Raw genomic sequence first — 71,615 nt, forward strand, 5'->3', positions numbered from 1 at the left:
CTTTCCGGCACAGTTACGCACGGTCATGGCGACTCTTCTGAACAGTGAAAATCTCGGGTGCAGCGTTGTATTCAAGCCAAAGGAGAGGATTTTGAAGGTGACAGTTTCAAATAATTGTGAAGATTAAAAAATAAAAAGTTATAACCACAGTCCGGGAACTTTTGGGTCCACCCTCGTATGACGAAGAGGAGGGGCCCTAGGACGGAGCCCTGGGGCACACCAGAAGCGACAGGGGAGGGCTGAGAGGACAAGGACTTGAGCTGGATAAACTGAGAGCTCCAGTGAGGTAGGAGTGAAACCAGAGAAGGGGGGTGTGTGTGATGCCGATGGAGGAGAGTCTATTGAGCAGGATGGAGTAAGAAACAGTGCCAAAGGCTGCGCTCAGATCGAGGAGGATGAGGATGGAGATGAGACCAGAGTCAGCTGCCATTAGAAGGTCATCTGCAAACTTTAATAATGCTGTTTCAGTTCTGTGGCGGGGACGGAAACCGGACTGGAATTGTTCATAAAGATTTCTCACCTGTCTTAAGCCCCTTTCACACTGGCCAAAAAACCTGTTTAAACCCGCTAATAATCGGCTCCTCATGGCAGTGGGAAAGGGTTTAATTGACATTTTGACCCGGGTCTTTCAACCCTGCAATCGATGCGGGTTTTTAGTGGGTCGGCTACTATCGGCTTTTAGTGGGAGGGGCGAAAGGGAGTGTGAAAGGCAGACACGAGTCGACGCGGTAACTTAGGTGATGACGTTGATGCGGCGTGACTACATTAATGCGCTTGTTGTTGTTTCTGGACACAGCGTGAGATTTCCTTCATCAAGATGACCCAGTACTGGCAAGACAGCGAGACCAGAGAGCTCCTCTGGATCCGTGGGGAAGAGGAGATTTGTCTACAGGTTACGAGGACTGAGCTCTAGTCCATTGTTTACTTTCGCTTTGCTCCGTCGCGCTGATGATGTCATCAATGCGGGACACTATCAGCGGGAAAACGCAGCGAGTCGGCTCACCAGCAGGCAGGTCTGCAGGCAGTGTGAAAGGAGTCAAAAGGCGATTGTTAGCAGGTCGAAAACACGGGTCGACCCGCTAGTTGCAGTGGGAAAGGGGTATTATTCTCTAACTTGCTCTGTCTCAGCCATCATCAAACCCGAAGACACATCTACAGGTATGAAACACACCTGAACTCACAGTGAAGCTAAAGTGTTGTTAGCCTGCTAACCTGTCAGTAACCTGCTGTTGAGAACTGCAGCCTCACCAGGCTGAACTCAGGAACATCTGATGGAGGCAATAATATCTTCAGCCTGGATGGAGGATTTACTGGAGACTGCATGTTTCCTTCTGTCACTGAGGAATGAATGACCTCTGACCTCTTGAAAAAAACACTGAGCATGGCCGACCTGAAGACAAACCCTGCTCCACAGGTGCACCTGTCCAATGAGAAAAGTGAACATTTCAATAAAAAATGAGTGAACAAGCAGAGGTGGATCAGAAGTAACCTGAGCCTAAAACCACTTCAGGTGCAAGAAATATCTAATTTATAGCATGTGACTAATGTGGACATGGAGAACAGTGTAGCTCACTGTGCACCGACTCTAATTATGAAAACTGACTAAAAGATTATTGATACAGTCATATTTATGCTAAATTAGTGCATAATGTGAAAAAGAAACAGCAGGGAGCTGTGATGACAAACGACTCTGCTCTAAACATCACAAAACAAGATTTTTCTGGCCTTCTTTGTCAACAGACAACCTCTGAGTGACAAACCAAAGTCAGAACTCAAAGTCTCTGGACCCGACACTGAGAACCACTGATGTACAGAAAATGGGATGAAAATGGTTCAACTGGAAGGTAAAATGCTGAATGAGCCAAATATAAACTTTATTTTAGTGGATACCACAAACACACATCAGTCTCTGTGTTTCAGTGTCAAAACACCTGAAGAGTCTTTAAGTCCAGAGTCTGACTCTTTAGTCTCTGATTCTTGAGTCATTGGCTCAAGTTTTGGGTAAAAAGTTATCTAAAGTTTTGAGCTGATGAAGCTGGCACCTGACCAACGTTTAGAGTAAAGAAGTTTTGAATGTTATTGTGTTAAGTCTTAAAAAAACTGCTCTTCCCAGTGAATCATTTTCTATTTTCTCTGTTCTGAAAATCACAGACTGAATAGTCTTGTTTAAATATTAGAAATTGAGTGAATAAACTGAACTTGAAAATAGTTTTAGGTTGTTGCAGATGGATCTTGGCTCCTGTTATGAGATTATCAGCTGATTGTTTGCAGAATGCTGGTGACAGCAACTCATACACTGGTTTGTACAGATGAATAAATCAAAATTCTCAGAGATCTACAGTCATGATGCTCCACCAGCCTCCACTCAATGTTTAATCAGATTCAATAAACTACATTTCAGGCGTTTAGTCATATTTCTGTTTATTTTGCTGAAAGTAACTCAAAAGTAATGCAATTGTGTAACTAGTGCTGTCATGCGATCAAAAAATTATTCTAAATAATTACAGGATTTGTAATTAATTAATCTAATTAATCACATATTAATCTCATATCTGCTTTAGGTCCCCAAGTGAAGAATTCAAATTCAGGGACATTACAGAATTGTAGAGCAGGACTCATCAAATGAATATACTGAGAAGAGAAGATTTGAAATCCACATTTTTGTTAATGATGAATTAAAGCTCAGTCAGGACGTCTTGTCCAAAATAAATTCTGAGCCCAATCAGACACTTTCAGTGTGTTTCATTAAAGAAATTCAAAAGAAGAAAAAGTTTAAGTACATCCCAGCAAACCAGTTCGGCCTGGTGCACTATTCAAAAATGCAGCACAAATATAGATAAAAAAAATTCTGAAATAAAATAAGGCCGTGATAGTGAGTGAGTGTTGGTGGTGTGTTTGGAAGTGTATGCATGTGTCACCCTCCCAAACCCAACATTCAGTACGGACTTAGACATTACACTTTCTGCTTTATGCTAATTAGGTTTTTTTTTTGGTAAAACCCAACTCTTGGCTCTGTTGGCTAACAGAGAACGGAATGGCACTGCCGAGACTCTGTCAGAGGCACCTGTGAACGTTGTATAACCGTGGCGGTGTTAGTCCTGGAAATCTGCTCAACCGGGGTTAGTATGCTAAGTACGGTGGTGTTTCACCCATACTGAGGCTGCTAATGGGGGGAGCTTCTGATTTCTGACTATGCACGCAGGTTGTTCTTAACGGTACTTCACAGTCTTTAAGGCATGCAAGGTGTTATTAAAGCAAAGTGTAAGTTTACAGCGACTATGGACCCTGAACGGTTACTCGAACCTCATCAGTCACTAGGTCAGGTGGATGACGTGGGCAGGACTCGGGCATGCATGATGTTAGTTGAACATGGCAGTCTACTGGACCCTGCTAGTGACCTCATTACTCTACCCGGGTTAGAGGTCCTCCCCCCTCGCCAGACGGGGAGCTGACCTTCGGTACCCGAGGAGCAGGGGCGGACTGGGGGGTAAAAGTGGCCCGGGAGACATGGACAGACTGGCCCACTTCATGCGTAGTGTGGCAACCAACCAGCCAGCAACACAAGTTTCATGTTCCTGAGTTCCTCGCTGAAAAAAGAACCAATTTGGACCACAATCGTATAATAATAATTAACCTTAAGCTTTAAGTAGCTTACTGTAAAATAATTGCAGGTATAATATGATTTTATAGCATGTTGGTACAATAGAATTTAGCTTACCTATTTGCCAGTCTGTTAGTGACACCACCTGTCTATACCATGAGTAAACCACTGGAGGGCAACTAAATTACAATAATAAGTTAATTTCACAAAGTTTGTTTTATTTAAAAATAGATGAACAATATAGATGTAAATATTATTTCTATATATATTATAGATAAACTACACAGCAAGCAACTATACAAACAGCTACATACTATCATGTGATAACTTATCCTTTATATAAAATAAAAACTGTGCAGCTATTATACAAACAACTATACACAATAATACAATATAAAAACTTATAGTTATTTATACCTTAAGCTTTGTTAGTCAGTTGTGTTAAAATGTTCACAACCATCCACAATGTGGATCACAGTCCTCTCCGGGTCCCCTCTGGAACACATGCTGGCCTATATGGGTGAGAGACAAAACATGACATTAGCTATAATAACACATCATCCCGTCCTGAAACCTGGGTTAAAACTAATAGGCCACATTGTAAATGTTAGTTCAAGAGTCTGTAACAATAAGTCATTCACTAATTTAAAGATTGGTAAGTAGCTAAGTCACACGCAATGTGAATAGAAATATTCCCGGATTTCGGTGGCGATGGTGACCTTCATACAGTCGGCTATTGGATAGTGGTGATGATGTAGTTGATGGTTGTTTGATAGGAAAGTGACAAGGGAACCTCGACCTCCTCCTGATCCAGAGTCAGACTGATGGATTTGTTTGGTTTTTTCTATATTGAGAGTGAGGTGTTCCTTGAGACAGACATCATATTTTCCAAGTAAAAGAATGATCTCTAAAAAACAGCCATGATCAATAGTCTCATCATCTAAGGTGTGTGCTGCTTCTGCCTGCTTTCCTCTGTGACTCAAACCCCTTTTGCCGATGAGCTTGATCACATCTATGATGCGCTCCAACACTTGTCACCTCTTGCATACTTGCTGTCTCTCATGCTCATCGACTCTCAGGTGTTCGTGGGTGAAGGTGGTCATGCCAGTGATAAAGGAGCTGCTATCTCAACATTACCATAAGCCATGCAAAGAAAGCAGAAGAGTGTTTTGGTTTGTTCATTATATGTCCGTCATTTCTGGTTTGTTCCATCAAACAAAATGCTCTCTGCCCTACAGGGCTGTCTGCCTTCTGCTTGTGGTGAAAATGGAGGAAGACGTCTAAGTCTCTGGCTTTGGCCTTGTGAAATAATCAACTGATGGGGGGAACCTGACTTCTTGTCCTTGGCCTTCTGCGTCAGCAGCAGGGACATCAGACTACAAAAATGATTGGCAATGTGAATTGTTAGTGCAGTTTTAGTTTACTATCAACAGCATTTGATATTAGTGCATGTGGGTTATGGTTGGGCAAACAAGCATTATTGTCATCAGCCTTACCATAACAAGTCTGGGATTCACTTCTCTGTCCACATCTGGGTTATATTTAGTCTAGATAAGAGATTAATATGATTAATTATGCTAGTTTACCAGTAATCATCATCACGCATCATCATCGGTAGGTATTTTACATAAAAAAGAAAAAATTAATAAATTCTGGGATGTATCACTGAATTATTCTGATAGCGAACTTGTACAGACAAGTAAACAATTCATTAATTTATGGTCATTTAGTATTACAGTCAATTAATTGATAAGAACAGGTTAATTTCAACCAGATGACAACGTGGCTACAAAGGTGAAAGACCCCATCCCATCATAATTAGCAACAGCACAGCCAGGCTCACATCTACAGGAAATGTCGCTGTGCTGAATTATCTCACTTTAACCAAATACATTTTCATCAAAGCATCAGCAAGTACCAAACATAACTTACTTGCCAGTCATGAAGGGATTTTCTCTTTTTGTCCCTGAGCTTCTCAGCGCCACCTTTTCGTTTTGTTTTGTTTTGTTTTGTTTTTCTCCATATTTTGTGCATTCTTGCATCCATCCAAAGTTGCCGTCAGATGTCCGTCTGGGCTGTGTGTGATTGACAGGTGACAGCAGCTGCAGAGTGAGGGAGTGGGTGGGACTTAACCGCCGCAGGGATGAAATGTGATTGGCTATCAGCAGCAATCCCAGGTAAACCAGCCTCTGGCATCAGGAGCTGTCCAGCTGACAGCCCAGCCTCCTTGTGGGGCAGACCATAGCGCTGTTGGCGGTGTTGCGTCAGACTTTTTTTTTTTTTCTCGTGGTCCGACCGGCCCACTGAGGCAGCGGCCCACCGGGAAACCTCCCGGTGCTCCCGATGGCCAGTCCGCCCTTGGCAGCGGCCCACCTAATAAAAATCTGAGCGGTCTTCGCGGCCCACTCCAAACTGACGCTCAGGGAAAATAACGAAATTATTGGAGTAGGTTATTCAAGTTAGTATATATTTAACTTGGAGAAAAAGCACATAGGAGAAACTTGGAGAAAAAGTGCATAGGATTCCAAACACATGTATATTTTTCTATCAAAAATCATGTTCAATCGAAATATGGGTCTAAAACTCAAAACAGTTCAAGTTATTAATCCGTGCAAAAAAATACCCATTTATATGAACACTTCAAGATTTTAGTTTAACGACAAAAAACTCTGTCAGGCCACACATTCATACAAATAACACACACTTTAGCCTTTGCATAAAAGGTGAGAGTTAACAAATAAAAGTCACTTTTGTCAAACATTTCCAAACTATTATTATCATTTGGTAACTCCTGTACCTGTTATTAAATTTGCTCACCTAATGTGACGGGTGGTGCTGCTTCGCTGCAGCCAAAGCTCCAATGTCTGGTTGAATGCTGGTCAGTTTTAAAGGAGTCATATTATGCTATTTTTCAGTCACGTCATATAGGTCACGGACGCCCAAAAACATAGTATATAAGTTTGTTTGCCCCAAATTCGTGTTATGTTCGGAGTTTGAGGGTCTAAAAAGTGGCTCTGAGGAGCCTTCTTCAGAACAGCCTGTTTTTGACAGCCTATTTTCCGTGTTGAACTTCAACGCATCTGGCCACGCCCATCTCGTGATTCACTGTCGTTAAGAAAGCACCTTACAGGAAGTTACACCGGAAGTTTCAAAATAAAACACAATGCACGACCTCACGGACGTAAACTTTTTCCTATGTGTTGTTATTCCGCCGCCTCGGGAGGAGAGAATCAGCTCAACAGGGTCCAGACAGCAGCAAACGCGGAAATTACTGTTTTTATATAGAATGAACCAAACAAAAGGAACTATTGGATAAAGAAAAGCTCTCATTTGAGATCAAAACATAAACCATGAACTCATCCTTGCTGAAGTACTATAAATCATCAATGTGGCTGGACGAGCAGAGCGACCTTACAGAAGCGAAATGAGGTGTGTTTTTGTTTTTTATTTTCTGTTTATATCATGTGTTGTTGGTGTGATATCGAGAGCAGAGAGCCTCTCAGAGGAGCAGCCCTCTTCATCCGGACGGCGCTGCCGGTGTGTGTTGACTTTGCGCCCGGCGCAGTGCGCCTCCGCTGGGCTCCGGAGCTTCGCAGCGTCCCGGCGAGGAGAGGAGCGGCCCGGCGGCCGGGCGAGCCGTGCGTCTCCGCCGGCTTCGGGACCAGCTTCCGTGGAGCAGCTCCGGGCCGTTTACCCAATCGGCCCCAGTCAGACGCCCGGGCGCCGTCACAGCCGCGGCCGACTCAAAGAGCCTCTCTGCTGGGGAGAGGAGCTCCGCTACGTTCCCATCCGAGCTAATTGTGGCTAAGTTAGCAAAAACTGTCAGCTCGTCAGCTGACCCACCTGAAGACGGTGGAGGAGCTGACTTTATGAAAACACTGGCGGTGAATGAGAAAATACAGCCGAAATGAGTGACCTATCCGGGGGCCTGGTCAGAACAGTTGTTACGGGGGGGAGTGGTGTTCCTCTTCCTGACGTCAGAAAGAGGAAGATTTCAGAACTGTGTTTGAGTGTATATTTTCTTAAAAGTGGAGTGCGCAATTGAGGGAGGTGACTGAATGTTTCACTTCTGGGGGATCATACAGAGGCTCTGGGAGGCAATATGACTGTAAAGACTCCTTTTTAAAGTGAATTTTGCATAATATGACTCCTTTAAGTGAAGCTCTGACTCCACATCCACTTTGTTTCTGTACTTTGTTTTTAAGGCCATGAGTGCAGAAAATCCAGTTTCACATCGATAAGTGGTTGAAAATGGCATAAGAAACCGGAGGGCTTTGCTGGCGAGGTCTGTGTACTCTGCGTAAACGCGCATCCAAAAAGACGCCAGGTGCATCTCCGCAAACACCAGTTTCAAGGCGCTATCACATGGTAGTTCCACAAGGCTGTCCTGCTCTCTGGAGGTAAGTCCTGCGATGGTCTCCTGGTCGTGGGTGGCAAACGGGTTCTGAATCCAGTTGTGTTGTTTGTCGAGTGCTGGAAAGTAGCGGCGTAGCTGCATCCCCAAAGCTTCCAGGTGCTGATGGAGCTCGCCACAGCGCTGGAGATCTGCTGCTCCTCGGTGCGTAAAAGGTCACAATGACTGTCGAATGATTCATAGTTGTTTTGCGCCACTCTCTGGTTCCACAGGTCAAACTTGCATATCGTGGCCAGTGTTGCCAGATTTGGTTGAGCTATTTCCGCCCAATCACGTTCCAAAACCCGCCCACTTCCGCAAAAAAATGCCCAATAGTGTTTTACACACGAAAACATTTAATATTTTAATAAACGTGGATTTAAATGCATTTACAGTATTAAACATTTAAGCCCAAACAACAAGTTATATTATTACAGACAGTGCATGTCACAGAAAATGTGGAAAAAATACATCTCCTGTATCGCAGTACCAGGCCCAAGTTAACTCAGCAGCAGTAACATCAACCACCTGCTATTTACCAGAACACCGGTTAAACGATTACTACAGACATGGAGACCGTAGATTTACATGAACAGCCACCTTCCACACCAGTGGTGCTGAAAGACGCACAGCACTACAGCTGTGCAGTATGACAGCTAAATGATCACAGATCAAGAGCACACAACGCCGTGAAAAGATATTTTAAGACAGTCAGTAAATGCATTAAAACAGTGGACGGAATTATAGGCCTGTCGCGATAGTCAATAAATCAATTAATCACACGATAAGAAAAGATGAGGTCAGTGAGTTTGCCAGGCGTGATAAATTTACATTTTCCAAAGACACTAGAAACGTCTCTAATACTGACTCCTTTCGGCTCTGTAGCATAATGAGAAGTGAACTAGTGATGCACCGAAAATTCGGCCACCGAAATTTTTTGGCCAAAAATGGCTCAAAAGTATTTAAGGCTTTCGGCCGAAAGAAAAAAAATCACCGAAACAACACGGCCGAAAATAATTGGTGATGACTTGGCGGTAATGCTAAAGCAAACCTTTTAATGCCTCATGTCTGCTTTATTAATGCCTGAAATCAGGTTTTAAAATGTATTTAACTTTTTACAGTGCACATTTGCGCAGCTCCCTCTCACTCACACTCTGCGCACTCGTTTCTCTGATAAACACGTACACACACACACACACACCAACACACTCATGCAATATTAACCATCAATAATAATCAAGAACATATTAAAATTAGTAAAATAAGTCTCCCCGGCTGCGCACCAGGACGGACACCTTCCCACACGGTCCCATCCTCACCCTGCTCATTTGATTCTGGGACTGCAGGCTCCACAGGACAAAGGTATTTATTGAGAAAATATGTTTGTTCTAAAATTAATTTTTGGAAACGAAAAACACTTGGTTTGCTGTACTTTAATGGAGGATATAATAATTTACCTGAATCTGTAACTGGCACATCTGGAGACGCTGCAGTGCCCCTGCTGTCAACTACCGTGTTCACTGTTGTGTTGAGATTTATTACATTAGTTTATTTATTTTTTACACCATTTTATGTTACTATTATTTAGTTGTAAACTGACAGCAGCCTACAGTAATTCTCTACCTGGAGGTGACGCGTGAGCGCTTCCATGCGCCTCTGCAGGTTCTGCTGGACTGGACAGCAGCTGGAGGTCGGTCGGGCATTTTTGGGGCAGCAGGATTATATATTTTTCGCTGTTTGGCCCGCGGCTGTTCTGACTCTGATTCAGAACGTTCCTCCTCTTCACTCCAGTCAAGATCTCTGATGTCCGACACGTCTCCTCCATCCGATTCCCCCTCACTGACCTCCTGTATCATTGCTAAAGCTTCTTCCACCTTATATCTCTTATTTATGCCTGTTTTTATTGTCTTTCTTTTGGGATTTGGTTGATATTTTTGGCCGTCTGTCTGATTGTCTGCTGTCAGAGCTAGCTCCCTGTTCAGATGCGGCATATGAACCAAAACAAATCAATCGCAGAAAAAAAAAGCCCCGTGAAGTGCGTCTTTTTTATCAGCGGTCTGTGAGACCGCTGTTGGCCTTTGGAGGTATAAATTCTTTGTAATATTATATGTGTCATTGTTAGGGCCTTAATTGCTTCAGAAAAACAGTTTCCTCATTTTTCAGTTTCGGTTTCGGCCAAGAATTTTCATTTCAGTGCGTCCCTAATTGTTACATTAATTAAAAAAATTGCAAAAAAAAAAAAAAACAAAACAAAAAAAAACGGCAATATTATGTTTATCCCAATAAATTCTGTGACAATTAATCGTCCAGCAAAATTTGTTATCGTGACAGGCCTACGGAATTAACAAAGTTGTCATGGCGTAGATAATATAACATAAAAATCATCTTACCTTTACGCAGAATCAGCATCTTCCATGAACTTGAAGAACTTTTAGAACTATGTACAGTCTTGAAGCCACGTCAGCTGGCTAATGCATGGATGAATCAAATCTTCCCAACAACTGCCGGGGAGGTTTGAAGGTAGCGGACGTCCATCCGTTTCTGCTGAGGCCAGAGCGCACATGAGGCTGGAAAGGAGCCGTGATCCCAGGCGGTTTCTTGCGTCATCCTTCAGGAGTGTCACTTGGGAGAAGGCTCGCTCAACGTGAGCATTTGATATTGGCAGAGTGAGTCAGTCTGATCACACCGAGAGCCAATTCTTTGAAACACTGGTTTCCTGCAGCATCTTTGAATGCTTCAACTTGCAGCCAAAATGCGTCAATAGTCTGATCACCTGAGAAGCCGGCTGAAGCAACGTTTCTCCACTGGCACTCCAAGGTGTCGTTTGTGCACGAGAAAAACTCAGCAGGCAGATCTTTAGCTCCTGGCCTATTTGTCACAGAGGTTGGGCAAAACAGTTCCAGTTTGCGCAGCATTTCCAGTGATGCAGGAAGGCACATTTGATATTGAACCAGCACTTCCTTTAAAAAGTCAAAACACCGAGCTGAAATCCTCTCCTTCACTTCTGGCGGTAATGTACTGGCCTCCAACTGTTGCTGGAAGGAGTAACCCAGGTCTGCGTCGTGGTGTGAGAGGTAGAGGCTGGATGATTTCAGGTCAAGCTCCCTCAGACCACTGTCATTGTTCATGCGTAGTACGCTGGGCTTCACAAGTCTCCTCAGTGTAGACACATATAGTCTGTCAAGATCTCTGAACACACCCAGTGAATCTCCCGTTTCCAGCTGAAAACATTTGTTCACAGTCTTGATCTCCATCAACACAGGCCAAAGAAAGTGCATGTACATGCTGTTTGATTTTTCGCTGTACATTTCATTCAGAATCCTGGCAGCATAGCAGTGCTCTGCGCCTGATGCCAATCTGAAGTGTAGCTTGAGGGCATCTTCCTGGTCTGAAATCCTCTCAATGCAGTCTGCAATCACCAACCATCTGGTTGAGCTGGGTGATATTAATTTAAGAGGACAGCCACCATCATTAATCGCCTTGTCGATGCTGTTATAATCACTCTGGCGTTTTGCAGAATGTGCAAACCAATTGTAAGTTTCCCTGATCATGTATTCCAGGTTGCTTGCATTGCTTTGTTAGCAACAATGTCAAGTGAGTGGCAAACGAATAAGCTGCAAATTAGGCTGCATCTCTTTAAGTAGCGAAAAAACGGCATGTTTTTTTCCGACCATAACACTTGCGCCACCGGTAGCAATCCCCACCATATTTTTGATTTCCAGTCCGCATTCACTGAGAAAAGTCACTATTGCATCTGCTATGCCACTGGCATCTGCGCTGAGAAGGTTGACTAGCCCCAGGTAGGTACTTAGAATCTTTCCGTGTTTCTGGGACCGGTACTTCACACAAATGCAGAGGAGCTTGTTCACTGATATATCAGTGCTCTCATCCACGTAAAGAGAATATGGAGACTCACCAATATCCTCCTTTAACTCCTCTCTGAAGTGCGATGCCAGAAGGGATGTTATAACTGCCGTACATTTGGTCCTGTGCATTATGAATGCACCCATCTCCTCTTGCAGTATTTCCGACAAATCATCCACAGCATTGATGGAGGTGTGGCAGGCAACGTAGGTTGCGACCCGAAGTTCACGACGTTTTTGGTCATCTTTGATTGTGGCTTGTCCTGGACCAGGTCCCGCTGGGACAGCGAAGGATTTGACACTGGGCTGACAGCGAGACTTGAGCTTTTTTGTGGCGCCATGTTCCCTCAAGTCGTTGAGATGTGCTCTTAAATCAACGTTACAATACCTGCAACGAGCTTTGCCGTCATCTGCTGGGGCAGGCGCAATCCAGGTTTTTAATTCAGGGTCGGTCTCCCATTCCTTCCTGTAAAGCTTTTTGTATTTTCCCCACTTCGGCATGATGATTATTTTGCTAACAGATTACCACCTTAGAGACGAGAGAGCGCGCACGGGCTTCTGCCTCAGGCTTCTGCGTACTGATGTGACGTCACGTTGTTATGGCAACATCAATAGCGACTGAGTAAATTTTTAATTGAACATAATACAAGTGAATGAAATATACAGAATTTTGTATTTGTACTGTTTTTAAGCCATAAAATAAGTTTGTTGTGCTGTTTCCACAATATAAAAAACCGCCAGATGTTGGCAAAAGCAGTCCAAATATTATATACCCGCTCAATGCATTTTTTCCCCGCCAGATGTCATCACAAGTAGCCCAATTGGGCGGAAAACCGCCCAATCTGGCAACACTGATCGTGGCTTCAATCTTATTCTGGACTTGAAAAATAGTCACAGCTTTCCCCTGGAGTGAGAGACTGAGTCCATTTAAATACTCAAAAATATCTGCCAAATACACCTGTGTCGAAAGCCACTCAAAGTCACAGAATCTGTCGGACAGCTCAAACCTTGTGTTGTTACGGGTCGGGTCGGAGGCTCAGGAGCAGACGACACGGGAGCTCAGATGGCGGGTGACAAAACTGATTTATTTCCAGGAAAAAAAAAAACTAAAGGTGAGTCCAAGAGGCGAGCAGTGACCAAGCTGGGTCCGAGGAGGCTCTCGGCAAAGTTCCAGAAGATGAGGATCCGAGTCAGAGTCAATTTGGAGCAGGCGGGCGGCAGGAGCGGCAGGAGGCAGCGAGGCGTGCAGTAGGCAGAACGGGATCCCAAAACTGAGGGCAGAAGAAGAACAGAGTGAGTCGAAGTTCTCCAGAGAAGATCGAAGTGGGCACGTCTCACAAACGGTAGTGTATATTAAGATCAAGCACCGATTCCAGCCAGGACGCCCCTTAAATAGGGACGGGGAAGACCAGCTGATCTTCAGCCCACTGATGGGCTGGAACCACGCCTCCGAAGCCCTGCTCCAGCACCGCCCACCTGAAAAAAACCAAACAGCCTCCCTACAAGGGAGCAGAGGTACTGGCCGTGACATGTGTCCACAAAAAACACTCTAACTTCATCACGCAGTTCATAAAGCCTTGTGAGCACTTTACCGCGTGACAGCCATCGGACTTCGGTGTGTAGGAGAAGCTGACGATGTTCGCTCCCCATCTCCACGCACAAGATCCCAAACAGGCGGGACTGCAGAGGGCAACTTTTGATAAAATTCACAGTTTTCACAGCTTCATCCAAAACCTTCTTCAGATTTGCAGGCATAGTTTGCAGTGCCTCACGGTGAATGCTGCAATGTACAGCTGTAACCAGCGGAGCCACGTCCTTCACTCTCTTTACATCTCCACTCAGTCTTCCCTCCATGGCCCTGGCTCCATCCGTCCTCAGTCCAACACATTTTTTCGTGTGCAATCATAAAGTCATTAATGACTTCAAATATGGCTTCCCCCGTGGTGTTTGTTTGTAAAGGCTTGCAAAAAAGAAAGTCCTCATGTATTTCTCCTTTGTGTTCGTATCAGACAGAAGCATGCAGATTTGCCAGGGCAGCAACGTCAGTTGATTCGTCAATTTGCAGCGCAAAAAAACGACTTGCTGTGATGCGGGACACTAGTTGTTTTAACACGTCTTGATCCATGTCATGGATACGACGCTTCACTGTGTTGTCAGACAATTAGATCATGTTCAGTTTTTTTGCTGCTTTATCACCAGTCATAACACAGACCATTTCCTTTGCAGCTGGTAAAATAAGGTCCTCTTCGGTAGTGTGTGGTTTTCCAGTCTGTGCGATTAACTTTGCCACTTGATAAGAGGCCTCCACAGCCCTTGCATATTCGCCTCCTGTCACACAAGTTGTTCAAATAGTCTTTTTACGAGTCATATATTCTCGTAACTTGTTTTCACTGCTGAACGAGCTGAACCTCTCACTTCAAGGGACAAATAGCAACATATTTTTTGTTGCAGACAAAGTTCAAGCTTTCAGGAAGAAGCTTGCTTTGTAGACGAAGAGGGCCCAGGAAGAGAGAATGGACATGTTTCCATTTTTGTCCGATATTTTGGAAAACTCCCCTCAAGTGAAGATTGGCCGTTCAGTCTCTCAGCACCTCTCACAACTAGCTGAGAAATTTGCTGGGTACTTCCCTGAGGATCCCAGAGAGGGACACATGTGGGTTGTGGACCCATTTTCAGTGGATCTCACTGAAAAGGATGTTGCTTTACCCTCACATCTGGAATCACAGCTTCTGGATGTTTCCACTGACACCACTTTAAAGAGGGAGTGGGGCAAACTGAACCTTGGTTCCTTCTGGATTGTGGTCTCAAAGGAGTACCTATGCCTGGCCCAGAAGGCTCTGAAACTCCTCCTCCCATTCACCACTACATACCTGTGTGAATCAGGATTCTCCATTGTGGCCACAACTAAGACCAAATCTCGAAACAGACTCAGAGCATCATTGGAAGCCACCCTGAGAGTGAGCCTTTCCCCCATTCTACCCAGACTAGACCTGATCATGTCTGAGAGGCAGGCCCAGGTGTCTCATTAAGAGGTCAACATAAAATGGGATGTAAAAAAAAAAAAAAAAATTGACTGTTGTGATTGTTGTGAAAATGTTTAGGCCCAGGTGTCTCATGAAGAGGTCAACCAACGTAAAATGGGATTGCAGCATGTAAAAAAAAAAAAAAAGAAGACTGTTGTGATTGTCGTTAAAAATTTCATTTGTCACAAATTTGCAGAGTTTGCAGAGAATATTTGCAGAGCTTGTGGAGAATTTTAGAGGTTTTGTTGTAGCACAGAAAGGAAGATTGCAAAATTGTCAAATTCATCAATTTTATTTATAGTTTATTTATTTAATTTGAAACTTTTATTACTTTTTTTTATGTATTTATTTTATTGCCACGGACTTTTATTTATCAGAATTTCTCTTCAGTTTTTTTGAGTATCTAAATTATAATATTTTTGCATTTCAGAATTTTTTGTTCATATGCTTGGCTTGAGCCTGTATATTTGTTGTTGCTGCAACTTGATTTGTTCTAATTGCTCAACTTTTATTGTTGTATGTGCAGGTATACATACATGATATAAATGTCTTTGAGATGATCACAATGCATTATATCATTCCTTTTACAAGGTTTTAGCCTGTTAAACTGTAAGTGGACTTGATTTAATTATTGAATACAATTCAACCTGGACTTGGATCAATTTAAATGAAAATGCTCATATTAAAATGGGCCCCAGATCACTTTGTACTCGGAAAATTGGGCCTTGAGGTCAAAAAGGTTAAGAACCCCTGGTCTAGAGAGCCGGAAAAGCTTCTGGAGGATGCGTGGATCAGTGTGCCTGCATGGAACGAACACAGCTGAGCCCAGATGTAGCAGGAGAGAAGAGCGTTAGCGTCGTGATGTGCTGCAGAGCCGACACAGACACGCGGACATGGGGAGCATGGACAACAACAAGAACATTTAGGTTTTGCATTTTGTTTCCTACTGTATCGAAACCGAACCGAACCGTGACCTCAGAACCGAGGTACGTATCCAACCCAGATTCTTGTGTATCGTTACACCCCTACATCACATACATTTGGGAGACATAGCATGGCACTGAGCATCATGGGAAACACCACCAATGGGGCCGACCACACCGGGAGAGGTCATGGGTCAAGAGTATTCAAAATGTTTCTGATAATCGTTCCATTGCACAGAGTTTACTTTGCATTGATATGAAATCTTTTCATTTTGTGGGGAAGTTTTGTTTTATTGTTTCAGGATTGTTTAAAGAAATAAAAGATTTTAGAAAATGTAAACATTTCATTGGGCAAATGAGCCGTTCTACATTTATATGAAAATCCTCTGAGCTTCTGGACTCAAATGATATTAATGAGCTGCAGACTTTTGAATAAAATGTATTTGTTACACATCTATTGTGAATAAAATCTTTGATTAAGTCCCCTGTGTTTGGGTTTGAGTCGTGTGTTATTGTTTGAATTCAGATGACCTTGAGTGACCTTCCATTCTGAAAGCAGAGGATTTAATCTGCTGTGGCTCCATCCTTTGGAGCTGGAACAGCTTCAGCAGTGTTGATGGGAATGTTGGAGCATTCTTCTAGAACAGGGCTCACTCTGACTCTGGATGTGGCTCCAACAGACTTTGCTGGATGGATCGGAAAGAAGAACCGAGGTGGAAGCTCAGTTTCTTCACAAATGTTCATTAGGACCCATAGTTTAGGACAGATATGAAACAGGAACCTCACAGAACAACCAGGTTCTCATCAGACTGTGTTGAACATTATAATAAATAACATTTTGCTGTCTATTATGTTCACAAACATCAAGAAATCACAAGAGGAGACCACACTATGGCACATGTTCAATCCAGGAAAGTTTATTCATCAATTCAATAAAAGATTATTTTTCACCCTCAGAATCACTTGTTCATATCCCCACAACGATCCTGATAGCAAACAGAACGGTCACATCATCATAAAGAGAAGCAGTGAACTGAACTCTGGAACCATCATGGAGCAGTTCATTCAAGCTGCTCTTCAGACTTTTGGCCACCAGGTGGCGCCAAAGAGGACGGTGTAGAAAAGCTTCCATCCAGCATCAGAGCTTCAGAAAGCTTCATTTGTCCATCAGTGTTAAAAAGAGCTTCACTTCCAGCCTGGCAGCAGACTGACAGACTCAGACTCTCAGTCAGACTCTCCTTCAATCAGTCCAGCTGAGACCAGACTGGTCCAATCAGGACCGGCTGGGCTGGACCAAAACACAAGGACTGTTTGAAACACAGAAAATTAACCTTCACCACATTTTAACAGGATAACTGGATATAAGTTAAAAGAAAATAATGTGGAAGTCGTCAAGGAGGAGACAGACGAGTGTCTTCTCCCACAGTGGACGCCACACCATGACATTACAAAGAAAGAAATCAAAGAACTTGTTGAGTTTTAACTTCAGGAACTCCTAAAGGAAATGAAATCAAGGATTGATTTTTGGTAACTTGCAGAAGAACACTGATTCAGTTCACATTTACAATCCAACATCAACAACTCAAATGTCACAATGTGATCAGAAGAGTCCTGTCCTCATCGTCTCCACTGCTGCTGACAAAGACTTGAGGAGGTTAGAAAACGTCCTGAAACTGAAACTGACCACATATTTACAAAGTGTTGGAGGCTCCGTCTGTGAACCCTGCTGAACTCCACTGATGTTCTCTGATCTCTGATTGGTGCTGACAGGACTGCTGTCAGAGACAGAGACCGTCCTTCCTACAGAGGACACAGACTCACTGAAGAACCAGAACCAGAGTTCCAGATTCCAAATCCAGCATAGAGAGGTTGAGAGAATGTGGTGTTGAAGGTGTAGAGGTGGATCAGAGAGTCAGAGGAGACTCTGAAGAAGGACAGAGAGCCAGCAGGACAGTCCACATACACTGCTACTCTACCAGAGGAGGAGGAGGAGGAGGAGGAGGAGGAGGAGGAGGAGGAGGAGGAGGAGGAGGAGGAGGAGATGGATGTTTCTCTTTTATTGTGCCAGACAGAGTAACCTTCATCAGAGCAGTCCAGACTCCAGGACTGATCATTCCATCCAAACACACACTCATTACTGTCTCCTCTCCTCCCGATTCCTCTGTAACTCACTGATACATAAACATATCCGCTCCACTCGACCTCCCAGTAACATCGACCACTCAGATCATTTCTACACAGCAGCTGAGGAGTCCAGTCAGCAAATCTGTCTGGATGATCAGGATACGGCTGCTCCTCCTTCACAGGTGTCACCTTCCTGTTGTTGTTGGACAGTTTGAGGAATCTGCTCATTGAGTTTTCATCCAGTTGAAGTTGAGAGAAATCTGATGGAGAGAAAGAGAGAAAAGTCATCCTCTGACACATGTGATGGATTTCTTCTCTCTGGACTTCCTGACATGTTGTTCATTCAGAGAAAGTTTCATGAGGAAACTTGTTGTCAGACTTCTCTTGTCAGTGATGTTTGAATGAATCAAAACCTTTGATTGAAAGAGAAACAGTCACTGTTTGGTCCTCATCTGTCCAACTTACACTTCCTGGGACCAGGTTTTAACCTCTGCTCTCCACCATGGTCCACCCTGCAGGAAGAAAGACAGTCAGAAGGGTTTTCTCTCCAACAGGAGTCCTAACTGCTGCTCAACATGAAGCAGAGCTCCTCAGAAACAGGCTGAAAGAGCTCTGAGTCCACACTCTGGGACTGTTTCACTCAGGACAGCAGTCAGCTCTGGATGGATGGATGAAGAAGATGAAGTGATGAATGAAGCCTCCTCTGATGTTTCAGCTCACACTGACTCATTTCAAAGGTTCAGACTTGGTTCAAAGTCTCTGTGGAGACGTTTGGAGGCTGAAAGTGTTTCTGCTGCTTTGGATCAGTGTGATGAAGATGAAACCTGTCGGCATGTTTCTGCTCCTCTCCTCCTAAAGACAGCTGGAAAAGGAGCTTTCAAAGGATCCTTCACACTTCTGGAGTTTTCACTGAAAGACTCCGTCTGACAGAGAAGAAGAGAAGTTCTGTTTCTCGTCATCAACCAGCTCCAACACACACATGGAGAAAAGTCTCCATTCAGCAAAAACACACAGAAAACCCTGAAGATCATGTTGGAATGGAAAGTGGATGAATTCTCATCAGGATTTTAAGAGTGAAGAGAAAAGCAGCAGTTTGATCAAAGGATTCAAACTCCAGGTCCAGATGTCTGAACCACATCACAGAGGCTTCAAACTCTCATTTCTATCATCAGGGTTCAGCTTTTCTTGGTCCTTGTGTCATAAAAATCACTGTTAACAATCAGTGGAGACATTTTGTAGACCAGGAGTCTTTAACTAAAATGTTAAGAGGCTCAGTTTGATGATATTTCTTGAAGTAAAGGTCCAGAAGATCAGAATGTTGAACTATTTAGTGTGATATTAAAGTTCTGTCAACATCTGTGTGTAATCAACACCTGAGTGTCAAATCTAATTCATTCAGTGAAATTCACAAAGTGTTTGTTAATATTTATTGTCATGAAACATGGAACTGAAAATAAATGTTTGACTGTCAATATAATGTTCTGTCATTTACTAAATAAAAGTCAGGCTCATTTTCAAAATAAGACAAACTAATCAAATGTTCAGCAGCAGTGCTGGACTTCAGAACAATAAACCAGACCTGACAGATCATCAGTGTAAAGACAGGTTAACTCCTGGAGAAATGCTCTCTTTCCTCCTCAGGGAGAAATCGGAGCTCTTGCTTGACCTGCCAAGATGTTCCAGCTGGACTTCAGTGGAGTCAGAGTCTTTCTCAGACTCAGGTGGAGCTGCTCATTGGTGAGCCTGGAACCAGGTGGAGTTTAGTTTCCTGCTGGAGAAAGCTGCCTCTCAGCTGTGTTGGAGCCAAACATGGTCCAGAGGGAAGGAGGAAGAAAAACTCTTCATTCTGGATGAAATGTTCTGTTTTCACTGTCAGCTTTTCTTTTGAGTTCCATTTGGTAACTATTGTTCCTCAGCTTTCTCTGTCTCAGTGGACTTCCTCTTTCTCTCCACTCTTCTCATTTCCAGCATGAACTCTCACGTCTGTCTGAGCTGCAGAACCTTTTCACCCTGAAACACTCAGACTTGATGGTCCGCCTGGTTTCATGTGACGCTTCACTCACACACAGCTGGTGTGTGTGTTTCCTCCTCCACTGAATCACGACCATAAAGACTGTAAAAGCTGAGCTGCTTCAAAAAGAAGCTCCGTCAGCTTTGAAATCAGAACCTGCTGTTTTAGCTGTCAGTGCTGCGTCTGCAGGGCTGGACAGGAACCAAGGAGATTTACTGGAGTACTGCTCTGAAGCACATTCTTTGAGGATATGTACTTTACTCGAGTATTATTTTTTGGGAAAACTTATGACTTTCAATCCAAAACATTTGAAAGAGAAATGTTGTAAAACTCCACTACATTTCTATGAAGAGCCTCACGACTCGTTACTTTTAAGAACAGCTTTGAAGTCAGCAGATAAAAGTTATTTTCTGATTTCTTCAAGTGGAGTCGTGGTAAAAGACAGATAGCGCAGAGCAAATGTTGGAAAGTTGGTCGTGGTAGAAGTGGCGTACACAAACTACAGTTTAAAGGAGGGGTATTACGTGTTTTTTAGCCCTTTAGTATCAGTCTACGACACACTCAAGCAACAGCTTTGCCCCAAGTTGAACAGTGAAAGCTGCATGTGTCAAAAACAACTTGAATCAAATGTGCCTCTGCATCAGGCTGCCTCAAATGACTGGAAATGAGTTCCTGTCTCTTTAAGAATCTCCTCGCCTTAGTGACACGCCCCCCTCACAGCATCCATCTCGGCGATTTGCGGAGTATTTCTCCTGTCCCTCTCACGGGTGGGGGAGCAAGCTGTACAGGAGGAGCCGTGCGGACTATGTCAGAACTGGGGCGGAGCTGTGCATTATGGGCGGAGCTATGCATTATGGGCAGAGCTGTGCATTGCAGGCGGAGCTGTAAATTACGGGCGGAGCTGTGCATTATGGGCGGAGCTGTGCATTACGGGCAGAGCTGTGCATTATGGGCGGAGCTGTGCATTATGGGCGGAGCTGTGCATTACGGGCAGAGCTGTGCATTATGGGCGGAGCTGTGCATTATGTGTGGAGCTGTGTATTACGGGCGGAGCTGTGCATTATGGGTGGAGCTGTGTATTACGGGTGGAGCTTGCATTGCAGGCGGAGCTGTGCATTATGGGCTGGGCTGAGCATTACGGGCGGAGCTGTGCATTATTGGCGGAGCTGTGCAGCACCAAGCGTTTCAGCCTCAACATGGCTGCCAGGGGGAGATTCAGGGATTGCTCAAATATGCGTGAATGGTTCAGGAAACAGCTCCTTGCGTTTTTTTAACAGGGAAATGACCCTATAGCATGACACAAAGCTCAAAAAAGTGGATTCTGCATAATACCCCTCCTTTAACACAGGAGGCCAAACCTCAAGTCCGTGTTGGAGTTCTTTGAAATGAAGAATGATTTGTATTGTTTTAAATGTTGACTTTGTTTGCCATGCTGAAACTTAAAGGGATACTTCAACATTTTGGCAAATTGGCCCATTTAGCGCAATTCCTTAGTCATTTGGAACAGCATACTTACTGTTTTTGTGAGGGCGAGCTGTTGTTTATTCAGAGGTGAGTCAGGGAAGGTTTTCAGGACGGACACAATGGAAGTGGATGGTATTTTTGCTTCCCCTCGTCAAACTCATCAAATACACAATCCAACAACCCCAAAACACTTTGGTGGACAAGTTATAATCCACACATTCACTACGCTGTGGAACACCAACAAATAATATTGTAGCGTTACGACACTGAAGCAAATACTGGGAACTACTTTTTCTTTTGAGATCACTACGCCCAGACAAGGGGACAAGGGGAAGCAAAAATACCATTCACTTCCATGGTGTCCGTCCTGAAAACCTTCCCCGACTCACCTCTGGATAAACAACAGCTCGCCCTCACAAAAAAAAAAAAGTAAGTATGCTGTTCTAAATGACTAAGGAATTGTGCTAAATGGGCCAATTTGCCAAAATGTTGAAGTATCACTTTAAAAAAAAACTCAGGAACATCTGATGGAGGCAATAATATCTTCAGCCTGGATGGAGGATTTACTGGAGACTGCATGTTTCCTTCTGTCACTGAGGAATGAATGACCTCTGACCTCTTGAAAAAACACTGAGCATGGCCGACCTGAAGACAAACCTGCTCCTCACTGCAGCAGTACAGCCACACAGCAGACTGAGGATAGAACAGAAATGTGTGTTAACACTGTCAGTCCGGCTCCTGCTGCTGCTGGACTGTAGAACTACTAGAGGAACACAGTCTGGACTGATGGAGCTGATCCTGAGTCAGACTGTCAGCAGGTTTAGAAGACGTCATGTTGTTGGTATTGATGGGGTCAGAGGTCAGAGTTCAACATGTATTGATAATCCTCAGAGCAGTGTGTGTTTGCTGTGTGTAAGAGTTACATTACACTGAGAGGACGACACACTGGATTTGTCTGTATTTTACGTTTGCTGGTGAAGCAATCTGAATGTTACGAAGAGTAATTTTACTGTTTAATTGAAGTAGTTTGAGTATATTACTGATTACATTTTTTGGAAAGTAACTTGTAATTGTCCCAGACTCCATGTTTGAAGCTCCCCTCCCATCCCTGATCACCTCCTACTAAACTCCCTGTCCAGCTGGAGAAAGCCTGTGGAGGTGAGATGACGAGTCAACATCTGTTTCATTCCAGATCAGTATTTTAAATGAAGCCTCCTGGACTCTGAGGAACTGCAGTTTGATGTCAAGGTCAGTGAAATGATATTTGATCCTCGACTTTGTCCCACTGGGGCCAGTCCTGTGTGGATTAATAAGTTAGTTAACTAGATAGTGAACAAACCAAGTTAACTACAATACTTGACCAGGTAGAGAAGGTTTTCCAGCAGCAGTAATCCTGATAGACTGAGTAACTTTATTTCTTTACTCTTTTTAACTCAGCATTTCTCCCACTGTCTGATCTGCTGCAAAGCCTGATAATGGGACAAATCTGATTTTCTTGTGGAGGTGGTGGGAGTTCATCTTCAGTGTTTTATTTTTCTACCACTTTTTTTCCACAGCTTCAATCAGCAGGTCGATGCATTCAGTAGATTGTTTCAGTGGTTTGGTTGAGTTCATTCATTGTGTCACGATGCAATAATGTTTGACATTCAGATGAAAATGTACTTTTATTACTGAAGTATTTTCTAAATCATGTACTCCAGTACTTTAACTGAAACAATCTGACCTAACAGCTTTCTCTTGTATTGGAGTAATATTTGACCAGGAGCATCAGAACTTTCACTCCAGTCATGGAGCTGAGGACTTTGTCCACCACTGAGGGTCTCTATGGGACGGCGTCTTGGTTCAGACCTGGACCACAGTCCACCTATTGAGGACCACTGCTGTGGACAGTCTCAGTGTCCATGAGGAGCTCCTGCTGTGTGTCCATACCTGAGAGTGTCCAGACTGCAAGGTGGATCCTCCACTGCAGCAAACAGCTTCTCCACTCCTGAGGCTCCTGGATGGTTGTAGCTCAGGTCCAGCTCTCTCAGATGGGAGGACTTGGAGCTCACAGCTGAGACCAGAGAAGCACAGCCTTCCTCTGAGACCAGACACCCTGACAGACTGGAGGCACAAACATGGCATCAAGTCAAGCAGGAAGAAGGAAGATCCTCCACATGATCAAGCAGCAGCTGGATCCTGACCTGAGAGCTTCCAGTTTACAGTGAGGACTCTCCAGTCCAGAAGACAGTAGCTTCACTCCTGAATCCTGCAGGTCGTTGTTACTCAGGTCCAGATGTGTCAGACTGGAGGACTGAGAGCTGAGGACTGAGGACAGAGCTCCACAGCTTCTCTCTGACAGACCACAGCAGCTCAACCTGAAGAAGAACCAACAATGAAAACCAGATCAGTGTTTCTCCTGGACTCAGTTCTACAGATTTGTTCTTAAACCACGTACAGAGCTTTGCTGGAGGCTTTGACCACTGGCAGCAGCTTCAGAAGAGCCTCCTCTGAAGCAGAGTACTTCTTCAGGTCAAACTCCTTCAGATCTTCTTCTGATGACAGTAAGATGAAGACCAGAGCTGACCACTGAGCAGGAGACAGTTCCTCTGTGGACAGACGTCCTGATCTCAGGGACTGTTGGATCTCCTCCACCAGAGAACCATCATTCAGTTCATTCAGACAGTGGAACAGATTGATGCTTCTCTCTGCAGACAGACTCTCACTCAGCTTCTTCTTGATGTACTGGACTGTTTCCTGATTGGTCTGTGAGCAACTTCCTGTCTGTGTCAGCAGACCTCGAAGGAGACTCTGATTGGTCTCCAGTGAAAGACCCAGGAGGAAGCGGAGGAACAAGTCCAGGTGTCCATTTGGACTCTTCAAGGCCTCGTCCACTGCTCTCTGATGGAGAAGGTGGAGATTAGGCTTCTTCATCAACACTTTAGACCAATTGGATGTGTGCTGTTGTTCATCCAGCAGGTTGATTCCAGACTTGATGAAGGTCTGATGGACATGAAGAGCAGCCAGAAACTCCTGAAGGCTCAGATGGATGAAGCAGAACACCTTGTCCTGGTACAGGCCGCTCTCCTCTCTGAAGATCTGGGTCAACATTCCTGAGTACACTGAGGCTGCTCTGAGATCGATGCCACACTCTGTCAGGTCTGATGGATAGAAGATCAGGTGTCCTTTCTGCAGCTGACTAAAAGCCAGTTTTCCCAGAGACTCCATCATCTCCCTGCTCTCTGGACTCCAGTGTGGATCTGTGGCAGCTCCTCCACCATACTTGACCGTCTTGACTTTGGCCTGGACCACCAGGTGGTGGATGTACATCTGAGTCAGGGTCTTGGGCAGCTCTCCTCCCTCTCTGCTCTTCAACACCTTCTCCAGAACTGTAGCAGTGATCCAGCAGAAGACCGGGATGTGGCACATGATGTGGAGGCTTCGGGAGGTCTTGATGTGGGAGATGATCCTGCTGGCCTGCTCCTCCTCTCTGAACCTCCTCCTGAAGTACTCCTCCTTCTGGGGGTCGGTGAACCCTCGGACCTCTGTCACCCTGTCCACACAGTCAGCAGGGATCTGATTGGCTGCTGCAGGTCGTGTGGTGATCCAGAGGCGAGCAGAGGGAAGCAGTTTCCCCCTGATGAGGTTTGTCAGCAGAACATCCACTGAGGTGGACTCTGTAACTTCAGTCAGGAACTCAGTGTGCTGAAAGTCCAGAGGGAGTCGACACTCATCCAGACCGTCCAAGATGAAGACCACCTGGAAGTCTTCAAAGCTGCAGATTCCTGCTTCTTTGGTTTCAGTGAAGAAGTGATGAACAAGTCCCACCAAGCTGAACTTCTTCTCCTTCAGCACATTCAGCTCTCTGAAGGAGAATGGAAATGTGAAGTGGACGTCCTGGTTGTCTTTGTCTTCAGCCCAGTCAAGAGTGAACTTCTGAGTCAGGACTGTTTTCCCAATGCCAGCCACTCCCTTTGTCAGCACTGCTCTGATTGGCTGAGATCTTCCAGGTGAGGCTTTAAAGATGTCTCCTGGTCTGATGCTTGTTTCTGCTCTGTCTGCTGTCCTGGATGCTGCTTCAATCTGTCTGACCTCATGTTCCTCATTGACCTCTGCAGCCCCTCCCTCTGTGATGTGGAGCTCTGTGTAGATCTGGTTCAGGAAGGTGGACTCTCCTGCTTTAGAGACTCCTTCAAACACACACTGGAACCTCTGCTTCAGGCCACATTTCAGCTTCTGTTGGCAGATTGCAGCAGAAGTTCCTGGAAATAAAAAGAAATAAAAGGGTTGAGTGTATGAGACACTGAAAGTGAAGATGAAAGTGTGATGTTGATGTTTCTCCTCCATCAGATCATCCAGCTCTTCAGTAGAGACCAAACAGCCTCTGATCTGATGGAGATGTTTGCATGATATGAACAGCAGAGCTCAGGAAGAGACATGAGACCATTGTTGTCTCCATGTTTGATGGTTGGGGATGTGGACTTGTGGGAGCTGGCCTCCCTTCCTGTTTCCTGTGCTCCCTGTACTGGTTGGTATCAGCTGCTCTGAGTGGAGCTCTTCAGCTCTCAGCTTCTCCTTTTCCACTCAGCTGCTTTCAGGACTCATTCAGAGTCAGAGACTGACTTAGCACCAGTTCTTTGTTTCCATCAGCACCAAGTCCAGACCCTCAAAACTGGTGTTCAACAAGCACCAGCTCCTTGGTGGACCAGAGCCAAGCACAGAGTACGTCAGAGAGAGCAATTATTGTGACCAACCAGACTGGTGGAAACACAGAACCTCCAGTTTTATAACAGCCTGGAGTGAAGATACATTTTAAACTATCTCAGCATGGATGCTAGAATAAAACAGCAGTGGACTGAGGATGAGACCCAGAGCTTCCTGGCACTGTGGTGATGTCCACTACACAGTTCAGCACTACTGGACTGGCCTGGATTCAGTCTTGGTGGTTTTCATTCCACTAGAGTACCGGGTCGGCGTAGCTCCAGTTATCATTACAACTCGTCCAAACCTCCAGAGACGTCATTTGTTCTGTGGCACATTGTCGGTCACTCTGTCTACCTTCTGCTGAATCAGGAAAGTGTTTGACAGAATAAATGACTTATTCTGGAATTACTATTGCAACAACACATCATCAGCAGGGTAAAACTAACCTGTCTCACAACGGTCTAAACCCACCTCACGTTCCCTATTAGTGGGTGAACAATCCAACACTTGGTGGATTCTGCTTCACAATGACAGGAAGAGCCGACATCGAGTTGACATCTTACTCCAAGAAGAACTGACAGCTGCAGCCCGATACTGACACCATGACTTCTGACACAATGACTTGGCTCTGCTTTAATCCCTGGTCATGGAAACAGAACCAGTTCTCAGGAGGGTCCAGGTCTGAACCAACTCTGGCTTTAGCACCAACACCAAACTGACATCTGGATCTTATTGGTGGAAAACGGATATGTGTGGATTCTTCAGATATTCTTTCAGATATTTTTCATTTTGTTCACTCCTCCTGGTTTCAGACTCTGAGTCTTGTGTCGGTTCCTTTTCTGCTTCTGTCTGTTTCACAGTTTCTGTGTCTGACCTGGAAATGACCTCTGACCTCTGGTTTGGACTCTGTTCCTGCTCTCTGCTCTCCAGTCACTGTTGGACCTGAAAACATTTCTCTGTTTCATCTCCATCCTGTGAAATGAGATCAAATCCTCTTACTGCTCCACAGACGCTCAGCCAGCTCCTCCTGCTTCATCCTCCTCAGGAAGTCCAGAGTCATCCTCACTAATGACTCTCTGCTGCTCCTCTGCTCTTCATCCTCATCCTCTCTCTCACTCTCTGAGCATGCTGGGTAATCTGGACTCAGGAGCTTCTTCATCTTCTTCAGCTCCTCCTTCATGAAAGCCACCATGTTGTCCTCCAGCAGCTGGAACAGAGAAACATCTGGAGTGAGACAGATGGAGATGTGAGTGTAAATCCAGGATGACAACATGTGAAGCCGAGTCACTCTTCATGTGGATCTCCAGCAGAAACAGCTTCAGCATCAGTGAAGGCTGGAAGCTGGATGAAGGTTGGACTGTTTCACTCTGGACCTGAATGGATCTAAGAAGCTGAGAGTCTGCTTCATCTTTCAGCTGGAAGTCTCCACAACTTCTTCTGTCTCACTGATGTGACAGTGAAGTGTTGAATGGAGACTTGTTCTCACCATAAAGATGGAGTCCAGATGTGTTTGATGCTGAGGGGCGGAGCCTCCACGGAGAGCCTGGGAGCTCTGCTGGCTGACGCTGCAGAAACATGTTGACTTTGTTCAAGCTGCTGTTATGATGATGAATCCTGACACAAACACTGATTCTCACCCCTCATCAGCTCCTCCTGCTCCACATTTAAATAAAATGGGTTTAAACATGGACCGGTCACTCTTCAGGGACACACAGCTGGATGGAAACTCAGAGTCAGAGCTGAAAACAAACAACATCAGGAACAGACTGAGTGGAAACATGGAGGAAGACTGGAGGATAAAGGGAAGAAGTGAGAGTTTCAGTCTCTGATGATTCTCTGAGTGAGAACTAATGAACAGATAGAGACTTCAGCAGGATTTTAGCTTCAGCGACATGTCTGAATTATTTTGTAAATGAAGACATGAAATGCAGATGACAACAGGAAATAAAACTCACTGTTCTCTGAAATCTGTAAAGAAGTCCTTGGACCGGTCACTCTTCAGGGACACACAGCTGGATGGAAACTCAGAGTCAGAGCTGAAAACAAACAACATCAGGAACAGACCAGTGATGGGCAGTAGCAAGCTACAGGTAGCGGAGCTGGGGACGCCTCGAAGCTGACGCTTGTGACGTTTCAAGAACGACGCTGACACCAGGTGGTCACAAAGCTCGCGACGCTTTTGACGCGCGTCAGTTTATCGGCGCGCTGGAGGCTGATTTCTGTTTCCAGCTATGGCGGATCGCATCAGGAGAGTGGCTCGGCTTTATTTGTTAAATAAAGCTAGACCGCGTCGTTGTCGGAAAAGTGGCTATTGGCTGGTCTGCTCCTCTCTGCTCTGACTGCAGCAGGGGGCGCTGCTGAGACTGACCGCTGTGAGAGCTTTGGGACGGGGGAGGGGCTCACGCAGCACCCGCTGCTCATGGACAACAGCAGCGAGACGTTCTGTCACGTCTCCAGAGCACCGGAGAAGGTCGCTAGGTTTGTCGCTAGTTGCTTTTGACAAAAAAAAAAAGTCGCCAAGAGGCTTTGGAAAGTCGCCAGATTTAGCGAGAAAGTCATAAAGTTAGCAACACTGGCCAGCCCGCATCGGTGCTCGGATCACTCGTAGTGACGTCGCACCAGAGGGATTGTCTCTGATTGGTTGACGCCCAGCGGCAGCGCGTCGAAAGTTCAGTTTTCCCAACTCTCAAAAAGCGACGCTCATGACGCTCCTGACGCCGGGGACGAGCGTTGTGGGCGTCGACGCTCGAAACGCTCGAAAGTCGACGCTCCTGATGCGCCGCCTCACCGCCCGCCGCTCCACGACGCTCGTCCACCATAGACTTTGCATAGAAAAGCGCCGCTCATGACGCTTGCGACGCGTCCGGTGTGAACGCACCATAACTGTCGTGTCGAGTGTCCAGAAGAAGTCGGCTGTTTTGTGTGTGGGGAAAAAAAAATCTACGGTGACTGGTTGGTTTGCATATGACGACTCACAGTTGTGTAAGGTTCCCCAATCAGAGGCAAGATAAGGCGGGTCATCCACTCCAACCAGGAAGCAGAGTCCTACACCCATATTACCAAAAGCACATGTGAAATGACGACGAGTGAAGACAAAACAAGCAAAAGGGACGGAAGAACAACCGGATAATGGCAGAAGCAGAAAGCACTTGTCCCTCTGCTGACAGGAGGCTTGTTGAATTGTTTGCAGTTTGTTTTTTAAAAAGTACGCCGGCCCGAAACATCTCCAGATGCATTTACCTAATGTGGAGACGCAGTTCTCAAATTCCACGGACACACTATGTACCGTTAGAAAGCTTAAATTCTTATGAATCCATCATATAAACCACTTTCAGATGTGATTACCACAGCGGGTAATATAAACACATTTGTGCAACAAACAGCAAATAAAGTAAACAGCGCAACTCACCTTTGGAGGCTCATAACTGATCACAGATGAAAATAATCCAGCAAAACTGCCACGGTCCAAACGTATGCACCCAGACAAAACTAGAAAGTATTGTAGTAGTCCAGGAAAAGGAGGCTCAGACGTGTATCCAGTTTGTGGCTCGTTTATTGGCACAATTGGTCCAGTTCAAGGCGTTTCAGAACATGCGCATCTCTCGCGGCCAAAACAGAACAACAGGAACAAACTTTCGCCCCGGAAACCCCCCTACTCCAGAGTCCTTCCACAAAAGTTCCAGGGGAATCCGCCTCTCAGGGAGGCCCACTATATAAGTCCGCTGCAGCAGCCGCTACGCTACACTACCCCCCCCGCCCCCCAACAAAAGTCCTTGCCCTCGAGGACAGCCTCGGGAGACAACGGTCAAACAACAAGTGAAAATAAACCCGGATAAAGGGAAGGCAGCAAGAGGACAAGTGCAAAATGTTCATAAACAGAACCATACTCACACACACAAGAAAAAAGAGCCACAGTAACAATAACTTCAAAATCAAAGTAAACAGTGCAACAACCCATCAACAAATCAGTAACAAATTTTCATGAACAGACCAAAAACACTTCCTTTTTTTTTTTTTTTTTTTTCAGTTCCACACACTTTAGTCCACAGACACAACAAAGTCCTGCAAGTGAGCCGGGGGTCTCACCTGCGGCTTTGGTCGCGACCCTGTAGGGGATGGGGGTGGGGGACCAGGGCTGGGGCCCAGTACATCAGCCTGCACAGGGGAGGCATGGGACAAGGGCGGCGGAGTGGCAAGGGACGCAGACCCGTGGCCGTCTTGGGGTGCAACTGGGGAGGCGGGAGGGGTCGACAGTGTAACCGAGGTGGGAGAGGGAGGCCCTCCCCGGTAGGGGGCCAGTCTGTCTCTGTGGAGGGCCACACTCCTCTTCCGTGGGGGCAACTGCACTCGGTACACAACCTCTCCCAACCTCTCCAGCACCCTGCAGGGACCTGTCCACTTGCAGTCCAGCTTGGGACTATGGCCTTTCTTCCTCACTGGGTTGTACACCCAGACAAGCTCACCCACCGTGAAGTCCCTTCCCCGAGACGTCACGTCATAGTAGCGCTTCTGTTTCACACCGGCCTCCTGCAGCCGCTCCCGAGCAAAACTGTGTGCTGAGTCCAGACAGTCCTGCAGTTTCCTTGCATATTCCGGCCCGGCGGGAACAGCCGGGGCATCAGGTGGGCGACCGAAGGCCAGCTCAGCCGGGGTGCGCAGCTCCCTGCCCAGCATAAGGAGTGCCGGCGTGCACTCTGTGGACTCCTGTACTGCGGAGCGGCAAGCCATAAGCACGAGTGGCAGGTGTTTGTCCCAATCTCGCTGGTGGCAGGAGGTGACGATGGCCAGCTGGTCTCCGAGGTTCCGGTGGAAACGCTCCACCAGTCCATCACTCTGTGGATGCAGTGGGGTGGTGCGAGTCTTGTGGATGCCCAGGCGTTCGCACACAGCCGCGAACACCCTGGATTCAAAGTTCGTACCCTGATCACTATGTAGGGACGCCATCACACCAAACCGACTTATCATGCCTTCCACCAGGGCATCAGCGACTGTCTCGGCTTCCTGGTTTGGGATGGCGTACGCCTCTGGCCACTTAGTAAAGTAGTCAATGACCGAGAGGACCTAGCGGTTACCGTCGTCAGACAGAGGGTACGGTCCTGTGATGTCGATCCCCACCCTGTCCATGGGACATCCCACCGGGAACTGCTGGAGTGGTGCCTGTGAACGCCCAGTTGGACCTTTGCGGGCAACGCAGGGGTCACAGCGATGGCAGAAGTCCTCCACATCTCTCTTCTGCCGCCCCCAGTAGAAGCGTTGACGCAGGCGCTTCAGTGTTTTGGTGACCCCAAAATGTCCACAGCCGCCTGACCCATGCATGGCCTTAAGCACCGCCTCCTGCAGGCCCCTCGGCACCACCACCTGCCACTGCTCCTCCCCCATGGTCGCCGTCTTGAATGCGTGCTGCAGCACACCTTGTGCCACCCTCAGTGAGTCAAGCATGGCCCATAGACCTCTGGTCGCCTTGGAAAGTGGCGCCACTGCCTCCCACGGAGGACGTTGCCGGCTCTCTACCCACTCCAACACAGGCTGTAGGTCTGCGTCGCACTCTTGTTCTTGTCTCCACTCTGTGTCCGACACCGCCTGCACTTCCCGACAGATAACCGAGTCGACTTGTCTGACAGCCGCACATTCACCTCCCTCCGTCTGCCGCTCTTGCTCCTGTGTTTTCCTGCGCTCGCAGTATCGGCATCATTCTGCTGCACACGGGTGGCGCGAGAGGGCATCGGCATTGGCATGGCGAGCCCCAGGTCGGTGCTCCACCTTGAAGTTGTATCCTTGCAGCTCTTCCAACCACCTGGCGACCTGCCCCTCAGGCTCCCGGAAAGTCATCAGCCACTGTAAGGCAGAGTGGTCAGTCCTTAACACGAAGGGGAGGCCGCATAGGTAGTATTTGAAGTGTCTGACAGAGAGCACCACCGCCAGGAGCTCACGGCGGGTGACGCAGTAGTTCCGCTCTGGCTTTGTGAGCCTCTGGCTGAAGTATGCGACCACCCTCTCCCCCCCGGGCCATGGTTGGGATAGGACACCTCCCACCCCCGTACTGCTGGCATCGGTATCCAGCATGAAGGGCAGGGCGGGGTCAGGTGGGACGAGTACCGGGGCCTCGCACAGCGCCCGCTTCAGCCCGAGGAACGCCTCCTGGGACCCCTCCGACCACACAAAGTCTCTGTCTTTCTCAAGCAACCGGTACAGGGGCGAAGCAATAGTGGCGAAGCCCCACACGTGTCTCCGGTGGTAGGAGGCCAGCCCTAGGAAGCTTTTCAGCTGTCCCTGGTCACGAGGGGTGGGTCAGTCCCTCACAGCCTGTACTTTCTCCCTCATGGTGCCGATGCCATCCACGCCCAGCACGTGCCCCAAGAATGTCACCACTCGTCTCATAAAATGGCACTTTTCCGGATGTAGTTTCAGGCCCGCCGCCCTGATTCTCTCCAGGACCCGCCTCAGGGACCCCAGGGCGGCCTCGAAGGAGCGCCCGTGTATGAGAATGTCATCCAGGTACACCAGGCACTCCTGGCGGGGGATATCGGCCAACACCTTGTCCATAAGCCGGGCAAAAATGGCTGGGGCATTGCACAACCCGAAACTGAGGACCTTGAACTGCCACAAGCCCCGGCCGGTACAGAAGGCGGACTTGGGGCGGGACTCAGGGGAGAGAGGCACCTGGTAATATCCGCTCTTGAGGTCCAGAGTGGTGAACCACGAAGAGCCGGACACCAAGTCCAGGGATTCGTCAATGCGGGGTAGGGGGTATGAGTCCTTTGTGGTCACATCATTCAGCCGTCTGTAGTCCACACAGAAGCGCCAGTCTTCTTCGGGACCATGACCACTGGTGCTGCCCAGGGGCTGTCAGATGGCTCGATAAAGTCAGCCCGCAGCAGTCCATCAACAGCTTTGTCACATGCTTGCTGGCGAGCAAGGGGAATGCGGCGTGGGTGGCCCTTGATGGGCCGCGCTGACCCAGTATCAATGACATGTTCCGCCAAATGGGTTCTACCCACCTCGGTCTCGCTCATTGTGAAACTGTCCTGAAACTCCCCTAGCAGCTGTCTCAGCTGCTCCTGCTGCTGGTCTTCCAGGTCTCCATACTCCTCCCTCCACACCCCCGCCACAGGACGCACGGTGGCAGGCTCGGTAGAGGGGGAAGAGACAACAGGGGACGGATGAGGGGACAGGGGCACTGGCCCGGAGGACAGGGCTGTGAGGGTAGGCAACGGGGTGAACACAGGGGCCAGGGGAGACAACTGCTGAAAGGGAGCGGGGCTGGTGGGGGAAACGGGCCTCATGGGGGGGGGGGGGCGCAGGGGCAAAGGAGGTCAGGGAGGGGTCCATGGGAACAGCAGACTTCGGGGTTTGGCTAACCACGGGGGGGTCGGGGCAGGAGGAATGTTCAGGGGCTCTCAGCGTCTGGACGAGCTGGGCCGAGGGTGGGGGCCCAGGAGCTAGGGGGCCCATGGCAACTGTAGGGCCCCCTGGAAAGCTAAGCACACCCCTGCCTATGTCCAGCAGACACCCAGTGTCCTGGAGGAAGTCCAGCCCCAGGATGCAGCAGTCCTGAACATCTGCCACCCAAACCGGATGGTGAACACACAGGCCTCCCACACACAACCACAGATACCCCCTCCCCGCCGTGGGGGCCAACTGGCCCGTGACCGTGTGGAGCTGGACTGTCGTGGGTTCGAGTTGGGTCCCCCTGGGCAGAATGTCCGGTCTCACCAGCGTCACCGACGACCCCGTGTCCACCAGGCCCACAGTCGGTACCCCCTGGACAGAGAAAACCACATGGCAGGAGCCCCCGCTTCCGGAGCTCCCGCGAACCCACCCCACCACCACCGGTGGGGCACCGCCGTCGTCAGCTTCAGGGGGGGATGGAGCCCCTCCCCCCTGGCTGGGCCGTTGGGCTCCTCCCACTGGTTGACGGGTGCAGGTTAGCGGAGTCAGGGTAGCGGCAACGACGGTGGTCCGATTGTCCCCGCCAATGCGGACCCAGCGCCGTTTCCCTGCTCTCGACGGGTGTTAGGGCATTCTCTGCGGATGTGCCCAGGCTCACCACATCTCCAGCAGACCCGCACTCGACCTGGGCCTGAGCCCGGCGGGCCCTGCAGAGTCACTGCCCTCAGCAGCTCCGTCATCTCAGATGCCCAAGCCGGCGTTTCCTCACCAGCTGGGCGCCCTGACACAGACCGCACCAGGTGAGCCCCTCCTTCCTGTCCACCGCCACCGGCTGCACTCTCCAGGCTCTCCCTCTCCACAGCGGCCTCCAGTGCCCCCTGCAGTGACTTAGGGTGCAGGAGCTGTACCTGTACACGCAGGCTAGTCGGGGAGATGGCTCCGATGAAGAGGTCCGTGGCCAGCTCGCTTCGTGTATCCGCGGACAAATGACCATATGCGCGCTGCACCTGGCCCTCGATGTCATTAGCCAGCCCCCGGAGCGACTTTCCGGGCTTTCTGCACCTCCCCCTCAGTTCATTTTTTAACAACGAGGGCTGCCCCCACCAGGGCATCATAACACCGTCTCTGAGCAGGGTCGAGAAGCAGCAGACAGGACAGGGCATCTCCCTCCAAGCACAGAGCTAACTGCAGTGCTTTATCTTCACTTCCCCACCGTTTAGCATCGGCCAAAAGTTCAAATTGAGCGTGAAATGATTCCCAGTCCGACCCACTGGAGTATTTTGGCGTCCTCACCGAGTTAGCTGACGGTGGCGGAGGCGCGTCGCCATGGCAACCGCCCGACACTGAGGAAGCAGCGGAGGATGGTGGTGTCGTCCCGACGTCCCCGCGGATCACCGTATCACTCATGCATGGGTGGGAGTGCGGCTGCTCAACGATCACACAGTCCAGAGCTGCATCCTGCGGCTCGGCTTTAATTTCCAGAGCTGTGTCCCGCGGCTCAGCTTTAATCTTCGCTCCGGCGCTGCTAAACATGCTACCAAACTGATAGCCTGAAGCTAACTGGCTAGCGGTCGAGGCGTGATGGGATCTTCTCACCGCAACAAAGTCTCTCGTAAGTTTTCCAGTTGCAACTTTTTCTTCTGACACCAGTGTAGTAGTCCAGGAAAAGGAGGCTCAGACGTGTATCCAGTTTGTGGCTCATTTATTGGCACAATTGGTCCAGTTCAAGGCATTTCAGAACATGCGCATCTCTCGCGCCCAAAACAGAACAACAGGAACAAACTTTTGCCCCGGAAACCCCGCTACTCCAGAGTCCTTCCATAAAAGTTCCAGGGGAATCCGCCTCTCAGGGAGGCCCACTATATAAGTCCGCTGCAGCAGCCGCTACACTATAGCCTTTTGTCCAAAACATGTCTTGAAATAATAATAATCCAGAATTAGACGCGCCACCACGCGCGCACGCAGCGTGTCTCTCCGTGTGCGCGTCCTATAATAATCCATACTTTTAACAGAAAGTCGCGCTGACCTATCCAATATGGCGACTGATCGGTTTCCGTTGCTTATTCGTCACATTTTAACCAATCAAGTGACTCATCGCTGCCTTCGAGGACTAACCAGCCAATCGTTGCGGAGACTGATGGACCCTCATCATCTCTCGTCATCGCTCTTCGTCGATGAATTCTGAGCCAATCACGTCGGAGGAAACGTTTGACTGACAGGGCTGGTAGCCAATGAGCTTGCTGAATGGCTGGATGGACCGACAGCGCTGTTTTGGGTCTGCTGAGGGCTGAAAACTGGGGCCTGTCTGTGTTCCTCTCAGTCTGAGTGCCTTATCCCACACTGAAGCCTATCTGAAGTGATTTTTTGAGTACTTTATGAGATTTTGGAATGAAAATAATGTAAAAATGGGCCAAAAACCAACATATACCATTGTACAGAGGGCATCCAGAGGGTATACAGAGGATGTCCAAAATTGACCCCGCCGGGGCATAGCAGTACAAATACATGTGTGAAACACTCATTTCTTGTATTACTGCTCTGACAGTTTGACTGAATTATGTAAGACCCCAGGCTTTAGCAAAATTGTGTTTTCAAGCTGTTTAAGTGCTTCCACACTTATTTCCAGGTGTTTTATGAGGGAAAAAATTCAGGCAAGAATGAAATTCATCCTAATTCAGTGTGTTGCAACATAAATAAATCTGTGCCAGTAGCACCTAGAGTAATTCTGACTGCACTGGGTGAAAATACAGGTTGTCAGCTTTCAAATGAGACCCCAACCATGCATGTACTCCAAACAGCTCAAGAACAGCATTCAGTTTACTTTCTGTACATCTTCAGTAGAAATTTCGGGCGGAAATTGCCTGGACTTTATAAGGTTAATTAACGGTTGTAAAAAAAAAAAGTAGTGGGACGGTAGCTAGCTACTTCTGCACTGTAGCTTGTAGCTTAACTTGCTACATTTCTCTGGGTTAGCTTTTGCTGTAGTGAAGCTATATTTTATCAAGATTAACTTGTAGCTTAACTTGCTACATTTTCCAAGTAGCTTGCCCATCACTGGGACAGACTGAGTGGAAACATGGAGGAAGATGGAGGATAAAGGGAAGAAGTGAGAGTTTCAGACTCTGATGATTCTCTGAGTGAGAACTAATGAACAGATAGAAACTTCAGCAGGATTTTAGCTTCAGTGACATGTCTGAATTATTTTCTTAATGAAGACATGAAATGCAGATGACAACAGGAAATAAAACTCACTGTTCTCTGAAATCTGTAAAGAAGTCCTTGGACCGGTCACTCTTCAGGGACACACAGCTGGGTTCAACGTCAGGCTGTGACCTGATACAAAGACACAGAGGTATTAGTTAGACACACACACACACACACACACACACACACACACACACACACACACACACGCACACACACACACACACACACACACACACACACACACACACACACACACACACACAGTAGCATGATGTGAAGAAGAGTGGTGGACAGTTAAAGATGGAGTCTCACCTCTGAGCTGTGGTCTGGTTCTCATGTTCTCCACACCGAGTCGTTTTAGAGGGAGGGACTCCCTCCTCTCTGTCCTCACACTGATCCATGGCAGAACACACACCTACACACACATGCATGCACACACAGTTAAATATGACCATTTTGACAACCTGTCTCATCTTCAAACTCTCGTTGAATGATGTTTCTGAAGGAGACCTGAGTTCTGTCCCCAAAAGAAAGAGTCCCAATAATGTGGTGAAAACATTTGTGTGTGTGTGTGTGTGTGTGTGTGTGTGTGTGTGTGTGTGTGTGTGTGTGTGTGTGTGTGTGTGTGTGTGTGTGTGTGTGTGTGTTGAGGGAGGGGGGTCAGAGACATTGAATTTGGAAGCTAATCTAGTTAAGCTAATTTTAAGGTTTTTTTTTTTTTTTTAATTCATGAATTTATTAATCATCTGAAATTCCCAATAAATTGTCCAGACATTCCCAGAGCCCTCAGGATCAGCCTCACAGCAAACTGACAGACTCAGACTCAGACTCTACAGAATGAGGCTCTGTTTAAATCAGCTCAGCTTAAATTGGCCACACAGTGGTGCAGTGGTTAGCGCTCGAGCCTGGGTTCAAATCCCGGCCGGGGCTCTGGGCCTCTCTGTGTGGAGTTTGCATGTTCTCCCCGTGTGTGCGTGGATTCTCTCTGGGTTCTCCGACTTCCTCCCACGGTCCAAAAACATGCATGTCAGGTTAACTGGTCACCCTAAATTGCCCCGAGGTATGAAAGCGTGAGTGAATGGTTGTCTGTCTATACATGTAAGCCCTGCGACAGACTGGCGACCTGTCCAGGGTGACCCCGCCTTCGCACACAGCAGCTGGGATCGGCTCCAGCCACCCGCGACCCCGAAAGAGAGAAGCAGTGGAGAACAAATGAGTTTCAACTGGTCCAATCAGAACAGACCAGGCTGAACCACAACCTCAAGGGTCCATCTGGACATGGATTCAGGGTTTTTGACCAGCCGCTCCCAGAGGGTGAGAGTAGGACCCCAGCTGTCCTCAGCATGGAGGACCACCGGCTCTCCACAGGGCTGTGCTGAGCCCCCTCCTCTACACCCACGACTGCACCCCCACCCACCCAAGAAACCCCATCACCTCCTCTGTGGCGGGGCTCATCTCAGGAGGTGAGGCTGCTTCCAGGGTGGAGGTGGAGCGACTGTGGGTCTGGTGCTCCATCAACAACCTCATCCTGAACATCTCCAAGCTGAAGGAACTGATCATCAGGAGCAAACCGGACCTTCAGCTCAGAACACTCAATGGGGACAGGGTGGAGATGCAGCCAGACTTCAGCTTCCTGGTCTCCTCCATCAGTAAAGACCTGACCTGGACTGCTGGCTCCACCCTGATCCTGAAGAAGGCCCAGCAGAGACTTGACTTCCTGAGGATTCTCAGGAAGAAGAATGTAAAAGCTCAGCTCTTGGTGTCCTGCTGCTGCTGCTGGGTGGAGTCCGTGCTGACTCCAGCATTGAGCTGTGGTTTTCCAGCTGCAGCAGAGAGGAAGCAGCTCCAGAGGCTCAGAAACACTGCCAGACCCTGAGCAGCTGCCTCTCCCTTCTCTGGAGGAGATCTACCACACCTGCTGCCTCAGCTGGGACTCCTCACAACCCTTTTGAACTCTGACCCTCAGGGAGGCTTTTCAGGGCCATGAAGGAGGAAAAACTGACTGAAAAAAGTTTTACTCTGGAGCTGTGGTTGCCCTGAACGCTGCTAACAAAACCAAACCAAACAGCTGACGATGCTCACTCTTCACTTTGCAGCAGCTCTGTCAAAACATAATGCAAAATAACCCAGGTGCAACATTCTGGCAACAATTTTTGCATTTCACATTCAGTTTTTATCTTTACCTTGTAAATGCCAGGATGTCCCTCCTCCCCCTTTTATATTGGCCTTTGTATAATCCAATGGTGTCTTAGGCTTACTGTAGGGGGCTGAAGCCCCCTAAAACATTCTTAAGCCCCCCAAGTAATTTGGTGCTATGTGCTATTCATTTTTTTTTTTTTTTTTTTAATAATTTCATTTTCTACATAAATTGTTTGGGATATGATTTTAAATGAACAATCATAACCGTTCATTATTTACATAAATATGATCAATAATGTGTCGGTTTCCCCTCACCTCCAGAATTTCCCAGTTTGGGATGAATAAAGTAACGCTCTACTCTACTCTTCAGAGCGTCAGCTGGAGCCCTTCAGTGAATCCATTCCACTTGTTCATATAGAGAATGACTGCATCAGTGAAAGTCCAGTCCAGGTTTCCCCGTGACGTTACAGTGAGCTGGTTCCTGCAAAGAACTTCTTTGAAAAACACACAGCTGGAGAAAGAGAAGGACGTGGACGGATGGATGAAAGATGGATGTAAGAAAGTTGATCAAGAAAGTCAGTATTGATCACTGCTGTGTGTGATGTGCCCCAATTTGAGAACTGCAGCTGGAAAAGCACTGTTAGGGTGAATCCCAGTCCTCTGCTTAATCCTCATCTTACTCCTCATTCCTCAAAAAGTGCGCTCCCGTGAAGTTAAGTGTTGTCCCATTCCTAAACAAGTTGAGGAAAGGAGCGAGACTAAGGAGCGTTATCTCCCTTAATTTTGAGATTCTACCAGACCTACCTTGGAGGTAAGGATAACCCAGAATGCTTTTAAAATATTTCGTTTTGCTGTTATTTTATTAATAAAAAATGTTGTATATTACTTTGGGAGTAATTGTATTAAGTTTCTATCACAGATAATATTTACAAAGGATAATAGAAAGAAATCAAGAAAATTCATTTGAATGCATTTATTAACAAGGTCACACAGCAAAATGTTCAACATTTCTAATGCAGGGCGCAGTACTTACAGTTATAAAGGGCGTTGTTATTGATCATTGGCCGAAATTATTACTGCTGCTCTTCCACTTCCGGCTTTCTCCTACCCTCTTGCGCAGTGCTGCCCCCTGTGGTCCAAGGACGCAACTGTCTTTAAGGGTTGTCCCATTTCCAAGTGACTTTACATTCCTGAACACTTGTTTTTAGGAGGCACGTAATTTGAGATTGAGGATCAAGGTTGAGGAGTGAGGATTAAGCAGAGAACTGGGATTGGGCCCAACTCTTCAAACCTTTATTTGTAGTTGTACTGTGTCAAAAAAAACTAAAACAAAAAAACAAACTGAAATAATAATGAGTCATTTCTCAGTCTTTGTTCGCTGTTTGTGGAGTTTTGCGCTACGTTTGCCCACATGCTGTGCATCTCCTGGGGCTGAGAGAGAGAGAGAGAGAGAGAGAGAGAGAGAGAGAGAGAGAGAGAGCGAGAGAGAGACCACAGCAAAACTACATATGATTTTCCGAAGGAGAATATTCAATTTTCTGTTATGTTTGAAAGATGTAATAATGAGGAACGTATGTGTTTTTTGGTTTCATTAAAGAAAAAATAAGAATATTTCATTAGTTGTGGTTAAAAACCCAGATTAAATATTAAGAAGATTATAATTTTGTGTGAAGCCTATTTAAGGGCGTATTGTTTGCCGCTGGTGGGGGGGGAGCAGACCGGTATGGAGATAATTTTGTGTCTTTATTATTCAATCAATCAAAAAAGGTTTTGCAAACAAAAAAGACAGTTGAGACCAAAAAAACATAAAGTTGCAATCAAAAAATAAAAGTTCAATCAAATAAAATGAATCTGAGAACAAAATTATTTAAGTGGCAACCCCACCAATTTTTTTGACATCAAAACAGAAAAAAGCTTTGGTTTTGAATTGTGAAGTTTTGCTTGCAAGCTCAAAAGTTTTGGTTTTGAATTAAAAAGTTTTGGTTGCAAATTCAAAAGTTTTGGTTACGAATCCAAAAGTTTTGGTTACGAATCCAAAAGTTTTGCTTGCGAATCTGACTGAACCCAGTGGGCGGGGCCAACACTGGTGGAAGAGAGAAGAGCTCCTATTGGTCGCTTTGACCTCGCTCCTCCACCGCCTGTCTCCGCGCTGTTGCTGCTGCTTCCGCATTCGGTAAAGGCCAGTAGATATTGCAGGATTATTGGCAGTTATCCATGCCCGAACCATGGGCCGAATTTTGTCCCGGTTTTCTCCTCCTGAATGATGCCAAAGGTCTGATTGTCCTGAGTATGTAAATGAGTTCGGGTCCGATCTTCCTGTAGTGTGCGGTGTGTTCCGAGAGGTTTTTTTTTTTTTTTTTTTTTTCCAGTCGGAGCCGCTCTGGAGGCGTTGGAAGCCGAGATCGTAGATAATGAACATGTTTAATATTTCTGATCACAAATCCTGTGGTGTGCGGTGCCCTGCTAGACGATCAGCTCAGAGCCGACCTGTCCACACCCTCAGAATAAAGCTCCCTGATCGGCCGAACAGTTCCGTTTTACTGAGGTGTTGAAAAAAAAAATCCCCTCTCAGCTGTCAGAGCTGGAGACATGAATATATGTCTTTGAAATATATTCACTATATGACAGTGAAACAGAAACGCTCAGTAGTGCAGAAAACGAGAGGTTATTCCTCAATAACTGTATCGCTCCTGGATGAACTGGATTTCATTCAGACCCAAACCCAGATCTGGTTCACTCATCTGCATCTCGCCAGTCCTGCAATAATCCCAATGTTTCAGTTCATCTCCATTATTAACCATCACGAAAGAATTGCAAAAACAACTTTCTGAGGACTTGGACGTATAATGAAACTTTTTCCTAATCAATGCATTTTAATTCTGGTCTAAACCATTCAATCTGGGGACAAAAAATGATTTAAGCTATTTGGTGATTTTTTAAAAAAGTAGCTTGTTCGTCACAGATTGCGATAATTTATTTCTATACTGTTTCTCTCTGGAGTGTAACGAAAAAAAACGAAATAAACACACATGAATGAGCTAAATTATTATCAAATACAGGGTAAATGATAAGAAAATGATGTCAAACTACGTATGTTCCCCTCGTCCCCCTGTACCATTTAAACTCTCTGACAGTAAACACTCCGTGCTGTGCGCTCGGCGGGGGGGGGGGGGGGGGGGGGGGGGGGGGGGGGTTGCTCTGACAGAACGGAGCCGATATGAATGAATGACGTGAGGGAATGAGCTCTTCGCTTATTATTAATAGTGGAGATGAATGTAAACACAGGACTGAAGGGAAAACACTCAAAACCAAGTTTGACTTCGCAAGATTTTGAAGAGCGAGGAGCCGATTCTCTAATGAAGAATCTTCTAGTGTGTTCCACAGGACTCCACACGCTAGAAGATCAGGAGAGGAAGATCTGGTGCGATCTGTCCTCTGTTGTCTTCCAGTGTGTGGTCTCTGAATCAGGGAAGATTGAAAAAAGCCTGTAATATCTACTGGCCTTTACCAATGCGGAAGCAGCAGCAACAGCGCGGAGACAGGCAGTGGAGGAGCGAGGTCAAAGCGACCAATAGGAGCTCTTCTCTCTTCCACCAGTGTTGGCCCCGCCCACTGGGTTCAGTCAGATTCGCAAGCAAAACTTTTGGATTCGTAACCAAAACTTTTGGATTCGTAACAGGCTAGCGTGAGCAGAGCTCGGTTGGTGTGACGGCCTGGCCAGTGACTCCTGTCCTCCCGCGGGCGGCTGAGGAGGACTGACCGCAGCTCGCACCGCGGCGAGAGTCAGTTGAGCCGACAGGACCCGATCAGTGTGGTTAAGGTAGCGTGTGGCTAACACCACTACACCGAGCAGCCTCGTTAAGCCAGAGCGGAGCGGAGGGACGCGCTGCTGTCTGGTTGCTTGAACTCACCTGGGTAAGAGAGATCGCAAAGAAGAGGGATCCCCTGCGCACCGTGACTCCAATCCGAACTGGAGGAGGTTCTCCCAATCCACTGGTAGGATTACGCCATCCACACAATCACTGGATCAGAGCTCCAACGCGCCAACGAATCTCGCAAACTCGCGTCAATTAACCCCGGAGTGAACTGTAAAAGGAAAAAAACTCCGGAACTGAATTTAGTGAACTTGATGAATATTTTTTGTTTAGACCTTCATTTTTTTTTTTTGTTTATCTGAATATTGCTTCAATACAAAGAATTATCTGCACTGCATAGTGGCATGATTTTTATTATTATTATTTTTCAATGAAATGTCTCTTTTGCCTTAGCGTGTACATTGGGAAGGAAGTGACACTCACTTCCCTGTGGCGAGGCAGCTGGGAAAAGGGTTACATACACAATGCCTTTAAAGATCAAAATTCAACCTGGAGGCACCACAGCAATCCAAACTGCAGCCAATAAAAACCTGCTATAGATGGAGGGAGAACAGTGAAGACACACCAAAACGCCATCAGTCAACAAACCGTACAGACTCTCCGAGACCAGGATCTCAGCACATCATTTCAACCTAGCCATGAAGGCGTCAATGAGGCAGTGGAAAACCTGAATAATATTTTTGACCTTTCAGCTTCCTTATCAAACCTCAAGGCCTCAAACAGAAAACCTACAAACAATAAAAAAAACATGACAAATGGTTTGATAATGAATGCAAAAATCTAAGAAAACAATTAAGGAACCAGTCAAACCAAAAACACAGAGAAGCAGACAACCCAAACACACGCCGGCAATATAATGAAACATTAAAACAGCATAAAAACACAGTACGAAAAAAGAGAGACCAGCATTGATTGATTTTTTTATTTGTTTCATTCTTTTTTAAAAGAAAGAAATGAAAAGGAACAGAAAGAAGTGAGACTTATGATGTCTGCCCCTATCAACATAAAATAAATGACAATTTGTCAAGATTTGTTAACATATCACAAAGAAAAAAGCAAAATTCAATACAACCATTTCACTAAATCAAAATACAATGTTAAAGACCATGTTAAAGAGCATGTTAAAGACCAGCTCCAGGCCATCCAGGTGTCCATAAATACAAATAAATTCTGGGATAATTGGAACACAATAAATAACCAGAAACATGATGATCTACCCGTTCAGGACAGTGACGTGTGGGTAAATCATTTCACAAATCTATTGAGACCAATAGAAACAAATGAAGACCAAAAGCACATCATCAATAAACTGCACAGTTTAGAATCGGCTATAAAGGATTACCAGAACCCTCTAGACCCCCATCACACTAAAAGAGCTACAAGACCAGATCAATTCCCCAGAAACCAGGAAGGCATGTGGCCCTGAAGGCATCCTGAACCAAACGATTCAATTCACAGAGCACAAACTCCAACTGGCCATTCTGAAACTTTTCAACTCTGTCCTCAAGGCCGGGATCTTGCCGGACGTTTGGAACCAGGACTAATAACACCAATTCACAAGAGTGGAGACAAACTGGACCCAACAACTATCGTGGAATCTGTGTCAACAGCAACCTCAGTAAAATCCTCTGCATGATGATAAACCAGCGGCTCCTCCACCTCCTCACACTAAATCATGTCCTGAGCAAATCCCAAATTGGCTTTTCAACAAATTACCGCACAACGGATCACATACTGACCCTCAGCACCCTGACAGAAAAACAAACCAGTAAGAAGAAAGAAACTATTCTCCTGCTTCCTGGACTTCAAAAAAGCATTTGATTCAATTTGGCTCCAGGGTCTGCTGTTCAGATCACTACCAAGTGGAGCAGGAGGGAAAACTTACAACATTATAAAGTCCATGTACACACACAACAAGTGGCCATCAAGACCGGCAACACACACACAGACTTCTTCCCTCAGAGAAGGGGGGTCAGACCAGGACCGGTCTGAGCCAGACCCTCTTCAACATCTACACCAATGAACTGGCAGAAGCTCTGGAACAGTCTGCAGCACCGGGGTCACCCTGCAGGCACAGAGGTCAAAGGTCATCGCCCTCCAGACACAAAGGTCAAAAGGCATCACCCTGCAGACACAGAGGTCAAATGCCTGCTGTTTGCCGATGACCTGGTGCTGCTGTCACCAATCAGAGAAGGTTCCAACAACACCTTGATCTTCTGCAGGAGTTCTCCAGACCTGGTCCTGACAGTAAACCAGTCCAGAACAAAAATAACGATATTCCAAAAAGGCCCCAGCCCACTGCACTCCAAACACACACTCCTCCTGGACAAAGAGGTCCGAGATCACACCAAAAACTACACATATCTGGACCTAAACATCAGCTGCACTGGGAATTTAAAGAAAGCTGTGACCGATCTGAGGGACGAGGCGAGAAGAGCCTTCTATGCCATCAGAAGAACATCCAATCAGACGTCCCAGCTCCAGTCTGGCTCAAAATTCTGAATTCGGTTATAGAACCAATTTCTCTTTATGGTTGTGAAATCTGGGGTCCAGTCGCCAACCAAGATTATACAAAATGGGACAAACACCAAATTGTGACTCTGCACGCAGAACTCTGCAAATCTATTCTTCATGTTCAACACAAAACACCAAACAATGCTGCAGAGCAGAACCAGGACCAGACCTGATTAAAATCCAGAAGAGAGCTCTTAAATTCTATGAGCACCTTCAGCAGAGTTGAACAGCACTCTCCACTGCAAAGCCCCCCCCCCCCCCCCCCCCCCCCCCCCCCACAGACGGCTGGAAACACCCCCCCCCCCCCCCCGCCCCCCATGCCAGCTGGTTCTAGTACTCTGCCCACAAACACAAGGGCTGTGTTCGAAACCGCATACTGCATCCTACATCCTTCCATACTCATACTATCCATCCTGCATCCTGCTTACTCAGTCCATCAGACAGTATGCAAAGCGTTTACACTACAGCATACTACATAATAACCCACGATGCATTGCACTCCTCCCTGAGCAGAAATCGACCTGCTAAAGCTGATTTCACTTTAGCTCTAAACTCTTCAAATGTACAACTTCATCCAGATTTTTTTTGTAAATTAGGCGACAAAGTGGTGGTTTAGAGCCGAGTGTGTCGTTTATTTGTCCGAATACCAACTGTTTATGATTTTGTTCGGACGAATTCGGCGAAATGTGAGCCAGCTGCAGTGAGCGGCTCCAGCACGGAGGTGTCAGAGAAGCAGGAGAGAAGCAGGAGAGAAGCAGAGCACACACGAACCCTGGACCCGCCATGGGGGCCCACCGCCCAGCGCTGTGGCCGCAGCAGTCAGGTCCCCCGACCTGGCGGCCCAGCCTCCAGGCCCGGTCGGGCTTTGGTGGCGGGTGACCATGGATCACACTGCCGGCTGCCCCGGCCACTCCGACCGGCCCCGCCACTCCAACCGGCTCCCCGCCGACCCGCTCGGCAGCGGGACCGAGACGCGCCTTCTCACCCAGCGGTCCTACGGAGCGGGCCCGCCCCGGGCGTCGCACTGAGTCGATTCCGGAGGTCCGGCGGCGGATCCCCGGTGCGGCGCGGCAACCCAGCGGCGGGCCCGCCGGCGAACGCAGAACTTCTCACACTCTCCGGGGCCGGACCCAGATCTCAGGGCCAGGCCCCCCCATCCCCCCAACCCCACCCGCCGGCCGCCAGGCGGCACAAGCTCTGTCTGGCGCAACCGCTGTCCGTTGCGTTGCATCTTGGGTAATTCAGTATGAGTAGTGAACACACGATGTCTACTCAACATTTCTGGTGAATGCAGTATGCATCCGGGAACTTCTCGCATACTCAAAATTGCATACTGCCAGTGTAAACACACTGCATACTCAGTGAATTAGTATGAGTAGTAGGTAAGTACGTGGTTTCGAACACAGCCAATCAGAGCCACCAGACAGACAGCCAATCAGAGCCAACCAAATTATCAAGTAACAGAGAGAGAAATACCTGAACCACTGGACAGAATCCATTAAACACCAGAGCAAACTGGAAACATATTCGGCCCTAAACAGAAAGTACATGGTAGCAGAATACCTGAGCACTGAGACCCCCCACAGCTCAGGAGGTCCTGGACCAGGTCCAGGCTCACGAGCACAGCCTGGCCATCGAGAGAGGCCGGCACAGACAGACCTGGACCCCCCGAGAGGACAGACTGTGCCCCCACTGCACACAGGGTCAGGTGGAGACCGAGCTGCACTTCCTGACCGCCTGCCCCTGCACCAGGACCTCAGGGACCCCTACTCCCCCTCTTCACAAACACACACACTGACACTCAGAGCAGCCTGACCTGCTCAAACTGCCAGACCTGCTGGGGAGGAACAGCAGTGTGAAACACAGCAGCCAGGTTTGTGCACGGCTGCGACAGACTGAAAGACTGAAAGTTCCATAAACCTGAGAAGGAGGACAGACCGGGACCAGGACCAGAACCAAGACCATCTCATCCTGTGAATGAGGCTGTGTCCCAGCACATGGAGCTGGTCCTGCATCTGGACATAAAATAATAACACTGTGAACACTTTAAGCCATATTGAACATTGGTACTTTCAGCATGTATAAAGTACAAAAGAGACAATATATTCTTATTCTTTTCATTTTTATTCTTATTCTGTAGTATTTGCACAGACTTGTTCTGTTTTCACTTCAGTGAAGTATGTTAAACTGTTTATGTTGTGTGCTTTTTCTATGTAACGCTTTGGCAATGTGAATGTGTGTTTGTCATGCCAATAAAGCTTCTTTGAATTGAATTGAAGAGAGAGAGAGAGAGAGAGAGAGAGAGAGAGAGAGAGAGAGAGAGAGAGAGAGAGAGAGAGAGAGAGAGAGAGAGAGAGAGAGAGAGAGAGAGAGAGAGAGAGAGGAAAAGCGATGGCGGACAGGAAAAGAGGCGATGTGTGGACTTATTTCACAGCTTCAGATGAAGACCCTGCATCTTGTAGTGTGTGCAGGAAGGGAATTCTCTGCTGTGGAAACACCACCGACCCTCACAAACATTTAAAAGCTGGTTTGAAACCAGATGTAAATGTGATTGGTCCAGCCTGTCACACGACTGCGTGAACAGAGGAGGCACTGTGATTGGCTGATTTATACAAACCTTCAACCCATAAAATCAACAGATGATTTATGTGAAAGTCAGAGTCTGGTCAAGAAGAAGCTAGTGGCCGAGGCCAGAACCTGTTCTGAAACTGGCAGCTTTTTGTGTTTATTTGCACTCTGAAAATCAGCATTTTGGAATGGGTTCAGAAGAGATCTGGGCTCTTTTGGAAACCAACATCATCGCCCCCTGCTGGAATTTCCTCTGGAATTACAGCTTTTCTGCTCTTCAACATTATTTTTATGTTGGTTGGAGCTTGGTCCCCACAATGCAGTGAAAACACATCTGTGTATGAATTTATCAAATAAAATTCCCAAGAAATTGTCCAAACCTTCCCAGCGCCTTCAGGATAATCCTCACAGTAAACTGACAGACTCAGACTCTTTGTCCTTCACAGTCCGTCTCCACAGAATGAGGCTCTGTTTAAATCAGCTCAGCTTAAACTGGTCCAATCAGGACAGACCGGGCTGAACCAAAACCTGAAGGGGTTTTTGAAACACATTCTACCTTCCACCAGATGCTAATGCTAGCACGGCTCTTAACCATATGGAAACACTCTCATTCTGAAACAGAACAACCAGCCAGAGGCAGCTCATCATGGGAGACTTTAAACAGGCTGATTTGACAGTAGAGCTTCATATTAGATGTGTCACCTGGGGAGCTGACCCCCTGGATAAAGCCTCCTTCAACATTCAGTATGGCTCCAAGTACCCAGCTGCCCCCCCCCCAGGCTCTTCACACCACATGTTGCTGCTCCTGATTCCAGCATTCAAACCATGAAGAAGCCATCAGCTCCCATAACAAAGACGGAGCCTCTCAGCAGCTGCAGGACTGCTGAAACCAGACTGGGACATTTTCTTCCTCCAGGATCTGGAGACGTTCACCTCAGCAGGACTTGGCTCCATGAAACACTGAGTTCACTCCGTCACCGTGGACAGGTCACCAGTTGATGAAGGACTCCATCACCTCCACCCTGTGGAGCAGAGAGGGAGCTCCACCAGGCTGCTGCTTCAACACCATCACTGTGAGCAGACTGAGCAGTCAGAGGGACCTGGGTCTCTCTCACACCTGGAAATAGATTCAGGGGTTTTGAGCGGCCGCTCCCAGAGGGTGAGAGTAGGACCCCAGCTGTCCTCAGCATGGAGGACCACCGGCTCTCCACAGGGCTGTGCTGAGCCCCCTCCTCTACACCCACGACTGCTCCCCCACCCACCCAAGAAACTCCATCACCTCCTCTGTGCTGGGGTTCATCTCAGGAGGTGAGGCTGCTTCCAGGGTGGAGGTGGAGCGACTGTCGGTCTGGTGCTCCATCAACAACCTCATCCTGAACATCTCCAAGCTGAAGGAACTGATCATCAGGAGCAAACCGGACCTTCAGCTCAGAACAATCAATGGGGACAGGGTGGAGATGGAGCCAGACTTCAGCTTCCTGGTCTCCTCCATCAGTAAAGACCTGACCTGGACTGCTGGCTCCACCCTGATCCTGAAGAAGGCCCAGCAGAGACTTGACTTCCAAATGGAGAAAGAGAAGAGCAACGGACGGTAAATGAACAAAATAATAGTATAAAAACAATCTCGGCAAAGTGGACAGTAAGTCCATGGTCTGTTGGGGAGGTTCAGACGCTCATGTGTTTAGTGAAGGATGAAAAGATCCAAGCTGGGGCTTGACGGTGCCACCCAAAATGCAATCTTTTTTTTCAGAGCAACCAGGGTTGATGGCAGAACACAGATCCCAGTGGACTTCTGCTGTTTACCGTCTCCTGATTTCCCCGCCCACCAACACCGGTATCCATGGAGACAAAAGGGCAATGGAAACCCAACCAAACCGAGTCGAGTTGAGAAGAATGGGGAAGAGCAGAGTAGGGTAGGTCGAAACAAGCTATTAATGGCTGTGCGGCCAGAGGGACCTCAGCAAGATGGCCGCCTCACAGGCACTTGACCTCCAGTCAGGGCAGCTGAATGCTGCGTCGCGTCATGACATCTGTGGCCCCGCCCAAACCGCTATGGATGACATCACATAGGTTTCGTCCCTTTTTATAAACGTTCAATGATTTGGATCAGAAAGTGACTGGTCCCTGTTTCAGGCTCTGCCACTGATGAGTTGAGGAGCTGGACAAGAACAAACCTGAGACTGAAATCATTCACAGAAAAGAGACGAAAGAAAGAACTGAAGTGCTTCAGATCAGCTTTTTACTTTCACATTCAACACGAGTCTCATTTCTCAGTTAGAAAATAGAGATAAAATAAACCAAGCAAGGTAATTCAGAGCAGATGTGAAGCAAGAAGCATGAAATCAGTCCATCCGTCCAGTTTCCAGCTCTAAATGACTCTAAAAGCAGCTGAACCTTGTGACACTGGGAGACAGTGAGGCACATTAAAACTCACCGTTTGTCCTCTGGACCAGTCAGATGGAGCAGAGATCCAAGACACAGACGAGATTTGACTCTGATCTCTGCAGTCAGAACGACGGCTTCATGTCAGAGTCGTGATGAAAAACAAAAGAAAGCTGTAAAGTGAAGGAGCACACTTCTCTTCAGTGGAACAGGAAGTGGTTTGAAAGGAAACGCAGCTCTGCTCTACTCCGGAAATGCAAACACGGATTGGCAGGTCTGACAGGAAATCAGCCCACAGTTCAAAACAGACACACCAAGTCCAACAGTGCTGCTGCTGCAACGCAGTGGTGTCTCATGCTGAAAAACACCGTGGTCATTCACTGAAGGGGTGTGAGTGTGTGTGTGTGTGTGTGTGTGTGTGTGTGTGTGTGTGTGTGTGTGTGTGTGTGTGTGTGGGTGTGTGAATCTGTCCAAACTGAGAGCTCTCAGTGAGTAAAAGAATTTGTCAAGGTGAACCGCAATCTTTGAAAGTCTTCTCAAAAGTTCTTTGGAATTAGGTTTTCAAATGTATATAAAAATAAATAAATAAATAAATAAAAAACCAGCTACGTAATTAGTAAAACTGATTAATGTAATCAGACTTATCAATGCATCCAAAGATATTCAGAGTTGAAAAATGGACACATTCAGTTTCGACAGCTCAAACAGCATGTTTAGAAGGTTGCTGCTGAGCCAGGTTTCTACCTGGACGATGGGAGGACAAGTGTCCCGATGACCACCGGGGCCAAAGATCTGCTTTTTTCCAGCCCTTCTGGTGTCAGGAGTCAAGGGGAACCCAGAGGCAGAGTGGACACCAGGTCGCTGAAAAGAAGAGGGATTACCAGACAAGTCAGGCAGCGGGAATCCAAGCAGAGTCCAAAACCATGACAAGACGAGGGAGGCGAGACACGGCTGTGGACAGCATGGGAGAGGGAGACGAGGGACGGCTGTGGACAGTGGGGGGCAGACGAGGGACGGCTGGATCCAAGGGTTTTACGTGTCCACACCACTGTTTCATTCCACTATAATCATGACGTTAATTGTCCACAGGGTTTCATTTCTCCGTCCAGTATGTTCCAGTCTGTACATTTCCCGTTGTTTCTCTGTTACCAGTGCAGATGTTCGGTTTCTAGTTCCATGCATTTTACCGTTACAGCAGACACCACCACCACATCACACCACCAACACGGTCTAGACCTGTGTCTTCTGCCTTGCCTCCAGCCATTAAAAAAACTAACTTTTACAGTTTTTGCAAAACATAAATGGCCTCATTTCTATTTATTTTACAGACAAGAGATAAAATGATCAACAATACCTGAATGAGGACGGTCACGTGGTGAATTCTGTTGAACTAGGAGACTGGACTCGTCTTTTCTTCATCTGCTCATTGAAGGCAAGCTTCAGTAATAGATCCTTTATCTATTCTTCTATAAAAACGCCACTGTTCAAGCTAGGGTTGGCGATCTTGGAAAACTAGCATGTAGCACAAATGTACCATCTCCCCAAGGCTCCACCTAGCTCCCACCCCAACGGGAGCTCCTCCAATGGGTCGCACCCGCTTACATGCTTACATGCACGAGCACCGCTGTCCTCAGCGCTTCGTTTCTTCGTTTTTCTTTATTTGCACTATGCCAAGTTATGGCGCACTCAACGGTAAGTAAACCCCCAAACATTCGTCTCCGCCATTCTGCAATGACGCTCCGTCCTTCTATGCGCGCACTGAACCAGGGTCAGTGCACGCCATGTACATGTACGCGCAGGGGGCAGGTCGAACGGCGAAGGGATTTGATTGGTTTAAAAAAAGGTGTCCCGTCAAGACTATTGGTTGCTGTTTTTCCTGTTTTACTCCTGCTGTAGATAGCGGATATTTTCCAAACGACTTTAAAAACATGCTATGAATTGCTTCCCATCGGGTCATAAAGATCATTTTAACCAGTATTTAAAAAAATGTATCTCATTCAGATCGCCAACCCTAGCTTTAAAGGTCCCATATTATGCAAAATTCACTTTACAATGGTTTTGTAACAATAATATGCATCCTGAGCCTGTCCACAAACCCCCCCAAAATGAGAAAAGTCTATTCTCGCCTTCTCTTGCTTGCTCCACCTTTGAGTAAATGTGTGCTTGAACGCTCCGTTTTGAAATTCTCTGGTTTGTGACGTCAATCAGGGGTGCCGCCAGCGAGTTTGGGCCCCATGAAAAGAAAAGATAGTGCCACAGTCCCGGGCTCACGAAAAGCCCTGACTGGAGGATTTCTGGGCACCTATTAATGATGGGCCCCTAGAATCCTTCCCCTTTTCCCCCCCTTTTCGGCGCCCCTGATGTCAGTAACCCAAATCGCGCCTCCTCCAGGTTGATGACACCGCCCAGAGAAGTGACAAACAGCCCCTGGACAATTCCTTTTATGCCATGTGTGTTTCTGCTTGCAAACGCTGCTCTGATTAAGGGACATATGATGCTTTTTTTTTTCACTTTGTGAAGAGTTTCTTATAGTAGTATGTGTTGCTGTAGCCTCATTAAGACGTTCAAATTTGAAAATTGTCTTTTTCCTCCTTGTCTTGCTACTCCACATTTTTGAAAATGACAGTGAAACTTAAGCTGAAATGTGTTGAGATGCGTTCAAGTGCATCACCGAAAGTAGGCTGTGAAAAACAGGCTGTTCTGATCAGGGCTCCTCAGAGCCACTTTTTGGACTGCTCAAACTCCGAACATAGGATGAATCTGTGGCAAACAAACTTATATACTATGTTTTTGGGGTTCTGTGACCTGTATGACGTGACTAGTCTATTCTCGCCTTCTCTTGCTTGCTCCACCTTTGAGTAAATGTGTGCTTGAACGCTCCGTTTTGAAATTCTCTGAAAAATATATAATATGGGAGCTTTAAACTATGGAGCCATGTAGTGTTGCTGGAAAGTGAGAAGGGTCTGGCTGCATCCTGAGTGTGGGCGTTCCTGGTAGAGTTTCATTGACCAATCATAACGCGGTGAACGGCTGCTGCAATATTGGACTTCACCAAGAGAGGCAGCAATGTGCCGTGAGGCACCTAGTCTGCCCGAAATTAGTAGAAGAAGAAGAAGAAGAAGAAGTACTGAAAATGTGTTTCGCCCTGGCTTTTTCCTCACGGAGAGAAGAAGATTACCAAATGAGAGGTTATGTCAGCAAATTAATTTTGTTGATTATGATTTGACAACGTGTCACTGTATACCTCTTGTGTTGTCTTTATTGTATATGTAATAATAAAAAAAAAAAAAATCCACAAAACCTTTATATACATAAAATACAGTGATGGCATCCGAATTAACAACGCAATATGGTAATAGGCCTTAAAGTCATCGCTGCAAACTTCAGCTCAGTGTTTCTCAATCCTAGTCCTGCCATGCATGTTTTAGGTGTGTCCCTGCTCCAACACACCTGATTCAAATGATCAGGTCATCCATCAAGCCTCCACAGAAGCCTCATGATGACCTGATCATTTGAATCAGGTGTGTTGGAGCAGGGACAGGCAGTGGCGGATTTAACAAATTTGGGGCCCAAGGCAAAGGCAGGAATGGGGCCCTCTGAAATGAGAAGACAACACACACGCCATTTTGATACTCACTAGTTGCTCATCTCCACACAACGACAACTGACCCTCCCAAACAGGTGTCAACGTCGCCGTTACACTTGCTGGTTGTTGTGAATATTGTATTTTATTTTGATTAAGTTTGAACATGATAAACAGTAAAGCCTCAGTTGCAACATCTGTCTCATTAAAACCATCTGCACATAGGCGTCAGTTTAGGGCGGGGACGGGGACGGGGACGGGGACGGGGGGGGGGGCGGGGCCTCACACAAATCCTTCACGTGTAGCCATTGTAACCCCGGTTATTTTCAGTAGCAATTCATTTTCCGACGCTCCTGAACGCACCATCCGCCGATCGCAGAGACGCACACAGACGTTAACGAGGATTAAAAAAATAAAAACAACGTGCGGCTGCTCTAAATGTGCTCTGTTCCATTGGAACAGTTACTTGGGGCCGAGTTGGTCGGGGGCTGGGGTGGAGTTGGTCGGGGGCCGACTTGGCTTGGGGTCGTGGTGGGTTGCTGCTGGAGCCGCTGCCGCAGTGAGGTATGTCGTCACTTTGGGGCATTTTGAGAGCAGCTTTCTGCTTTCCTCCTTTTTCCTCCATTTTTCAGCACCGCTGGGGGAGCTTCTTTTCATCATCTTTTTCTTTTCTGTTCTTTTCTCTTCTCTGCTCTTCTCTTGTCTTCGCGCCGTTTGTTTTCGTATGTTTTGCTGCTCTTCCTGGATCCTCTCTGCACATGCGCAGTGAGATGGACTAATCCAATGTAGTGGAGACTGAAGGGGGGGCCCCGAGACACACATAATACAATAAGCATTCTGCTGGCATTTTAGCGACAGGATTTCAATCAAAACATAATTAATGTGTACAAATAAGCAATAACTGTATTAACCATAAGTGTATGAGGAGTTTTATGGGGCCCCCAGGACCTTGGGGCCCTAGGCAACTGCTGCGTTTCGCCTAATGGTAAGTCCGCCCCTGGGGACAGGGATGCATGGCAGGACTACCATTGAGAAACACTGAGCTAAAGTTTGCAGTGATGACTTTAAGGCCTATTACCACAGTGCGTTGTTAAAGGGACTTGAGGCAAGATTTGTGAAAAACTTCACATGCATTTCCACTTTATTCAATGCTAATGGGTCGTGAAGCATTAAAAACCTAAAATAACAGGCCAATCCGCGTATCTGTCTGTTGCCTTATACAGGCTGTGTGCCAAATAATTTGTTGCTGTTCGGGGTCTGAATTTCCCGCGCAATCGTGGGGATGTGACGTAAATTGACGCTGTATGCGCGTTGCCGAACAGGAAGAACATGGCCGCCGTGGACACGGACTCAAACACTGCTGGGATCAGGGGCAGGCAGTGCTGCTAACTTGGTGACTTTCTTGCTAAATCTGGCGACTTTCCAAAGCCTCTTTTCGACTTTTTTTTGTCAAAAGTAACTAGCGACAAATTTAGCGGCTTTTTCTGGTGCTCTGGAGACGTGACAGGACGTCTCCGCTGTCCTCAGCAAGCAGCGGGTGCTGCGTGAGCCCCTCCCCCGTCCCAAAGCACTCACAGGCGGCCAGTCTCAGCAGCGCCCCCTGCTGAGTTGGGGCCGATTGGGTAAACGGCCCGGAGCTGCTCCACGGCGGCGACGGGAGAGCTCCAGCAGCCGTGGCCTGCTTCACGCGCCTCCGTGGTTATGCGGCGGGTCCCCGCGCGCTCCGCGGCCGGCACAGAGCGCGTCTCCGCCCGGGAGCGGAGATCCGGAGATCCGGAGCTGCCGCGCCGCGGCTTGCTCCACGGAGGCGCCTGAAGCAGGCGGCGGCTTCCACGGGCCGAGTGGAGCTGCCCCACGGAGGCTGACGGGAGAGCTCCGGATCTCTGCTCCCGGGCGGAGACGCGCTCCGTGCCGGCCGCGGAGCGCGCGGGGACCCGCCGCATTGACAGGGAGGCGGAGAGGAGCTCCGCCACGGATTTAAAAATGAATCGTTAGATTAATCAATGCATAGAAGAACTATTTCCTAGATTAATCGATTACAAAAGTAATCGTTTAACGCAGCCCTATTATCAGCGTTATCTCGTGAGTCAAAAAAAATAAAAAATAAAAACATGACCGAAGCCGGGCAGGCACCCGAATAAATATTGGATATGCGTTTGATTCATGGAGGGAACTTCAGCTGCATTTGGGAGTGAAAATGGATGCTTACAAAAATCACATAATACTCACTGTGGTCCTGCAGTAATCCGCGACGTAGTAAACAGCAGGAGCATCCCTGGTGCAGCGCTGTGAAGCGGGACATTCTGTAAAATGTTTGTGCGCGCTCCCGTGCCGCCTTGGCTGATGGCTGCAGTTCCCCACAGCGCCTATCGCGGCAGCACTGAGGTAAATTTTGAAAAGTTGCCTTAAGTCCCTTTAATTCGGATGCCATCACTGTATTTTACGTATATAAAGGTTTTGTGGATGTTTTGGTTTTTTTTTTCAAATAGTCATGCAATACTGACAAAGTTAATTAAAACACGGTGTGCATCATTTTATGAATGGTTGTGTATGTAGACATGTAGTGTACAAGCACTTTTAGTGACTGCAATGACTACAAGCATAATACTGATATAGCATTGGAAGGGTGAAGATGTCTAAATTGAGACTGACCAATTGATTCCATATGTCTGTTATGCACAGCGTACAACGTTACATCTGTCAGTGTTGTTAAGCAGCCAGAGGCCCAAAGCAACAAGATGCCAAGAGGAAGGATGCAAACTTCTTCACTGCCCCTTTTGCCCTCTTTATAAGGGTGGTTATTCAAAAGTGGAGACACATCTACAATCTCATCTTACAACAGTGGTACAGCATGGAGGTGTGTTTACTGCTTGCTAATACATTGCTGTAGAATAGTCACCTTTTATGATTATTATTCAAACAGTGGTCAAGAAAACAAGTGTTGGTACCAGATGTTAAAGCCATTTTTTGTGTGTGTCTTTGTTCTTTCAGATCTAGTAGAGTCTACATGCAGACTGGGATGTAAAAAGGAATCCCACTACCACTGCTGTGCCTGCACTCTGCTGTTTTGTAAGACAACAAACTGCAGACGCATCTCAGCACCTGCCACCGCCGGCCATCACCAGGTCAGCTGCCTGCCGAAAGACCACTGCAGCCAGCTCCAGGTTCATATGACAATTTAAATACAGGAATTGAAACTTACGCATCGTCCAAACCTTTTCAGTAATCTGGCAAATTCCATTTCCAAAGGACCATGAAGGACATCTTTCTTGGCTGACAAGGTAAAACTTGCAGCTGGTATACAATTCTCTGCATTCAGTAGAGTAGTGTAAATATAGGCAGGCTTCTTGCTTGATTTGATTACAATGTCCTTTTACCACCCCAGGGCGCACCTCACCGGCATCTGAGCAGCAGCTGTGGTGTTTTTATGCTGATGGTGAGCTGCAGTATATTCAGAAATTATGACTGTTGACTGAACCACTAACACGTTTTTTTTTTTGTTGTTTTTTTTTTTTTTTTATTTCAGTATGCATTGTATACTACACTGCACATACATTTTATTTCAGTGAGGTAAGTTCTTTCAACTCAGTTGGATATGTAACTTACAATTTTGATCGTTAATATGGACCAATGGGCCATAAGCCTAACTTTTTTTGCAGGTTACTGTAGGAGATTACAACATAGTCGACGTCAATGACTGTGCTGTATTATAACATGTATTTGTATCAAGCTAAAATACCGTACATTTAAAGCATAAGTTAACTTTAAAGGTGGACATGCTCTCTGTTAGAAGGTGGTGGTGTGCAAAGCTCCTGGAGATATTTATGCCTGAAAGATATTGTATACTGTGTCCATACGTTGTTATTTGCTCATATTTTGTGTTTATGAAGATGGAAGCAAATGTCTCGTCTCTCTCTAGTCCTGCAGGACCAGCTGACACTGCCTCTCTGTCTGTCCCTCTCAGCCACAACCTCCAGGACAGGCCGTTCGTACCACAAGAAGTCCTGCAGCTCATCATTAAAACGCCCGTTTTTTATGCCCATTTTATTAAAAACGGGCATTTTTTTTCTGAAGGATCAGACGCATTGGATTAGTGGAGAATTGTGACTCCTTTGGCTTTCCATACAACACACCTGATTCAAATGATCAGGTTATTATCAGGCTTCTGTGGAGGGTTGATGGATGAGCTGATCATCTGAATAATGCATCCTGCAGCACCCGGCCGGGGTTTATTTCTCTATAGTGGCCGGCATGCTCCACATTATCCCTTAGTAAACACATCCTAACACATCCTAATTAAAGCCCGCTTGGTTACGGCCAGTGCTTTGAGTGAAGGCACTGCACAGCAAATTCTCCAGTGTTGAATTAACTCTGAAAGTGTTACAGAGCGGTCTCATATATACACTTTTGTAGTGTTAAAATCTCAACACTGACCAGTGTTAATTTTCTAATGCTGACACTCTGTAGAGTTATATTAATACTCCTCTCTGTTGACCAGTGTTCCTATTTAACTCTATACAGTGTTAATTCTTAGAATGAACACTTTAAAGTGTATATTTTAACACTTACATTTAACACTACAACAGTGTATATGTGATGGAATGATCACTGGTCCACTTGGTTTATTCATTGTTATGTATTCAATTTCACAGTTAAAATCATCTTTACTCTTCATTTCATTCTTTCATGAGAAGTAGTGACCGGAGTGTACCAGCAGATGGCGCATTCGGTAAGTGGGTGACAGGAAGGGCGCATGCGTAGCCTCCTCAGTAATGGCTCGGACGAGCTGGAGGAAGACGTGTGTCCGTCATTACTCACCACATTTCTACTTTTCTCAGGTAAAAAAATGACCCATTGCAGCTGGATGTTGAAGTGATATTAAAATACTGATATGCAGAAGCCCACATGAAAGTATTAGCAGTGATATGTGTTTGGAAATAATTGTTCTGATACTCTTGAGAAATTGCTCCTGTTAGCAGAGGTTTTGATTCCATGCCGTGACCACGTTGGCTTCTAAAGTGCCAGTATAAGGAATTGTAGTTGCACTAAAGATGTGTGTTTGCCATCTATTGCTGCTTGATCCACACATTTATGTGTATTTGACTCACAGAGCATAAGGAATGTAAATATCGATTGAGGACATGATTCTGGCTTTAATTGTGCATAATTGTTTATTTCCTTGGATTCTGAATTTGCTGATTATTAACTGTGATTTTGTTTTTGAGTTAAATATTTGGTTCCACGTGTTTCCATGGCTCCATAGTTTAAAGCTCCCATATTATATATTTTTCAGAGAATTTCAAAACGGAGCGTTCAAGCACACATTTACTCAAAGGTGGAGCAAGCAAGAGAAGGCGAGAATAGACTTTTCTCATTTTGGGGGGGTTTGTGGACAGGCTCAGGATGCATATTATTGTTACAAAACCATTGTAAAGTGAATTTTGCATAATATGGGACCTAGGGTAATATGGGAGCTAGGGTTGGCGATCTAAATGAGATACATTTTTTTAAATACTGGTTAAAATGATCTTTATGACCCGATGGGAAGCAATTCATAGCATGTTTTTAAAGTCGTTTGGAAAATATCCGCTATCTACAGCAGGAGTAAAACAGGAAAAACAGCAACCAATAGTCTTGACGGGACACCTTTTTTTAAACCAATCAAATCCCTTCGCCGTTCGACCTGCCCCCTGCGCGTACATGTCAATGGCGTGCACTGACCCTGGTTCAGTGCGCGCATAGAAGGACGGAGCGTCGTTGCAGAATGGCGGAGACGAATGTTTGGGGGTTTACTTACCGTTGAGTGCGCCATAACTTGGCGTAGTGCAAATAAAGAAAAACGAAGAAACGAAGCGCTGAGGACAGCGGTGCTCGTGCATGTAAGCATGTAAGCGGGTGCGACCCATTGGAGGAGCTCCCGTTGGGGTGGGAGCTAGGTGGAGCCTTGGGGAGATGGTACATTTGTGCTACATGCTAGTTTTCCAAGATCGCCAACCCTAGCTTGAACAGTGGCGTTTTTATAGAAGAATAGATAAAGGATCTATTACTGAAGCTTGCCTTCAATGAGCAGATGAAGAAAAGACGAGTCCAGTCTCCTAGTTCAACAGAATTCACCACTTGACCGTCCTCATTCAGGTATTGTTGATCATTTTATCTCTTGTCTGTAAAATAAATAGAAATGAGGCCATTTATGTTTTGCAAAAACTGTAAAAGTAAGTTTTTTTAATGGCTGGAGGCAAGGCAGGTTGTTGGATGGTAAACAGATCAGACAGTTGTAGAATTGATCGTAAGAGCTTCATCAGTGTCTCTATTGTTCTTTCATTTTTAAATATTTCAATTTTCCTCTATTTAGCCAGTAATACCCCCCCCCCCCAAAAAAAAAAAAAAAAAATTAATATAAGTAATTGGTGTCTAAATTAGGGGTGTCCTGAGATAGTCGACGATTCAATGATTCCTTGGAAGGGGCCTGATTCGAAGGCCAATCACGCACTCGAAGCATTGAAAAAATGTGGTTATTAAACGAGAACCATTCCATTCCAGCTGTATGGGGGTGCTGAATGACTGTTTTTACATAGAATTGCTTGTTTTTTTTTTCCAAATAAACATGATATAAAGCCTATTTGATATACATGTTAGCCTATCAAATACACTGTGGAAAAATTTACTTAACTTGTAGTTTTAGTCAATATTCTATCTATTTAGTATTTGTGAATGAACCACCATGGTGAGTGGCACAATCCGATTTTGCGCAGAGCTCCGTCACAGAGCAGTGTCTCGGTGGTGATTTGGCTGAACTTTAAAAGGCTCACAATGTCTGAAAAAAAAAACAAAAAAACTTCAGACCAAGTCAAAGATGATCCAAAATAAGTCAAATGCAAGTTGTGTCCTTTCATATCACTTCACAACAACATGGCTTTCCACCTTAAACGGGTAAGTAGCCAGATAATTGGGCTAATAAAAGACGGTTCTGTTACTCAATTCTCATTTTTAATGCTGACTTTTATTTCGTTTAATTGTAATAATTTAGGTTATTATTATATTATTATTTTTATTAATCTAAAAGGCTAATTCTATTTAATTTAGTGTTTGTTTTTGCATGGATGTTGCGCTGAAACGGACTGACACAGTGCAATTAAGCCTTTCATTTAATTTGAGAAGATAATGTGAGAAGTTCTTTAGCCAAAAAATGTGAGCTTATCTGCAGAGATTATAGATATAAATAAATAACATGCTTTAGCCCGTTTGTTAGAAGAGGGTTTGGTTCTGGTCATTTGAACTATACTTCATTTGTTTGATGTTTAGAGTTACCGACACTTTGTTCCAGTCTGTGTTTCAGTGTGTAGGAAAAAAAATAAGTGTTGTTTTACCTGCCTGTGCTGTTTATTATTATTATTATTATTATTATTATTATTATCATTATTAGTGCAATCAGGGCCGGCTGTAGGCATAGGCACCCCGACGCTCCTTGTGTATGGAGGTAAATTTTTTGTCTTTATTTTTCAATCAAAAAAAAAAGTTGCTCCAATCGCAAAACATGTTTTCAATCAAAAAGAAAAAAAACATTTTCAATCAAAGAAAAAACTTGTTCGAACCAAAAAAAATATTTGATACCCCAATAAACTGCATATAAACACGTTTTTTTCTTTGATTGAAATTTTTTTTTTTTTTTGGTTGAAGACACAATTTTTGATTGAAGTCCTGTTTTTGGATTTGAACCATATTATGGGTAGGACATTTGTTTCTTTATTATTCAATCAAATATATAACTTCAATTAAAAAAAATGTTTTCAATCAAAGCACAAAAAAAAAATGTTCTGAGTGTTTCGACTTTGTTTTGACATTCAAACATCTTTTTTTCCGATTGAAGTGTAAAAAGTTTTGAAGCATCGTTTTTGAAACCTCCTTTTTGAAGCCTCTTTTTTGAAGTCTCTTTTTTGGAGCCTCTTTTTTGAAGTCTCTTTTTTGAGGTCTATTTGTTGAAGCCTTTTTTTGAAACCTCTTTTTTGAAGCCTCTTTTTTGAAGTCTCTTTTTTGAAACCTCTTTTTTGAAGCCTCTTTTTTGAACTCTCTTTTTTGAAGCCTCTTTTTTGAAGCCTCGTTTTTGAAGTCTCTTTTTTGAGGTCTATTTGTTGAAGCCTTTTTTTGAAACCTCTTTTTTGAAGTCTCTTTTTGAAGCCTCTTTTTTGAAACCTCTTTTTTGAAGCCTCTTTTTTGAAACCTCTTTTTTGAAGCCTCTTTTTTGAAGTCTCTTTTTTGAAACTTCTTTTTTGAAGCCTCGTTTTTGAAACCTCTTTTTTGAAGCCTCTTTTTTGAAGTCTCTTTTTTGAAGCCTCTTTTTTGAAGTCTCAATTTTTGAGGTCTATTTTTTGAAGCCTCTTTTTTGAAACCTCTTTTTTGAAGTCTCTTTTTTGAAGCATGTTTTTTGATTTGTTGATTTGATTTGATTTGTTTTTTGAAAAAAGGCTTCAACAAATAGACCTCAAAAAAGAGGCTCCAAAAAAGAGATTTCAAAAACGAGGTTTCAAAAAAGAGACTTGAAAAAAGAAGCTCCAAAAAAGAGACTTCAAAAAAGAGGCTTCAAAAAAGAGGTTTCAAAAACGAGGTTTCAAAAAAGAGACTTCAAAAACGAGGTTTCAAAAAAGAGACTTCAAAAACGAAGCTCCAAAAAAGAGGTTTCAAACAAGAGACTTCAAAAAACAGACTTCAAAAAAGAGATTTCAAAAAAGAGGTTTCAAAAAAGAGACTTCAAAAAAGAGGCTCCAAAAAAGAGGCTTCAAAAAAGAGGCTCCAAAAAAGAGGTTTCAAAAAAGAGACTTCAAAAAAGAGGCCCAAAAAAAAGACTTCAAAAAAGAGATTTCAATAAAGAGGTTCCAAAAAAGAGGTTTCAGAAAAGAGACTTCAAAAAAGAGGTTTCAAAAAAGAGGCTCCAAAAAGAGGTTTCAGAAAAGAGACTTCAAAAAGAGATTTCAAAAAAGAGACTTCAAAAAAGATATTTAAAAAAAGAGGTTTCAAAAAGAGACTTCAAAAAAGATATTTAAAAAAAGAGGTTTCAAAAAAGAGACTTCAAAAAAGAGACTTACAAAAAGAGGCCCAAAAAAAAGACTTCAAAAAAGAGATTTCAATAAAGAGGCTCCAAAAAAGAGGTTTCAGAAAAGAGACTTCAAAAAGAGATTTCAAAAAAGAGACTTCAAAAAAGATATTTAAAAAAAGAGGTTTCAAAAAGAGACTTCAAAAAAGATATTTAAAAAAAGAGGTTTCAAAAAAGAGACTTCAAAAAAGAGACTTCAAAAAAGAGGCCCAAAAAAAAGACTTCAAAAAAGAGATTTCAATAAAGAGGCTCCAAAAAGAGGTTTCAGAAAAGAGACTTCAAAAAGAGATTTCAAAAAAGAGACTTCAAAAAAGATATTTAAAAAAGAGGTTTCAAAAAGAGACTTCAAAAAAGAGGCTCCAAAAAAGAGGCTTCAAAAAAGAGGCTCCAAAAAAGAGGTTTCAAAACAGAGATTTCAAAAAAGAGACTTCAAAAAAGAGATTTCAAAAACGAGGTTTCAAAAAAGAGACTTCAAAAAAGAGATTTCAAAAACGAGGTTTCAAAAAAGAGACTTCAAAAAAGAAGCTCCAAAAAAGAGGTTTCAAAAAAGAGACTTCAAAAAAGAGACTTCAAAAAGAGATTTAAAAAAAGAGACTTCAAAAAACAGGCTCCAAAAAATAAACTTCAAAAAAGAGATTTCAAAAAAGAGGCTCCAAAAAAGAGGTTTCAGAAAAGAGACTTCAAAAAAGAGATTTCAAAAAAGAGATTTCAAAAAAGAGATTTCAATAAAGAGGTTCCAAAAAAGAGGCTTCAAAAAATAGACCTCAAAAAAGAGGTTTCAGAAAAGAGACTTCAAAAAAGAGATTTCAAAAAAGAGATTTCAATAAAGAGGTTCCAAGAAAGAGGTTTCAGAAAAGAGGTTTCAAAAAAGAGACTTCAAACAGAGATTTCAAAAAAGAGGTTTCAAAAAGAGACTTCAAAAAAGATATTTAAAAAAAGAGGTTTCAAAAAAGAGACTTCAAAAAAGAGGCTCCAAAAAAGAGGTTTCAATAAAGAGACTTCAGAAAGAGGTTTCAAAAAGAGACTTCAAAAAAGATATTTAAAAAAAGAGGTTTCAAAAAAGAGACTTCAAAAAAGAGACTTCAAAAAAGAGATTTCAAAAAAAAAGTTTCAAAAAAGAGACTTCAAAAAAGAGACTTCAAAAAAGAGGCCCAAAAAAAAGACTTCAAAAAAGAGATTTCAATAAAGAGGCTCCAAAAAAGAGGTTTCAAAAAAGAGACTTCAAAAAAGATATTTAAAAAAAGAGGTTTCAAAAAAGAGACTTCAAAAAAGAGACTTCAAAAAAGAGGCCCAAAAAAAAGACTTCAAAAAAGAGATTTCAATAAAGAGGCTCCAAAAAAGAGGTTTCAGAAAAGAGACTTCAAAAAGAGATTTCAAAAAAGAGACTTCAAAAAAGATATTTAAAAAAAGAGGTTTCAAAAAGAGACTTCAAAAAAGAGGCTCCAAAAAAGAGGCTTCAAAAAAGAGGCTCCAAAAAAGAGGTTTCAAAACAGAGATTTCAAAAAAGAGACTTCAAAAAAGAGATTTCAAAAACGAGGTTTCAAAAAAGAGACTTCAAAAAGAGATTTCAAAAACGAGGTTTCAAAAAAGAGACTTCAAAAAAGAAGCTCCAAAAAAGAGGTTTCAAAAAAGAGACTTCAAAAAAGAGACTTCAAAAAAGAGATTTAAAAAAAGAGACTTCAAAAAACAGGCTCGAAAAAATAAACTTCAAAAAAGAGATTTCAAAAAAGAGGCTCCAAAAAAGAGGTTTCAGAAAAGAGACTTCAAAAAAGAGATTTCAAAAAAGAGATTTCAAAAAAGAGATTTCAATAAAGAGGTTCCAAAAAAGAGGCTTCAAAAAATAGACCTCAAAAAAGAGGTTTCAGAAAAGAGACTTCAAAAAAGAGATTTCAAAAAAGAGATTTCAATAAAGAGGTTCCAAGAAAGAGGTTTCAGAAAAGAGGTTTCAAAAAAGAGACTTCAAACAGAGATTTCAAAAAAGAGGTTTCAAAAAGAGACTTCAAAAAAGATATTTAAAAAAAAGAGGTTTCAAAAAAGAGACTTCAAAAAAGAGGCTCCAAAAAAGAGGTTTCAATAAAGAGACTTCAGAAAGAGGTTTCAAAAAGAGACTTCAAAAAAGATATTTAAAAAAAGAGGTTTCAAAAAAGAGACTTCAAAAAAGAGACTTCAAAAAAGAGATTTCAAAAAAGAGGTTTCAAAAAAGAGACTTCAAAAAAGAGACTTCAAAAAAGAGGCCCAAAAAAAAGACTTCAAAAAAGAGATTTCAATAAAGAGTCTCCAAAAAAGAGGTTTCAAAAAAGAGACTTCAAAAAAGATATTTAAAAAAGAGGTTTCAAAAAAGAGACTTCAAAAAAGAGACTTCAAAAAAGAGGCCCAAAAAAAAGACTTCAAAAAGAGATTTCAATAAAGAGGCTCCAAAAAAGAGGTTTCAGAAAAGAGACTTCAAAAAGAGATTTCAAAAAGAGACTTCAAAAAGATATTTAAAAAAGAGGTTTCAAAAAGAGACTTCAAAAAAGAGGCTCCAAAAAAGAGGCTTCAAAAAAGAGGCTCCAAAAAAGAGGTTTCAAAACAGAGATTTCAAAAAAGAGACTTCAAAAAGAGATTTCAAAAACGAGGTTTCAAAAAAGAGACTTCAAAAAAGAGATTTCAAAAACGAGGTTTCAAAAAAGAGACTTCAAAAAAGAAGCTCCAAAAAGAGGTTTCAAAAAGAGACTTCAAAAAAGAGACTTCAAAAAAGAGATTTAAAAAAGAGACTTCAAAAAACAGGCTCCAAAAAATAAACTTCAAAAAAGAGATTTCAAAAAAGAGGCTCCAAAAAAGAGGTTTCAGAAAAGAGACTTCAAAAAGAGATTTCAAAAAAGAGATTTCAATAAAGAGGTTCCAAAAAAGAGGCTTCAAAAAATAGACCTCAAAAAAGAGGTTTCAGAAAGAGACTTCAAAAAAGAGATTTCAAAAAAGAGATTTCAATAAAGAGGTTCCAAGAAAGAGGTTTCAGAAAAGAGGTTTCAAAAAGAGACTTCAAACAGAGATTTCAAAAAAGAGGTTTCAAAAAGAGACTTCAAAAAAGATATTTAAAAAAAGAGGTTTCAAAAAAGAGACTTCAAAAAAGAGGCTCCAAAAAAGAGGTTTCAATAAAGAGACTTCAGAAAGAGGTTTCAAAAAGAGACTTCAAAAAAGATATTTAAAAAAAGAGGTTTCAAAAAAGAGACTTCAAAAAAGAGACTTCAAAAAAGAGATTTCAAAAAAGAGGTTTCAAAAAAGAGACTTCAAAAAAGAGACTTCAAAAAAGAGGCCCAAAAAAAAGACTTCAAAAAAGAGATTTAAATAAAGAGGCTCCAAAAAAGAGGTTTCAAAAAAGAGACTTCAAAAAAGATATTTAAAAAAAGAGGTTTCAAAAAAGAGACTTCAAAAAAGAGACTTCAAAAAAGAGGCCCAAAAAAAAGACTTCAAAAAAGAGATTTCAATAAAGAGGCTCCAAAAAAGAGGTTTCAGAAAAGAGACTTCAAAAAGAGATTTCAAAAAAGAGACTTCAAAAAAGATATTTAAAAAAGAGGTTTCAAAAAGAGACTTCAAAAAACAGGCTCCAAAAAAGAGGCTTCAAAAAAGAGGCTCCAAAAAAGAGGTTTCAAAACAGAGATTTCAAAAAAGAGACTTCAAAAAGAGATTTCAAAAACGAGGTTTCAAAAAAGAGACTTCAAAAAAGAGATTTCAAAAACGAGGTTTCAAAAAAGAGACTTCAAAAAAGAAGCTCCAAAAAAGAGGTTTCAAAAAAGAGACTTCAAAAAAGAGACTTCAAAAAAGAGATTTAAAAAAAGAGACTTCAAAAAACAGGCTCCAAAAAATAAACTTAAAAAAAGAGATTTCAAAAAAGAGGCTCCAAAAAAGAGGTTTCAGAAAAGAGACTTCAAAAAAGAGATTTCAAAAAAGAGATTTCAATAAAGAGGTTCCAAAAAAGAGGCTTCAAAAATAGACCTCAAAAAGAGGTTTCAGAAAAGAGACTTCAAAAAAGAGATTTCAAAAAAGAGATTTCAATAAAGAGGTTCCAAGAAGAGGTTTCAGAAAAGAGGTTTCAAAAAAGAGACTTCAAACAGAGATTTCAAAAAAGAGGTTTCAAAAAGAGACTTCAAAAAAGATATTTAAAAAAAGAGGTTTCAAAAAAGAGACTTCAAAAAAGAGGCTCCAAAAAAGAGGTTTCAATAAAGAGACTTCAGAAAGAGGTTTCAAAAAGAGACTTCAAAAAAGATATTTAAAAAAAGAGGTTTCAAAAAAGAGACTTCAAAAAAGAGACTTCAAAAAAGAGATTTCAAAAAAGAGGTTTCAAAAAAGAGACTTCAAAAAAGAGACTTCAAAAAAGAGGCCCAAAAAAAAGACTTCAAAAAGAGATTTCAATAAAGAGGCTCCAAAAAAGAGGTTTCAAAAAGAGACTTCAAAAAAGATATTTAAAAAAAGAGGTTTCAAAAAGAGGCTCCAAAAAAGAGGCTTCAAAAAAGAGGCTCCAAAAAAGAGGTTTCAAAACAGAGATTTCAAAAAAGAGGCTCCAAAAAAGAGGTTTCAGAAAAGAGACTTCAAAAAAGAGATTTCATGAAAGAGGTTTCAAAAAAGAGATTTCAAAAAAGAGACTTCAAAAAAGAGATTTAAAAAAAGAGACTTCAAAAAAGAGATTTAAAAAAAGAGACTTCAAAAAACAGGCTCCAAAAAATAAACTTCAAAAAAGAGATTTCAAAAAAGAGGCTCCAAAAAAGAGGTTTCAGAAAAGAGACTTCAAAAAAGAGATTTCAAAAAAGAGATTTCAAAAAAGAGATTTCAATAAAGAGGTTCCAAAAAAGAGGCTTCAAAAAATAGACCTCAAAAAAGAGGTTTCAGAAAAGAGACTTCAAAAAAGAGATTTCACTAAAGAGGTTCCAAGAAAGAGGTTTCAGAAAAGAGGTTTCAAAAAAGAGACTTCAAACAGAGATTTCAAAAAAGAGGTTTCAAAAAGAGACTTCAAAAAAGATATTTAAAAAAGAGGTTTCAAAAAGAGACTTCAAAAAGAGGCTCCAAAAAAGAGGTTTCAATAAAGAGACTTCAGAAAGAGGTTTCAAAAAGAGACTTCAAAAAAGATATTTAAAAAAAGAGGTTTCAAAAAAGAGACTTCAAAAAAGAGACTTCAAAAAAGAGGCCCAAAAAAAAGACTTCAAAAAAGAGATTTCAATAAAGAGGCTCCAAAAAAAGAGGTTTCAAAAAAGAGACTTCAAAAAAGATATTTAAAAAAAGAGGTTTCAAAAAGAGGCTCCAAAAAAGAGGCTTCAAAAAAGAGGCTCCAAAAAAGAGGTTTCAAAAAAGAGACTTCAAAAAAGAAGCTCCAAAAAAGAGGTTTCAAAAAAGAGATTTCAAAAAAGAGACTTCAAAAAAGAGATTTAAAAAAAGAGACTTCAAAAAACAGGCTCCAAAAAATAAACTTCAAAAAAGAGGCTCCAAAAAAGAGGCTTCAAAAAATAGACCTCAAAAAAGAGATTTCAAAAAAGAGGCTCCAAAAAAGAGGTTTCAGAAAAGAGACTTCAAAAAAGAGATTTCAAAAAAGAGGTTTCAAAAAAGAGATTTCAAAAAAGAGACTTCAAAAAAAAGATTTAAAAAAAGAGACTTCAAAAAAGAGATTTCAAAAAAGAGGCTCCAAAAAAGAGGTTTCAGAAAAGAGACTTCAAAAAAGAGATTTCATGAAAGAGGTTTCAAAAAAGAGATTTCAAAAAAGAGACTTCAAAAAAGAGATTTAAAAAAGAGACTTCAAAAAAGAGATTTAAAAAAAGAGACTTCAAAAACAGGCTCCAAAAAATAAACTTCAAAAAAGAGATTTCAAAAAAGAGGCTCCAAAAAAGAGGTTTCAGAAAAGAGACTTCAAAAAAGAGATTTCAAAAAAGAGATTTCAAAAAAGAGATTTCAATAAAGAGGTTCCAAAAAAGAGGCTTCAAAAAATAGACCTCAAAAAAGAGGTTTCAGAAAAGAGACTTCAAAAAGAGATTTCACTAAAGAGGTTCCAAGAAACAGGTTTCAGAAAAGAGGTTTCAAAAAAGAGACTTCAAACAGAGATTTCAAAAAAGAGGTTTCAAAAAGAGACTTCAAAAAAGATATTTAAAAAAAGAGGTTTCAAAAAAGAGACTTCAAAAAAGAGGCTCCAAAAAGAGGTTTCAATAAAGAGACTTCAGAAAGAGGTTTCAAAAAGAGACTTCAAAAAAGATATTTAAAAAAAGAGGTTTCAAAAAAGAGACTTCAAAAAAGAGACTTCAAAAAAGAGGCCCAAAAAAAAGACTTCAAAAAAGAGATTTCAATAAAGAGGCTCCAAAAAAGAGGTTTCAAAAAAGAGACTTCAAAAAAGATATTTAAAAAAAGAGGTTTCAAAAAGAGGCTCCAAAAAAGAGGCTTCAAAAAAGAGGCTCCAAAAAAGAGGTTTCAAAACAGAGATTTCAAAAAAGAGACTTCAAAAAAGAGATTTCAAAATCGAGGTTTCAAAAAAGAGACTTCAAAAAAGAGATTTCAAAAACGAGGTTTCAAAAAAGAGACTTCAAAAAAGAAGCTCCAAAAAAGAGGTTTCAAAAAAGAGACTTCAAAAAAGAGACTTCAAAAAAGAGATTTAAAAAAAGAGACTTCAAAAAACAGGCTCCAAAAAATAAACTTCAAAAAAGAGATTTCAAAAAAGAGGCTCCAAAAAAGAGGTTTCAGAAAAGAGACTTCAAAAAAGAGATTTCAAAAAAGAGATTTTAATAAAGAGGTTCCAAAAAAGAGGCTTCAAAAAATAGACCTCAAAAAAGAGGTTTCAGAAAAGAGACTTCAAAAAAGAGATTTCAAAAAAGAGATTTCAATAAAGAGGTTCCAAGAAAGAGGTTTCAGAAAAGAGGTTTCAAAAAAGAGACTTCAAACAGAGATTTCAAAAAAGAGGCTCCAAAAAAGAGGTTTCAGAAAAGAGACTTCAAAAAAGAGATTTCATGAAAGAGGTTTCAAAAAAGAGATTTCAAAAAAGAGACTTCAAAAAGAGATTTAAAAAAAGAGACTTCAAAAAAGAGATTTAAAAAAAGAGACTTCAAAAAACAGGCTCCAAAAAATAAACTTCAAAAAAGAGATTTCAAAAAGAGGCTCCAAAAAAGAGGTTTCAGAAAAGAGACTTCAAAAAAGAGATTTCAAAAAAGAGATTTCAATAAAGAGGTTCCAAAAAAGAGGCTTCAAAAAATAGACCTCAAAAAAGAGGTTTCAGAAAAGAGACTTCAAAAAAGAGATTTCACTAAAGAGGTTTCAAGAAAGAGGTTTCAGAAAAGAGGTTTCAAAAAAGAGACTTCAAACAGAGATTTCAAAAAAGAGGTTTCAAAAAGAGACTTCAAAAAAGATATTTAAAAAAAGAGGTTTCAAAAAAGAGACTTCAAAAAAGAGGCTCCAAAAAAGAGGTTTCAAAAAAAGAGACTTCAAAAAGAGGTTTCAAAAAGAGACTTCAAAAAAGATATTTAAAAAAGAGGTTTCAAAAAAGAGACTTCAAAAAGAGACTTCAAAAAAGAGGCCCAAAAAAAAGACTTCAAAAAAGAGATTTCAAAAAAGAGGCTCCAAAAAAGAGGTTTCAAAAAAGAGACTTCAAAAAGATATTTAAAAAAAGAGGTTTCAAAAAGAGGCTCCAAAAAAGAGGCTTCAAAAAAGAGGCTCCAAAAAAGAGGTTTCAAAAAAGAGACTTCAAAAAAGAAGCTCCAAAAAAGAGGTTTCAAAAAAGAGATTTCAAAAAAGAGACTTCAAAAAAGAGATTTAAAAAAAGAGACTTCAAAAAACAGGCTCCAAAAATAAACTTCAAAAAGAGGCTCCAAAAAAGAGGCTTCAAAAAATAGACCTCAAAAAAGAGATTTCAAAAAAGAGGCTCCAAAAAAGAGGTTTCAGAAAAGAGACTTCAAAAAAGAGATTTCAAAAAAGAGGTTTCAAAAAAGAGATTTCAAAAAAGAGACTTCAAAAAAAAGATTTAAAAAAAGAGACTTCAAAAAAGAGATTTCAAAAAAGAGGCTCCAAAAAAGAGGTTTCAGAAAAGAGACTTCAAAAAAGAGATTTCAAAAAAGAGGTTTCAAAAAAGAGATTTCAAAAAAGAGACTTCAAAAAAGAGATTTAAAAAAAGAGACTTCAAAAAAGAGATTTAAAAAAAGAGACTTCAAAAAACAGGCTCCAAAAAATAAACTTCAAAAAGAGATTTCAAAAAGAGGCTCCAAAAAAGAGGTTTCAGAAAAGAGACTTCAAAAAAGAGATTTCAAAAAGAGATTTCAAAAAAGAGATTTCAATAAAGAGGTTCCAAAAAAGAGGCTTCAAAAAATAGACCTCAAAAAAGAGGTTTCAGAAAAGAGACTTCAAAAAGAGATTTCACTAAAGAGGTTCCAAGAAACAGGTTTCAGAAAAGAGGTTTCAAAAAAGAGACTTCAAACAGAGATTTCAAAAAAGAGGTTTCAAAAAGAGACTTCAAAAAAGATATTTAAAAAAAGAGGTTTCAAAAAGAGACTTCAAAAAAGAGGCTCCAAAAAGAGGTTTCAATAAAGAGACTTCAGAAAGAGGTTTCAAAAAGAGACTTCAAAAAAGATATTTAAAAAAAGAGGTTTCAAAAAAGAGACTTCAAAAAAGAGACTTCAAAAAAGAGGCCCAAAAAAAAGACTTCAAAAAAGAGATTTCAATAAAGAGGCTCCAAAAAAGAGGTTTCAAAAAGAGACTTCAAAAAAGATATTTAAAAAAGAGGTTTCAAAAAGAGGCTCCAAAAAAGAGGCTTCAAAAAAGAGGCTCCAAAAAAGAGGTTTCAAAACAG

General features: G+C 44.0%; 1 protein-coding gene across 1 annotated transcript; it reads right to left on the reverse strand.

Moving 5' to 3' along the window:
- Positions 1-16,704: 16,704 nt before the first annotated feature.
- On the reverse strand, positions 16,705-27,480 carry LOC115402163 (NACHT, LRR and PYD domains-containing protein 14-like). The gene is made up of 6 exons (XM_030110627.1): positions 27,085-27,480; positions 23,840-25,643; positions 23,586-23,759; positions 23,332-23,505; positions 18,393-18,439; positions 16,705-18,187 (listed from the first exon to the last, which is right to left on the reverse strand). Exons 1-6 carry the CDS (start codon positions 27,356-27,358, stop codon positions 17,604-17,606), a joined length of 3,057 nt encoding a protein of 1,018 aa, XP_029966487.1. The 5' UTR covers positions 27,359-27,480; the 3' UTR covers positions 16,705-17,603.
- Positions 27,481-71,615: the final 44,135 nt, after the last annotated feature.

The sequence above is a fragment of the Salarias fasciatus genome, chromosome 15 (genome assembly GCF_902148845.1).
Source record: "Salarias fasciatus chromosome 15, fSalaFa1.1, whole genome shotgun sequence".
Lineage (NCBI taxonomy): Eukaryota > Metazoa > Chordata > Actinopteri > Blenniiformes > Blenniidae > Salarias > Salarias fasciatus.

Coding starts and splice junctions, on each gene's coding strand:
- LOC115402163 (XM_030110627.1), bottom strand. CDS start 27,358: ATGTTGTCATCCTGGATTTACACTCACATCTCCATCTGTCTCACTCCA. Junction 25,644..27,084: donor GGCTGAGCGTCTGTGGAGCA/GTAAGAGGATTT, acceptor TTTTATTTCCAG/GAACTTCTGCTGCAATCTGC. Junction 18,188..18,392: donor AAAACCTGGTCCCAGGAAGT/GTAAGTTGGACA, acceptor TCTCTCCATCAG/ATTTCTCTCAACTTCAACTG.